General features: G+C 42.8%; 5 protein-coding genes across 10 annotated transcripts in view; 3 read left to right on the forward strand and 2 right to left on the reverse strand.

Moving 5' to 3' along the window:
* Positions 1-3,879: 3,879 nt before the first annotated feature.
* ubl3b (ubiquitin-like 3b) lies at positions 3,880-15,248 on the reverse strand. 3 transcript variants are annotated; one of them, XM_086084518.1, is made up of 6 exons: positions 12,277-12,428; positions 11,844-11,957; positions 8,425-8,533; positions 6,982-7,068; positions 6,764-6,841; positions 3,880-5,281 (listed from the first exon to the last, which is right to left on the reverse strand). In XM_086084518.1, exons 2-6 carry the CDS (start codon positions 11,868-11,870, stop codon positions 5,229-5,231), a joined length of 354 nt encoding a protein of 117 aa, XP_085940644.1. In that variant the 5' UTR covers positions 11,871-11,957; positions 12,277-12,428; the 3' UTR covers positions 3,880-5,228. The 3 variants fall into 3 exon arrangements, with proteins under 3 accessions (XP_085940644.1, XP_085940643.1, XP_085940642.1); XM_086084517.1 differs by lacking the exons at positions 11,844-11,957; positions 12,277-12,428 and adding an exon at positions 15,068-15,248; XM_086084516.1 differs by lacking the exons at positions 11,844-11,957; positions 12,277-12,428 and adding an exon at positions 8,632-9,448.
* foxo4 (forkhead box O4) lies at positions 14,734-20,063 on the forward strand. Of its 2 annotated transcripts, XM_086084515.1 has the most exons (4): positions 14,734-15,303; positions 15,389-16,532; positions 17,980-19,410; positions 20,021-20,063. In XM_086084515.1, the coding sequence occupies exons 2-3, from the start codon at positions 16,068-16,070 to the stop codon at positions 19,396-19,398; spliced, it is 1,884 nt and encodes a 627-aa protein (XP_085940641.1). In that variant the 5' UTR covers positions 14,734-15,303; positions 15,389-16,067; the 3' UTR covers positions 19,399-19,410; positions 20,021-20,063. The 2 variants fall into 2 exon arrangements, with proteins under 2 accessions (XP_085940641.1, XP_085940640.1); XM_086084514.1 differs by having other exon boundaries at positions 17,980-20,063.
* Positions 20,064-25,792: 5,729 nt separating this feature from the next.
* On the forward strand, positions 25,793-32,206 carry gpr37l1a (G protein-coupled receptor 37 like 1a). The gene is made up of 3 exons (XM_086084980.1): positions 25,793-26,477; positions 29,096-29,515; positions 30,477-32,206. The coding sequence occupies exons 1-3, from the start codon at positions 25,917-25,919 to the stop codon at positions 30,972-30,974; spliced, it is 1,479 nt and encodes a 492-aa protein (XP_085941106.1). The 5' UTR covers positions 25,793-25,916; the 3' UTR covers positions 30,975-32,206.
* An 18,924-nt stretch (positions 32,207-51,130) lies between these two features.
* LOC147168947 (uncharacterized) lies at positions 51,131-53,537 on the reverse strand. Its single transcript, XM_086085825.1, has 2 exons — positions 53,352-53,537; positions 51,131-53,289 (listed from the first exon to the last, which is right to left on the reverse strand). Exons 1-2 carry the CDS (start codon positions 53,435-53,437, stop codon positions 52,287-52,289), a joined length of 1,089 nt encoding a protein of 362 aa, XP_085941951.1. The 5' UTR covers positions 53,438-53,537; the 3' UTR covers positions 51,131-52,286.
* LOC147168948 (plasma membrane calcium-transporting ATPase 1-like) overlaps positions 51,803-70,896 on the forward strand; it is a 66,168-nt gene continuing 47,074 nt past the window's right edge. For 2 of the 3 annotated variants that reach the window (XM_086085821.1, XM_086085822.1), the window contains exon 1: positions 51,804-52,369. The gene's annotated coding sequence lies outside the window, so the exon portion shown is untranslated. Of the gene's footprint in view, positions 52,370-70,896 lie in introns of all 3 variants that reach the window. The other variant, XM_086085823.1, reaches the window with a different exon arrangement.

Raw genomic sequence — 70,896 nt, forward strand, 5'->3', positions numbered from 1 at the left:
AGTGCAGTGTGCTCTTGTGTTCATTTAGTTAACAAAAACGAAATACAATTATTTCCGTCAAGACGCATTTTTCCCCAGAAGAAACCCTTCATTAACAAACAACAATCGGGACTAAATCAGTATACATTTTCGTCGACTAATAAAGATGAGAGGAACATTTTTGCTCATTTAAGAAAGACTGGACTAAAATCTATGAAAGATTTTATTTAACGAACAACGACTAGACGAAAATGATGATTTTGTAAAATCCTGTCTCTGCTAATCTGTCATGTGACACAGTGACCCCCCCCCCCCCACCCACTTTCAAATCAACAGCTATAGGCTAACGTTCAAACAATGTTGATTTCTAACTAATGCTAGCTTGTAGCATGGAGTCATAATAGCCACTTGTTGCTATACTGTAACTGTGTGTGAAGTTGTTTTTCATAAATAAATTAAAACGAGAGAACATTTTTATGTGTAGTAGTTTTTCCATATTATCTGCTGACAAAAAAAAGTAAAAGGGTGAAATGATTGTCCTAACTAAAACTAGACTAAAATGTTGACAGTTTCTGTCACTAATAAAATTATGTTTTCTTGTTCTACAATAAAGACTAAAATGCTCGACTTATAGTCGACTAAAAGGTGACTAAATAAAAACAACAAATGTGATTGAGGTTGGACTAAAACTGAGGCTAAATTTAAAAATGGTTGATAAAATCAACACGAGTGTGTTCAAGTGGATTTTTGGAGGGGGAGGGGGGGGGGGGCGCAAAACAGCTGAAAATGGTTTGAAAGTATGAAGTACAGTGGGAACATTTGGCCAATGACGTGATGAAGATGATGTCTGAATTTACAGGAATTGTCAAATGTGCTCCTTTGACATTTACTGCCACCTTGAGGACAAGGAGGAAAACTACACCTCGACGTTTGTGTCTAAAATGTGGAATTGTGTGATAAATACAAATTGGGCAATGACGTCATGAATTCATCTCATTCATCAGAATCTCATTTAAAAAGTTAGTGCTGCACCTCTTTTGAACCTTTTATGACAGTTACAGTTGTACAGTTTTATTTATTGTACTTTATTTAATAAGGGTGAATTAATATTTATATGTAATATGCCAGATGATAGTTGCCGGCTAATTTCCATCTGTATTCCCTTCGCAGGCTGAGGCGCTATTTTCAGTACAAATACAAAAAAAAAAAAAAGGTTTTCTGTCGATATTTATTTGTATTATAGTTTAGACCAACTTTTGGACAGTCCAGCTTCTGCTATCCGGGAACTAAACTATGAAATGCCGTTTCCCGCTGAACTTACATTAAAACAAATACAAGACTCTTCAAAAAAAAATAAAAAAATTAAACAGTGGCTGAAGCCGCCGGGCCAAAACTGCTCTCATTGAACGAGAGAGATTAGTTAACACGATCAACTGTACAGGAAATGCTCTTGTGTATTATTGGAAATTGATTTGTGATTTTAATGACTCTCATTTTAGGCCGTCTCTTACATCCCCCCAAGGGACTGCCGATGAAAATGAGCTTAAATTTTAAAAACTTGGGCACGTTGTAAAATGTTGATTAATGTGCATTGTCCCTTTCACACAAATAAATTCAATAAATAAAATGAGCAAAATTCTTGAAGATTTTGAAGTTGGAAAAGTTTGAATTGGTTGAGAATTGTGGAAAGATTTCAAATGTTTGTTTGTTTGTTTTGTGTGTGGAAAATGTGGAATGTGGACAGATATTTACAATTACGGAAGTTGTTAGACAAAAAATGGGGAGAATAAAAATAAACGTTGGCGCCAAAAAACATGTGAATGTGTTTCCTACGTCGACACCGATGGCCAACAGCAGAAAGCGAACGGACGACGAACATGCAAACAACCGAGAGTTGATCCCAGAACCTCTTGAATGCGAGACGGACGCGTTAACCGTCACGATGAGTCGAGCACGATAAAGTTTGGTACAAAAAAAAAAATGAAAACTCAACTCACCCTCTGATGATGCGTCCGTTGGCGGGATGTGTCGAAAGCGAGCCCACTTGACGGCAGTCAGCTGATTTTCTTCTTTACTGTCACACAAGTTTTAGAAAATTCTCATCAGCGTACGTTGAAGTATAAGAAAAAAAAAATGGCGTACTCACCCGTAAGTGTGATGATGGATGCGCAAAGGGAGACGACTTGACGGCGTGTGCTGGAGCAGCAGGTGCTGCCGTACGGCACAAAAATAACTTCCATCTCTCACACACGCAAAAACTTCTTGGGTGAGTGTGAGAGCTGTTTAGTGAGAGTTTTGTTGTTGTTGTAAGCTTTTTGGGGTGAGCGTAAGATAATTCTGTGTGAGAAGTGTTTTGATGCATCAAAGTTCTTTTTTTAGGGGGGGGTGCATGGTAGTTTTTGTGTGTGTTACTTTTGTTTTTTGGGGGGGTTGAGATTGTTTTGGTTGTGTGAGAGAGGTGTTTTGATGATTTTCAATTTATGTGAGAGGTACTTAGGTGAATGTAAGAGGATTTGTGTGAGTTTTTCTGGTGTTTGAGAAGATTTTTGGTGAGTGTGAAAGGTCTTAAGGTGTGAGTTGTTGTATTGTGAGAGGTAAATATAACTTTAAGGCAATATTTCATAAGCCACTTGACAGCAAACATTTCAGCTGTCTTTTCGACAAGTTTTCATCATAATGTAGTTTTCTAAGCAGCATGGCCATGCTAAATCAGTCACAAATATATATATATAAAAATATATATATATATAAATATATATATATAAATATATATATATAAATATATATAAATATATATATATATAAATATATATATATATATAAATATATATATATATATATAAATATATATATATATATAAATATATATATATATATATAAATATATATATATATAAATATATATATAAATATATATATATATATATATAAATATATATATATATATATATAAATATATATATATATATATATAAATATATATATATAAATATATATATATATAAATATATATATATATATATATATATAAATAAATATATATATAAATAAATATATATATAAATAAATATATATATATAAATATATATATATAAATATATATATATATATATAAATATATATATATATATATATAAATATATATATAAATATATATATAAATATATATATATATATAAATATATATATATATATAAATATATAAATATATAAATATATATAAATATATATATATAAATATATATATATATATATAAATATATATATATATATATATATATATATATAAATATATATATATATATATATATATATATAAATATATAAATATATATATATATATATATATCTAAAAAAAATATATATATATAAAAATATATATATATATATATAAAAACAAAATATATATATATAAATATATAAATATATATATAAAAATATAAATATATATATATATAAATATATATAAATATATATAAATATAAATATATATAAATATATATATATATGCAGTAACAAGATGGCATCCATATGTCATGTGACCAGCAGTTGACCAATCACAGCGGAGAGTACTACTCCATCAACAATTCTGGCCAGCATCACCTGCATTCTTGTGGCCATTTTACATTAAGGAACTAGAATTTAGAGGAATAAAAAAATTGTATTTTTATTTAATAAAAATATTATAGTGGAATATAGATGTCTTTCTTTAAAATGAGCTGTCATTTTCGGAATTTTATGTAGTACTGGTATCTGTATTTGGTATCTGTGACCACTCAAAAGAGTTGAGTATCGGTCTGAAGAAACATGGCATCTAACAGCTCTAAAAACGTGCCAAAGTCCAATTGCAGAAGGTTCTTAAACAAAATGAAAGCATTTGCTGCACACGCGTGAGAGGAATTCATTTCAGACAGAATTAATTATTTTTATTATTATTATTATTAATATTCACACTTCTATACAATATGCCATTAAATTTGGAGGTCATTGTAATACTTAGAACACCAAGTCAACCATTTGAAAGACAGCCTATGAATGAAAGTACAAAACAGATGACGTGAGAGAGGAGACACGAGGCAGCCGTTCAGGATTTTCTCCAGAGTAAAAAGTGGGCGGGGCGTTTGCCTTATTTCAAGATTGATCACGAGATCATTAGTTTGTACATGACGAGAGTTCATAGCGGTGACAAAAAAAAGATCACAATGCAAAGGACACTCGAAAAACAGAAACAAATAAGTTTCCCCACCTGTTAGCAAAGCTTGTCGCCGCTCTCTCGGAGACACCCCCCCCCCACCCAAGCATCAATCATACGCGCGCACACACAATCGCACACAAATACCTATACACGAGATAAAAATCGATATATTTCAGTTTCAATATTAATGATATTACTGAATTCCACGATAAAAGGCAAACGAGAAGTAGAGACAGCATTCAAATCAGCGGGAGGGCAAATCCACAAAAATGTCATTCCCGCAACCCCCCACCCCCCAAAAAAGAATTATTCTTCATTTTCAACTGGACTGGCCTGCTGTGACTCCAAAGCCACAGTGTGTTCCCTTTTGCAGCCGCCGACGTTGGCCTTCTTCCTTTCTTTAAAGTTATTTTCTGAATTTGTCAGCCCCCCTCCCCCCTCCCCCCTCCCAGCGCCAAACCCATTTCCGTTGGTCCGAACAAAGAAACATTTTCATGGCACAGATGCCACCGGTGCTGAGGCAGAAACGTGGGATGAAGGAGAAGATGGCACAAGTTCCGTTTGCTCCGCTGATGAAGCGAAAATAACATCCATGGAGGAGGAGGAAGAGGAGGAAGAGGAGGAGGATGAAGAACAACACACACTTGCCATGAAACTGGTTAAGTGCATTAAGGGGTTAACAAAGTTCAGTCCGAGTTGGGTATCCACAAAAGCAACCGGGTGTGTGTGTGTGTGTGTGTGTGTGTGTGTGTGTGTGTGTGTGTGTGTGTGGGGGGGGGGTGTGTGTGTGTGTCCAGCAGTTCAAGTGAGGGCACAAATGTTGATGTTTTCAAAGTGTTTTTTGTGGGTACGTTGGCACCAAAAAAAGAAAAGAAAAAAAGCCGCCTACAGGACAAAAAACAAAACAAAAACATCAACTAGATTTCCAGTGATTTAGTCCACCGCTGATAAGACGACGGACAAGAGGAGGAGGAGGTGTGTGTGCATGTTTTTGTGTGTGTAGTTATAGATACAGTATTTATGTAAGGGTGTCGGGGGGGGGGGGGTTCTTTCCTTACAAGAGGAGACAGCAATTGCTCTCTGTGGTTTTTTCTCTGTTTCTTTGACCTAAAAAGAAAGCAGACGACAACAAGTGAGATTGACAACGGTCGTCATGGCAACGTTTGGTTTCATTTTCCTCATGGCCAATCAAAGAAATGATCTTAAATGTGCTCGGTTGGGAGATATTTCATTCGTCCCCAACGGGAAATTAAAACATCTCATCAGCAATAAGAATCACACACACGCGAACAATTCAAACAAACAGAAAAGTTAAAAAAGAAGAACAGCATTTTGGAGGAATCCCGACTTTCAACAAGACAAAATGAAAGCGCAACACAGGAATGAATTGTTTTTTTAGACAATAAATGTGACGTAATGACATTGTGAAAATTGTTAGGTTGGATACATTTGTTAAGGGGTGGATCGACAATCGGCTGGGATATTTGTCATTTTGAAAAATATCAGTATCGGTCTTTTTACGAATCTGAAGGCCGATGCAGCTGCTATCTCACCGAGCGGTGAATGCTTGCAAACGTAGCAAATTTGTGATTTTTGTCAGGATTTATAAGATGTTTAGTGGTCACAGACGGGTTTTTATTTGTCGGTAAGAAATTGTTCAGAATTTTTTTTGAATGTCTGCAAAGATCTTTTGAAACATTTTACGAACTCTGACGATTTTCCATTTGCTACGTTCGCATGCATTTGTTGCTCAGTGAGATACAGGTAACTTTTCAATGATCTATTATTTAAATTTGACTTTATACAAGATGATGCGGACATCGGGAACTCCCGACACATTTTTTTTTATTAATTTAAAAATGATTTTTTACAGAGCTATTTACTTGCTTCGTTTTTCATTGAGTTGAACACATTCCGATGGCCCTGACAGCTCCCTGCAATTTTTGTTTTAATTTCTAAACAAAAGTAGTCTTTTCTTTATGTTTAAAATGAAAACAAAAACCTCCAAAGTTTAGAAAACTTGAAATTCAAATTTGTTTTGACAAACACGCTTAAAGGCATTTCAACAAAGTAATTGTTTTACATTTTGACGCTAATATTTGGCTTTCTTACTGCAAATGAATATCAGCTTGAAATTTAGCTTATCGGCTTCCTTGACTACTAATAATCGGTATCGGCCTTGAAAAAACAATATTGGTCTATCACTAGTTTTGTTAAAAAATAAAATAGATCGCTATTATGTTTCTTCTGACCAAAGTTTATCATCTGAAGATTAGCCGAAGCGATTATTCTGTTTTTTTTTCTTCCAGGGCTTCCAATCATCAACGTTAAACATGTTCAATATTTACAATTACAAGTCCTTGCGTGTGTTTCGCTACTGTAAGAGGTTGTCTCTCCCCGAGCGCTGGCGTCTCTGGTGGGATGAGATGAGGTTGAAGTGAGGATAAGAAGGACCCGGGAGGGCGCAAATAAGGAAACGAGATCAAGTCATGAGGCAGCGGTGCGAGCTTGGCTGACGACGACGACGACGACGCGTAACCTGGGAATCAAGTCCAGCACTGAGCGCGCTGCTCTAGTTTGTGTGCTTACCGTGCGAGTTGGGCTCTGGAAGCGTTTCCCTGGCAACCAGGTGCATGACGGTGGTTCGGCCCGGGGGCAACTTCAGCGCTGCAAGAAAACGAAAAACGGGTGGTGATTTTGTCATCTTTCAGTCAGCTCAGGATCAGAAAGAGGAAAAACGCCTGAGGACAAAAAAGCAGGAAGCGTTTTGGGGGGTTTTTGTTTTGTTAACTTCAAGAAATGGTCACCTCCGAGGGTGACGTTGCCGTGAAGAAAGCGTCCCTGGAAAATGAGGCGCAGTATGCTGGGACTGCTCACCTGCTCCTCCTCCCATCCTGATCGGCAAACACAAAGATGGAACTGTTTATGCAATCCGCATAGAGACATTTGGTCACTCTTTAATAATTCACATATTCATAGAAATATCATGAACACCTTAAAATAACCCAGGCTTAAAAAAACAAAAAATGAATTTTAAAAATATACATGTATACAGTAAAATTGTTAATCAGGGATAGACCGATAATTGGCGGGCCGATTATCTGCACCAATAATTGACAGAATCGACAGTTTGATGAATATCTGCATTTTTTTTTATGGGCTTGCCAATCAATTTATATCAATTTAAAACGGTTAACTTATATCGATTTCAATTTTCAGTTAACTTTGCAAGAGATGCTGCTGACCCTGCAAACCTTTTGTTGTTTGAAATGAAAACAAAGAGAGGTCAAAGTTGAACATTTAAGTTCTTTTGAAAACCCTTATTTACTGTACTCGCTATTGTACGTGCTGCAGAGCCTTGGAGCTCCCTGAACTTTTTGTGAAATTTTCAAAACAAAGATATCCATTGTCTAAGATTTTTTTTTAAATCTAAATTTTGCAAATCTAAAAAGTCATTGACATTTCTTTCTTTTCTTTTTTTTTAAACACCAATATTTTCCCTCTTACTGAAAATTAATATTGGCTCCAGGTTATCAATCTCCTTGACTACTAATAATTGGTGTCGCTTTCCGCCCTGAAAACAAAAAAATCATAAAGATCTTTTTCTAATGTTAACAAAGAAATATTACCAGAGTCTAATTATTTGCAATGTGTAAAAACAGGCGGGCATTGCACTCAATTATCCACTGGAGGCAAATGTTATTGTTCCATTTGTGGATCAAACACGTATTGTGCCATTTGTCATTCTCCATTTCCTAATTTCAACAAGTAGTGCAAAACGTATAAACACACTCAACAGTTGGACATTGAAAAGTTTAGAATAGGTCAAATGAATTGCGCCTGTAAAGATTACAGGCAATTTCCGGGTCCTTGGCTAAACGGATGCTTCAACAGGGACCTCACAGGACATCTCACCAAGATGTCAGGGGACAAAAACACACAGCTTTCTCCCACGGCGCCACCTCATGTAAACAAACTCTTCCGGGTCATTTGACCAAGGCAGAGTGAAAGTTTGAGTTGAAAAGTCGATGCTACGATGACTTGGTTGACGTCACGTCGGCCGTATTTGCATTTCAACTGGGAAATTAATTGAAAAATAGACATAACCAAATAAGGTATTGGCTAACTGGGAGGTAGCAATTCCATAAAAAGCTCCATTAGCATCATTTGACCTAGCATCGACTTTCATGCTAGTTTGCGGCACCCTGCCGCGTATTCTTTACAAACATGACATTTGGACCGCTGCTCACCCGTGGGCCAGTTTTCAAACACGTGCTTGGCGATGTCCGTGGCCGAGTCGTTTGGCGAGAAGGTGAAGTCCTGCGTTTTCCCGCTGACCAGGATGAGGCGGAGGTGCACCTGAGACATCAAAATATCATCATCATCATCATCATCATCATCATCATCATCACGTCACGGGAATAAATCCTTGGTGGATCCGGGCCACCACCTCTAACCTCGGCCGGCACGAGGGGACACGTGGGGGGCCGCGAGGAGATAAGCATTCCGCTCAAATGAGATTTAGACCCGTGGCCGATCTCCACCCTTTCTGACGCTGCGCCCAAGTGAGCGAGCGGCGTTTGCCAGATGCCGCCAGAGAGAAGGGGCGGGGCCTCCGTGCGTCCATTCATCCGTCCGTCTGTCTGTTGGTCTAATGCGATAACCGCAGGTGTCCCAGACAGCTCTGGGCCATCTTATTAAATTTGCATGGCCAGTGCGTAGCAAAGAGGTGGGGTGGGGGTGCACGCGGGCATGGGAGGGGGTTAAGCGGGAGTTGCACCACTAAGCAACAAGCTGGAACAAAGAACTAAAAATAGAACGGGGACTCCTGCTTTAAAAGGTTTTCAAATATGCAGCCGGAATTCCAAAAGCCGTCAAGGGAATATAAATGAGAAACACGCGTTCGCAACTCAACATTTTGAGGCCGACTTCACAAGAACAATTATTTCTGAGGCATCCCGGTGCGCTAGTGGTTAGCACGTCTGTTTCACAGTTCGGAGGTTGAGGGTTCAAATCTTGGCAAGTTGTCTTTTCATTTCCTCAAAGCGATGTTAACCGATAGTTTCTCATTTCTTGACTGCGAGAGATTGACGACAGGCACTACGGAATATTTTCAAAACTTGAAATAGGGTTGTCCCCCATCATTGTAAATTTCTGAGATTTTTTCTCGCAAATCTGCCACTTTATAAAGTCGCAATTTATCTTTTCAAGTTCAGAGCAAATATTTGGAACATGAAGCTGACATAAATTTGTCCATCGCAAAATACAAATAGTCTCCACAAATACACATCCTTTTTTTTCCTCTGCATTTATTATTGCTAAATTGCGTTAGTGACTCCTTTGCACAACGTTGTCTATAAAATAAACAATCGCATTGAATTTTTTTACTGCCTCGACATTTTTTTAATGCTTCTATGCCATTTAAGACCTTCATTTTGATCAAAAGACATTCAATGAGTTTTGATGCTTTTTAATGACCTGCGGAAACCCTGCAAATTGTGTCAAATTCCCCGCGGTTTGTTGGCGTCAAGAAAGCAGCAAAGTGAGAACAAAGAGCACGAGGTGCGACGTCAAAACAGGGCAATCCCGCTCTCTGATCTGTTTACAAATACGACGCGGCCCCCAACGTGCTCGCCCCTTCCCCCCCCCCCGTGAACCGGATAACCTCAAAGTGGGGTTACATACCCATGTCATATTAACGAGCTTCCCCTCCCCGTACGTCCCTTTCATCCCCCCCCCCCTCAAATGAAAACAACCTCCAATCTGCCCCGTTTCCCGTGGCAACATCTTACATCGCCGGCGTCCTTGACGCTCTCCAATCCAAAGGCCCGCACATCAAATCCTTCAAACGCTGTACGAAATGACTTCTTTTTTTTTTTTAATCATGATAATGAGGGGCTACCGGGGCTCTCAAAGGCTTAGCCACTCTTGATAGCTTTACATTTTCCTACAAAACACCAGCAGCAACCCAGCTAATGCTCCAGGGAGCTATAAAGTCATGCTTATGGACCGGACAAGGCGACCGACGTCGTTAAGGATTAATGCACCTTTTACGACAGGTTCAACGAATTTCTGTGTGCCAAATACAGCAAATCTTCCCATTAACATATTTTAATGGGTTTATATGAATGAAATTATGGTTTGTTTGTTTTTAAAGCCCCCATGAGTCTTTTTACACAAACCTGTTTTTTTATCATTTTGAATGTGCTTGCATTCACTTGAACGACATAAAAAAACGAAGCAATTTTCACAGGCTGACATTGATGAGAATATCAAAACAAATGAACACTTCATTTTTAATGACAATTTTCTTTCTGTATTAGCCATACTTTTTAAAATTAAAGCACGCCGGTGAAAAAACACATTTCAACCTTAACAAATAATAGTCGTGATTTTTTGATTTTGTAAACGTTTCCAGCTAAAAGCTACTAAACTAAATCATCATTTGAAAAAGCAAACAAGCTGCATTTCAGTCACACATTTTGTTTGACAATGTTTACAGCGCACAATAAAGGATGGCATCTTTCTCTTATCTTAATAATATTTTTGTGTGGATGTGAAATCCTGAGCTCAAATATGACAACTGAACACTTCCCAGGAGACAAATACCTGTTCCAGTGATCAAAAGCTATCTTTTACATTGATGTGTGTGTGTGTTGCCAATTCGGGAACAGGGGGGGGGGGCACGGCGGTCAGGAATTAGCGCCAACCGGGGTACAATCAATGGGCGTCGCAACCTTAAAAGGAAAGTAGGGCAATGTTTTAACTGAGATTAGACAGATGGCGTTCACGGGGGCAGCAGTCGCCGTCTCGGCTAAGTGTTTACGGACATTGGCTAATCCCTTAGCGCGGACTACCACACGTCTGCCCAACCACACGCCTTCCTCCGACACGAGACAAAAAACGGCTTCAAATGGAGGAGATAATCACCAAATATCAACACTATGGCACCGATGGATGGATGGAAACTGACACAGGCATCTCATAGAAGTTATGATGATGTCAAGGGGTATCAGTTCTGGCAAAAAAAATTATTCTCAGCTTTTATATGGGTCATTTTCATTTACTATCTGAGAAAGAAACATAGCAGTGCGCAGTGTCCATCCGTCGGACTGTCTCCCTTGAGTTGAGACCCCCCCCCCATCATCTTATCTTTTTAGACCGTCAAAAACTCAACATTTGTCCGGACATTCAATTATTTCAACTTACATCCAGCTGCAAATTTAACATTCAGCCGGAAATTTTACATTCAGATACAAATTCGGCTGCAAAACATCCCTTGATGTGTCACTCGGAAATGCCAGTCCAAAGCAATTGAGCGCTCATCCAACCTCAGCCAATCAATGGACCATAACATGGTCGGCTGGTGTTGGATGCCGCTGCCTGGCCTGGTGACCTGGAAGTGGAAGTGACGTTTAGACGCAGATTTTGGTGCAGACTGTTGATGGCGAAAACGACGAAAGAAAACAAATCAGTGCTGGTAATTCAGATTCAGAATCTGGTTGACACGGACATGCTTCCTTCAAATGACAGAATGGTTTGTTTACCAGTGAAGGCATCTGAGAATGATTCGACTTTTTCCAGCGTGTGACGTCATGGTGATAAGGTATATGGTGTGGAACATTGAGTGCAAATCGCTAAAGTGCATTTAGTGGAGAGGCTGACTGACCATGTCGAGGTCCCGGTGGGTGCTCATGGCTCAGCGAGGAGACGAGGCAGTGTAGCCGGAGCAGAGAGCGAGCAGGACGGGCGTGCTTCAGCTGCAGCAGTCGGGGCCAGAGCCCTGACACAAACAACACGGCGGAGGAAGCGTTTACAAGCAGCGCCGCAACTGCACGGCATCAATTGTGCGGAAGGCGGCGTCGCTCATATCAACCACTTGCTCTATCCAAATATATGACATAAATACGTCAGGCTGCCTCGAAGCTCCTGACAAAATCGAGCCCATCGAAGTGAGCCGAAGGAAGGAGGGAGGGAGGGAGGAGGGGGGATTGGGCTAATGTTAGCATTAGCTTACGCCAAACCAGCCGCCGCTGGCTATTAGGAAGCTAAGTGGCTAAGTGCAAAATACACGCCGTCAATTTGCTTGACGTCGAGCTCACCTGCATTTGACGACGGCCGTCAAAATGCGCATTCAGCAGCGTGGAACAATCATCGAGCGGCGCTTTTCTTACGGCGGAAATTTTCGAGTGCAGCTGGATCAAGCCGAATGTGAAGCTCGTCGGCTAATGGACGCGAAGACGCCGGATGTCAGCTGATTGTAAACACAAAACAGCCGCAAGGCACGCTGGGAAATGACGTTCATACGCGACGACTGTTCATTCTCAATTCATCAAAATTGGCACAGAGTACAATAATTAGTAGTAGCAGAGGTGGCAAAACACACACTCAATGATACATTCTATAAAATAATAAATTAGATTAAAATCAAGTAGTCAATCTAGCTTAATGTGATGTAACAATTTTCATTTCAAGTAAAAAGTAGCCTAAGTTATGAAGAAACAAAATCAGCACATACAAAAAAACAAGTTAAAAAAACTGAAATAAATCAACACAAATATAAATAATTGGTTGTCCGCTTACGCATGATACCTGATCTACTTGAATCACAAAGTATTTGTACTTACTCGCACTGGTATTTAGGATTGTGCTGTAGCTGTCGCACATTATAAATGTGATATCAGTTAATTCATTTTTAATTACACATTTACAACTTAACTAGTGATGTATTTCAAAATATTTCTTGGTTAAAGCAAGGAATCAATTTTTAGGTCTTGTGTAGTGAAAACATACCATACACTTTTTGTTGTTGTTGTTTTTTGACTTAATAAATAAAGACCGCCATCCAAATATTGACTATTTTTTTTACATTAGACATGGTCACACTTCAACTAACCATTTTCTGTTTATATGTCTGTCCATTTTCTGCTTAGTCGTACTATTAGTATAGTATGATGCATACTAACCATCAAAAGTTAATGAAAGCACATAAGTGTAAAAAAAACTAAAACAAAAATTGTGCTCTCTTCATCTCATCCTACTGTACGAGTAACATTTGAGAAACGGATGCCCGGGTTCCCAGTTTAATAAGTCATCCAGCTACCAGCTAGCATGTTCTTTGAATTCAACCAAGAGCGAAGCATGAATAACAAAATACGCAAAGTATAATGCACTGTACTTTGTAAATCATCACACAAAGGCTCTGTCGGGAAGAAAACACACACACACACACAAAGAAAATGAATTTGAACTTTAGGTTTTGAACTTAATGAGCCATCATATGACATATGTTACTCTGGGTTACACATAGTATTTCCATGCTTCCTGTTTATCTGCTTCAATATTGATCATTAGAATAATGAAAGAGAAAGAACGGAACACATTGTTACCAGCCAGGTAAACAATAACCAACATGGAGCACAATTTGTCCCCTCCCATACAGTCGCTGTCCCAAAATATTTGTGGGGTTGGTATGGTGAGAATCAACAGTAAAACGTGATACATTGAGCAGTGGGGAAATCTTAAGTTAGCTATCTGTACTTTCCTCAAACTTATATTTACTTACTTATTTATTTATTTATTTATTTTTACTTGTCTCCTCGTCTCTAACTACATTTGAAAACAGATATAGTATATGTACTTAATAGCTGGATCAAAACAAGCTCGTTACTGGCACAGCGGACTTCATAATGTAAAAAACACAAATCTAAAAAGGTAAAGTCAACCGCAGTTGAAAATTTCACTGATTAATATCGAACAGCATTCAATTCAATGTATTTTTTTTTTACTTTTTGATTCAATAAAGGAGAAGTGGAATCAGTATTTTATTTTTAACTGAGACTTAAAAAAAAAAAAAAGTATCTGTACTTCTGTTTAAGTGTGACTATTTTCTATTTTTGCTACTTGTTGATTAATTCCCCCAAATTCGATATGTATTAAGTTAAATGACCATTTTTGATGATACAATGTGTTGTTTGTCCATCGTTATTACAAGAGTAACATACAGCATTTAATCTGTTACATGTACTTAATTTTACCTTATTTGTACTTGTCAGTGTAGCTTTATTGCAACATACATTTATACTTTTTAATTTTCGAAGAAACACTTTTAATCTATGACAGTGAGCTACAGTCTGCCATTTTTCATCACTTTATAAAATGTGTTATTATTCTTGGTAAAGTGATTACTGTTGGGCAATATATAATTTGCAAACTCTTGATTGGTGTTTTGTCCATTTGACTAAAAATAAATAAATAAAATATACACCACAAGTTACTCAAAAATTGCTAGTAGCTTTTTCACGGAATGTTCTTACCCCACTAATTTCGGACTACTTTTTCCTTGTCCTTGTTACTCTACTGCTACTCTTACTTAAGTACACCTTTGGCTACTGACCTCCGCTTAATACCTAACTGGGGCCCGTGGACAGTACGTACCTGGAATTTGGGACAGTTACGTAAGGCGCTATAAAAGGTTCAAGTTTTGTTTACGCCGCGTTCCCCGGCCGAAAGACTCCCTTTCCCAAAATGCACCTCGGCGCATGCGCAGTGCGTTTTACTTGACAGTGGTAAACAGACGTCAGAAGGGAGTCTTCGCCTCGAGTCAAAACAAAACAAACGCAAAACAAAACTATTCAAGACACCCGAGGAGAGCCTCGTCGGACCACCGGCACGACCGCAACTTCCATCCGAGTCGCCGCTGCCTCCGAACGGCCACTTCGGGCGAGTTCTCGGCGGACTTTTCGGCGCGTTGCAAACTCCGGAGTAGCAGCAGCTTAAGCGGCTAACGTGACCGGGGGGCTACCCGGACTTGTTTTTCACACACCAAAAAAAGTTGGAAGCCTCACCCCACCGGGTGGGGGGGACTCGTACGCCTCCGCCGAACAGGCTTACTTCATTCGGCCACTTGTTGGGAGTCGAGACGAAAAGACGTCGCGGGGGGAAGAATCCCGGCGCGGCGAGCTCCGGGGCCTGGGCGGCGGAGTCGGAGGCGTTTTGTAACCACCTCCCGTGGCATCGTGTGCGGCGCCACGAGTGGACAAACATGGCAGATGGCGACATGTGGCGGATTGTGCACGCCTGAAGCAACACTGCACTGTCCATTGGATTCTTGTAGTCGCGTACACTTAGTGAGTAGAATTCATCTTCCTTTTTTTGTTGTTGTTTTTTTGAAGTAATAGCCACCATTTTGTATGTTTTTTTCCCCTTCACTAGTGGTCAAATTGGTGTTGTGGTTGGTCTTCAATCTCGGCCCAGACTGGACTGTCAGCGTGTAGTGGTAGGGGTCGTTTGAAGGCTTTTTTTTTTTTTTAACTGGATTTTATTTTTATGTATTTATTTTTTTAAACAGTACGAGCTCTTTTTTTCCTATCTAATAATATATTATACTTGCCACAATCCTTCATGGGCAAATAGAAGTGGCAACGCTTGTCAACATCACTTTTGTTTACAAACTCATTCATTTACTGTCAAACTCTTGCAACTACTAAAAGTAGTGCTTGTAGATTAAAAAAAAAAAAATCGTTTTTTTTTTTACTTCAAGGTACTTTGAGTGCTTCCTTTTTTTATTTGTAGATTATTCATCCGTATAGGGGAAATTCATACGATTATTTCAAACAAAGGCGCTCCCGTTTCCTCCTCCTATATAAATCAGAAGGTTTATGATAGTTAGTATTAAGGAGATTATTTGGGTTCCCTAATCTCCAATCTGAGGATTAACTGGAGTTATTGGTGTGCCCAGATTATTACGTCCTTTTTTTTTTTTTTTAAGGACTCCAGTGTTTACTCCCAGTATATTATTGTTTTTTTTTTCCCTACCTGGAATAAAAACATTTAGAGGGTTGTAAGTAGTTCCGGTGTTTTGGAGTGTATTGGAAGTAGCCAAAAGGTGGAGATGGACGAGCGCATCGCCATGGAGGACTTGCCAGCGCCGCCCATCGACCCGGATTTTGAGCCGCAGAGCCGGCCCCGCTCTTGCACGTGGCCGCTGCCCCGGCCGGACATCTCGGCCGTGAAGCAGGAAGCCCCCGACGGCGCTGAATCCACCGCCGGGACCCCCCCCGCCGACGACGACAAGCCAGATCCGCAGCGGCAGCACGCGGCCACGTCGGAGCCGGAGAAGGCGGTGGGCGCCGCGGCGGGGGTGGCGGCCGACCCCGCCGCGGGCAGCGTGACACCTCGCAAGGGTTCGTCCAGGCGCAACGCGTGGGGCAACCAGAGCTACGCCGACCTCATCAGCCAGGCCATCGAGAACGCGCCGGACAAGAGGCTGACGTTGGCGCAGATCTACGAGTGGATGGTGAAGACGGTGCCTTACTTCCGAGACAAGGGCGACAGCAACAGCTCGGCCGGGTGGAAGGTCAGTCCACGTGCAGTAGACAACGACAGTGCTGCTCAACTGTTGGGTTGAGGCCAGCTACTGACAAAATACTTTCGTTTTGGGGGAAATGTACAGTGAGAAAAGTTTTGTTGAAGTGTATGTTCGCTTGTATTTACTAAAAAAAAATTGCCCATTCAGCATTTTTATGCTCAGGTCAAATCGATGTCATTTTCTCTCGCCATGAACGCAACTATGTTTTTAGAGCACTTCAAAGCAACGCCAGCTGCATACAAAATACAGCAACAAAGTGACAAAACGCCAAAACAATGTCGAGTAACAGGCTGAGTCAAAGGACAAACAATAAAAATGAGTTTCAAATTGGGGACTTTAGTTATGATTTAAAACTGTTAAAACAAAAATGAAGTAGCTTTATTTGTACAATTTGTCCAAATTTTTTTTAAAATTTTTACTTTTTATTTTTACTGTGTTATCAGGCAAATGGTGAAATCAGTCAAAAAATATTGACGGTATTTATAGGCAAGTAAAGAAATAGATTAACCATTCAAATAAAATAAAACACTTTTTTGACAGGCATAAAATAGAGAAATAGGTCATACTCACTTTTAGAATTTTTGTAAAATCCTTTTAACGAGATCACTTAAAAAAAAATGTTTGTATTCAAACATCTTTATTTTGTGCAACTCTTTAACTGTCTGGCAGTGGCAGACAGTATATTTATTTTATGCATTTACCTTCAACGAAATTGAGAACAGATCGCCATTTGCAAAATCCAATAAAGCAAAATGGACAATATATTTAAAAAAACATTGTTATCTATTACAAAAATGTTTTTATTTGTTGCTGATTATCACCAATTACAAGTTGGGTGTGCAACGTGTTCCCCTCAATGAACCGTTCACATTTGCCAAACAAAAACAGTCACAATTGCCGATAGAGGCCACAAGATGGCGGCAAAGCATTACATGAAGCTCCTCGCGGCACCTCCACACAGTTCCTTGGCGCTAAGATGCCATAGGATGGCAGGAAAGGAGTGATGGACAAATGAAGCTTCATGAAGCACTTGTGATATTTTTTGACTCCTCTAGATGGCATTCTCGGGTTAAAGATGCAGTGGAAATTTTAATTACTTTCCATTGCTTTAGCCTTAAACCTTTAAGGCAAGGGCGCCATCTAGAGGAGTAAAAGGAAAATATCTAAGGTGCTTCATGAGGCTTCATTTTCCCATCACTACACAAAAAGCATGAAACTCTTCAACTCACCTCAATATTGTTTATTGGTAGCGAGAGTTTTTACATGAAGCTCCTCAAATCACGTCAACATACTTCCTTGCTACCAAGATGGCACAGGGTGACGCCCCAAACAAAACAATGACAAAAAACAGAATATATGAATCCGAGAAGTTTTACGCGGGGAACATTTGAAGAGTGGCCACCGTGAAAATTGTGTTGTTTTTTTTTCCTCGTAGAATTCCATCCGCCACAATCTGTCGCTGCACAACAAGTTCCTGAGGGTCCACAACGAGTCGACGGGCAAGAGCTCCTGGTGGATGCTCAACCCCGAAGGGGGCAAAACGGGCAAAGCCCCCCGCCGCCGCGCCGCCTCCATGGACAACAGCAGCAAGCTGCTGAAGAGCCGCATGCGCGCCAAGCAGACCAAGAAGCAGGCGGGGGCCGGCGGCGCCGGCGGCGGGGGCGGGGCCCTGCAGGGCGACGGCGCGGTAGGGCCAGCGGGGGCCGGCGCCGACAGCCCCAACTCGTCCCAGCAGTTCCCCAAGTGGGGGGTGAGCAGCAGCAGCCCGTCGTCCCGCGGCAGCCTGGACGACGGCGACATGTGGACGTCCTTTCGGCCCCGCACCAGCTCCAACGCCAGCACCCTGAGCGGGCGGCTGTCGCCCATCGCGCCGGGCCAGGAGGACGACGACAACCTCGCCGAGGACGGGCTGCTGGGCCGCTACGCCGCCAGCGCCCTGACGCCCACGCTGGCCGAGACCCTCATGGAGGAGCTGGACCTGATCGACGGGCTGACCCTGATGAGCGGCCAGCAGGGCGGCGCCAGTCCCAGCACGGCCCCGCCGGCGCCGCCCACCCCGCTGCCGTCTGCCGCCACCCTGCTGCCCCGCGGCTCCTCGTCCTTCTCCTCCTTTCATCAGCTGCAGGCACCTCAAACGCCGCCCCAGCCGGCGGTGGGGCCCGCCGGGAAAGACTTTGGCAACTCCCTCTTCAACTCCTCCCACGGCACCGCCGCTGCCCACTACGGCGCCCACGTGCCGTCCAGCCTGGAGGCGCTGCTCACCTCCGACTCGCCTCCTCCCAGCGACGTCCTCATGGCGCAGGTGGACCCTATGGCGCCCGCCCCGGCGGGCCTGATGGGCCTGGGCTCCCCGGTGGTGGGCGTCAGGCCCAAACCCACCCAACTGCTGCTGGGCAAGGGCCTGGAAGCCGGCGCGGCGAGCCCTCGGAGCGTGCAGGCGCCCATGCAGCACCACCTGCACCAGCACCAGCACCAGCACCAGCACCAGCAAGCTCCTCTCGGGCTGGGCATGATCCTCTCCGGCATGTCGCAGGACCCGCTGCCGATGCCCGGCCTGAAAGCGCTGCACGCCGCCCAGCATCACGCCACCCAGCACCACGCCGTCCCCTCGGCCGCGGGCCCCTTCGGGGCGCCGCCCTGCTTCCAGGTGGCGCAGGACCGGCTGCCCACCGACCTGGACGTGGACATGTTCACCGAGAACCTGGACTGCGACGTGGACTACATCATCAACAGCGACCTCATGGACGCGGACGGCATCGACTTCAACTTCGACCCCTTCGCCGGCCCCGCCGGGCAGGGCTACGCCGGGCCCGCTGCCGCGCAGGGCGGCGCCCACAACTGGGTTCCCAGCTAAAGGCTTTGCCAGGTAGTTTTACTGCCGCCCTTCATCTCCTTTAGGTTGACGTTGCCCCCGTACGACGAGTATTTGCCCTCTTTTGTCTCCTTGTTTTTGTTACTTGTTGGTGCTCCGTTTTCTTGCTGCCCTTCGTCTCCTCTTGGATGTCATTTCAGCGTTTTGTTTTCTGTTTGTCTTTAGTCTTCAATTTGTCTTCTTCTTGAAAGGTTAACGCCATCGTTTTTAACTTTACTTGTTGTTTGCCGGCGCTCGGGTTCCTTTCTAACCTTCGTCTCCTCATCTCCTTTTTGCCCCGAAGCAGTGCTTGTCTCACTACCCTTAGTCTCCTGTTGGATAAGTTATTTATGTGATTGTTTTATATTTCTTCTGCTTTCTTGCTGCCCTTAATCTCCTCTTGGGTCAGTTTGTCTCATTACTGAGAAATACAAATCTGTATTATTTGCTTTTAGTTCTCCTGCTTAGTAACTTGCTCATGCTCCGTAAACCTTCTGCCCTTAGTCTCCTCTTGGATAAAATTCATGCTTTTGCTGAGAATGAAAAAGAAATGATGCATTTAGACATGTCAACATGGTTATCGTTCGTCCAAAAAGCTCAATTGTCTCCTGATGTTTCTTACCAGGAGAAGAGACCCCCCCCCCCCCATCCCCGACGTGGCCCCCCCAGGGAGGACAAAAAGTCCCGCCGCCTAGCCATGTGGACCGGCCTCTCGTCACGTGCCAACGCAACCGTCGACTATGCACGCGCTTTTTAGTCCCGCCCCTTCCTCCTCCTCCTCCTCCATTTTGTTGTTTTTCATCACATGGCTGCGGCCATTTTCTCCGTCAAGACTTCCTCAAGTCCGCCTGCCACTTGACGAGATGTGACGCACACACATCTTGCGGGCGGGCGGGCGGGCGGATGCCGAACCACGTCGACTTCTGGATGGACCTTGTGCGTGCGTGCGTGCGTGTTGACGAGCGGCCAGTTTCCCTGCAGGAGGACGAGCCTGCAGGTTCCGTACACAACGAGGACGCCGACCATCGTTTCTCACATGAGACGATAAATGACTTTCTTTTTTTCTTCCTGATTCAACACTAATTGTAATTTGGGCAATGTGTTTTTTTGTGTGTGTGTTTTTTTTTTTTTACTTCCCTGCGGTGTGTAACGTACTTAAGCGGGGTGCGCGCACAACGATAATCAGGACACGTTTTGGCGATTTCCCCCTTTCGCAATCAATGTCGGGAAAAAGGCCCGATTAGCAAATATCTCAAAAGATTGTTTTGTGCTGTGAGGTGTATTCATTCACACCCCTAAAACACACCCGCCTTAAACCTGTTCAATATTTCCGATGGAAAATCCGTCGTGTGTAAAGTTCAAACCGCGTTAGTTGGTCTGAGTGACGGACTCCCCAAAAAACGATTTAGCGGGGTGATAAATCATACCGTATTTTAGCAGTTTTCCTTCCGATCAAATTTGGCAAAGAGCTGATTATCGGACATCGCTAACAGATTCAACGTGCCGTGTGGGGCGCGTCCAACGTCTCAGAAAACAATCGGGGTTGGCGATCCTAAATAATAAACTGACACGGACGATAATTGGGTACACTCGTACGATCGATCGTCACTTCCCCTTAAATCGGTTGAATATTTCCGATGGCGAATTCTTGTGTGTGATCGTCTTCAAGTTACCGGAAAAGCTAACTGTTAGCCTAACTTCATCGATTTCTTCGTCGACATGTCCTGTGCTGCCACTCACAGGGCAGACTTGGTACTGCAGGAAAAACGAGGAGGCGTGCTTTTAGACGGGATTGCTATTAGGTGCATTTGTTTAGTTTTTTTTAAATGCAGTTGAACTAATAAAATGAAGTGTAATTTTATAAATAAATAAATAGGGCATTTGAGGTTAAATAGGCGACAAGTGATGGGTTGGCTTCCTATCAAATGTTGCGACCTGATTTTGGATTTTGTTGTCAATATTTTGGTGGCACTTACGTACGAGCAGGACCAGACATCCGAATTTTTTTCCTACTTTTGGTTTGAAACATTTCGACACGCGATGCACACGTTGCACATCAACAAGACGCGCTATGCAGATTTTATCAAGACAATTTTGAAGGAAATTTTTAGCAACAACAAAAACACGGAGGGTTTTACCATTTTGGCGTATACCCTCACTAACTTGAAAAAAACTTAATAAATAAAATATATTTGGTTATAGCTTTAATATACTATAGAGATGGAAAATAATAAAGTGATGCTACTTATAATTTTTTCTGTTTGTTTTTTTTACATTGGAGGATGCATTTTTCAGATTTGTAACGGCAATTTTTCTACACTTATTTTTGTAAAAATGGACGCACATGTAGAATTTTGTGAGTGTGTGTGTGTCTAACCTTACCAAAGGAACACTAACATTTACATTTGCATGGCATTTAAGGGGCGCACTCGACCCGACACCGTATCTCAGTGTACATAAAAGCTTTTTTCTTGTTTTTTGGGGTATTTTTCTAGCGTTTCCACATTCGTCATCTCAAAACGAAACCGTAAATAAAAAACAAAAAAAAAAGACTCATACAACTGTTACCTCTCAGGGTCGCTCAGAAGAAGAAAACAAGCTCAATCATGCCACAAAAGCAAAAACAAACAAACTTATTTATTTTTGTTTTTCTGCCGCGACTGGAAACTGTTTATTGCTTTTTGAGACCTTCTTAAAAAAATCTTTAAAAAAAAAAAAAACTCCTGCTATGCATTTCACTTGTAGCTTCTTTTTTTTTTTTTTTTGTGGGGGGGCTTTTTCACTTCCTGCCAAGGTTAAACACTAGCATGAGGTTGCTACAAGTGTGTATGCAAATTGTTCTCATTATTTTTTTGTGTGTATTTAATTTGCTGGTCATGTACAGTTTGTTCACCAATCATTTCACTCGTTTAAAAATGATTTTTGGTTCAACAAATGTTTTTTTAAAAAAAAAAAGTGGAAAAGCACTCGATTTGCTTTGGAGTGGTGCTACGAATCGTTCTGGATGCATAACAGGGCCTTGCTCAAAGTTATTTAGCTGCAAGAATCAAGCTTGTTTGGAATCGCTCTCCTTATATACGTATATATTAGGTCCTCAACCTGCTCACTTAACTCGTCCCAATCAGTTTTATGTATGGAATGTTAACTGTGCGCGTGTGACAAATTGCAACATTTATTCCGTACTCCTACTAGTGCACCCGCGTACGAGTATGCTCTTAAGGCAATTGAGCGCACTAGTAGCATATGGAATAAATGCTCAAACGGCTTCGTGAGCATTTGTTCCGTGTCCATTGATTCGTTGTCAGCTTTCAGTGTGACATTTTCACAAATTCCACCAGCGTGTCACTAGTAGCGTTGGTAGTGCACAGTTGTTGCATCGCGTAAAGTTTAGTTGTGCTACTAGTGTGCTGAAATGTCTTCCAGTAGCGGATTATTGAAAAGCATTTATTCACTATCCGTCATTGTGCTGAATTATCGCACTAGTGAAGACAAAGCGTGTACTAGTACAGAAGCTGAATGTGGAATGAATGCTCCGGATTTCTTTTGATGTTTTTTTTCTTCTTCTTTTTCTTTCTTTGCTCGGCCTGCATGCGTGCTCACTCCACTCGTACTTGATCTCCATTTGGTCTTTTCGCCCCCTTCAGCTACTAGTTCCCCCTTCTCTGATGTTTTGGATGACCCGGATCCCCCCCCCCACCCGTCACACAGTATTTTAGAAGCTAGTTTCACGGGACGAGAGCAGAAAGCAGTTACGATGTTGACGATGATTGTTTTTGATTGAACTCCACAAGTACTTTTTGCTCTCCTTCCTCGTCCTCAGCGAGTCGAGCGAGATGCGAAAACGGAAACTTTACATGTCAATAAACTGCTTTAACCCACTTGGCCTTCCTCAAGTTGCTTGCTTTCGTTTACGAAACCGTCAAAATTACTATTTAATTAAAGGATACTTCACTTGTTTACAGCAATAAAAAAGTTAATATTTAGTTTATAATTAATTTGATATTTTTATTATTGTTAATGTACTATGGGCCAGATGCCACGGACTTCCGGGTTTCACATCAGCGCCGTTTCCGGCCACTGCTGACCGAGTTCCAACGCTCGCACCCGTCGTCGGGAACGCGCAACCGAGGGGCACAAGGGCGGAAGCACTAGCACCTTGTGCTCGGCCCACACGTCGCAAACAGCAACGGCAAAAAGCGCTGATGTGTGAAACTCGGAAGTCCCGCCTCCTCCGTGGCATATATTAATTAATACTTTTAAAAACGCATTTGCCACGCGCCGTCAATGACGTCACATCTACTCAGTATCAAGTAACAACCAATCACAGCTCAGCTTGCGAATAGCGCATGACCAAACCCAGATTACAGGTGAGCCGTGATTGGTCATTATCCTGAGCCTTTATCCTGTGATGTCATTTTTTAGTTGACAGCAAGTGGCAAACTTTGTTTTTCAACATATTAATTGTACAGGAATATAATAAAAATATCAAATTAATTATAGACAAAATATGAACCTTTTACTGCAAAAAATAGCTTAAAAAAGTAAATTATCCAATTAAAACGCATCAATTATATACATACATACAAATATATACATTGCATACATACATACACACACATATATACATAGTATATAGCATATTTAGTTAATGGTCAAATAAAAGTAATGAGATATTTTTGCAATTAAAATACAATTAGAGTTAAAAATGTTGTTTAGTTCAATGTTGACATTATTCAGAGTAAAAATATAGAAAATAGTAATAAATAAATAGTATAGTATAAAATATTTGATCTTGCGGTTAAGAAAATGGATGGATTAGAAATTCAAACTGAGCAGTTCGAGTGGTTCAACGTGGGGTGGAGCTAATTGGTGCAGCATTACATGTCTCCAGCAGAGGGCGCACTCTACTGACGGTTGACTTGAGTACAGTAATTGGGTTTCGGTCATTTTGTCATTTTTGATGTTCAATAAAGTAGGGGTGTGCCAATAAATCAGTTATTAGACTCATCGAGATTCGACACGTGATGATTTGATTACGATTCATAACTGTTCAAAAACGAATATTTTCCATAATAATGTGAGAATTCTCACTTTAGAGTCAGATTTCTCGCGTGCCTCTCTCTGGCTTTAGTACTTCGGCGGCGTCATTGCTAAGCTAGCAATCGATTTGATTTGTTTAGACGCGTAGCAACAATTGTTCCATGTTTCCCATCAGATGGCAAATGTGTTTATGCACGCGTTTATGTGGATTCGCGTCGACACAAGTCGCGTGGGTTGCAAAAATAGTTTGATTTCGGCGCGCGCAAGATTGTGTTTTGGGTCGTTGCAGAACTGCAGGAAAAATCTACTTTTAGCGGAGGTCTTTCTTTTCGATGCCTTTTTTTCAATTTCATTGACTTCATTTGATTTGTCTTGCTCAACCATCAGCGATCGACTTCTTTAAAATGCTTAATCCGTTATCTTACTTTGCAAGACTCAAAAGTTAGGTAAAAATCAACATTTTAAATAGATTGCCGAATTAAATGTTTGCAATTAAAGGTTCTTTGAATAATTACAATATCGCTCCAATTTGAAGGTGCAACAATTTAGATGGTAAATATTTTGTTAAACGTTTAGAATCATTGTTTGTCACGAAGTTGTCCAAATAATCCTTTGATTTCAGCCTCACAATAGTAAATATTCTCTGATTCTCTTTTTGTGTTGTGGAGTCACTACTCGTACAGCACGTCAAGCAATAAATTTAAAACAGGTTAAAAGCAGATAATTGCAAACCTTTGCTTTTATTTTGGAAAACAATTACCTAGAGAAAGAATTATTAATACTCGAATCGAATATACAAATATTCAATATTACAATTACAATTGTGACTGACATTAGGCTGGGAACAAAAAGTTTTGCCTCGAAGCATCAACAAAGACATTTTATTTGACATAAAACTCCTTTTTGCTGCATTTAAAAAGCACTTTAAATTACAAACCAATCCATACGAAAACGTGATTATTTGATGAAAAAGTCGTCAGATAATCCATTTGAAAAAGATTGGATAGTGACGAATCTTGAAGAAGTGCTGTGGGAACGAAAGATGGACCTTCCCACTCGGAAACTCCGAATTACGACCCACTTCTGTTCAGGTGATTTTGTTGTTTTTCATAGTTTTTATTGTTTGTCAAACCGTTTATGAAGACATTCCACAAATGAGCCAAAATGGACAGTTACCATGCGACAGAAAATCACATAGAAACTTACTGTAAAAGAGAATCCGACTTAATAACGACGTTTATTTCCTTAAACGACTTTTTTTCCCCACCGTTTGCCCGACTTCCGGTTGTTTGTTTGTTTTTACTCTTAGTTCGAAAGGCGGAGCCGGAAGTTATGCTGCCCTTCAGGGTAACTTAATTGCCCACAACTTTTCGCGTCGGAACCCGGGCAGGTCGTCGCGTCACATTTACGAGGAAAAAGTCGATAATTATTTTCGTGACAGCGCATGTAATAAACACGGAGTTCTCATTCAATCGTCCGACATGAGCGCGCTTGTCTTCCTTTTGCTTCTTTGTGTCGGGTGTGCGGAGCTCCGGAGGCACGTCCGTCTCCCTCCGCCGCCTCTCCCCGGGGTGGCGCACCTCGGCCGGGGCGAGGATGCCCCGGTAGCGGGTCGCGACGAGTCTCCCCGGAAACGAGAGGACCCGAGCGGGTACTTCACGACCCCGCGGGTCAGCCGCAGCAGCCGCGGGGTCCACTCGTCGTCGTCGTCGTCGTCGTCGTCGTCGTCGTCGTCGTCGTCGTCGTCGACCACCGGGCCGCCCCAGCCGCGCTTCCCCGCGGGCGACGCTTCGTATTGGGCGTACGCGCTGATGCTGCTGGCCCTGGTGCTCTTCTCGGTGGGCATGGTGGGCAACCTGGCGCTCATGTGCACCGTGTGGCACAACGCGTACCTGCAGAGCGCCTGGAACTGCATCCTGGCCGGCTTGGCCCTGCTGGACTTCCTGGTGCTGTTCTTCTGCCTGCCGGTGGTCGTCTTCCACGAGCTGACCTTCAGGCGCCTGCTCGGGGCGGCGTCTTGCCGCCTGGTGCCCTACCTGGAGGTCAGCATTCTTGAAAACGTGTTCACGGCGCCGAGAAAAATGTTGGCTTTGTTCTTGTCAAATTGAGACTTTATTTTCATCAAAATTGGACTTTTTTTTTATTTTATTTTTTAACCTCCAATAAAAATGTTTCCGTATTTTAATCAGTCGATGAAAGTTACAATCTCATGACTGTCAAAGTGTCATCTGCACATTTCTGACTTTAAAGTCAGAAAATTAGGATTTCGACATAAAATGAAGACTTTCAGAAGATAAATATATCTTTTTTAGCATTATTGTTTTATTCTTTTAAAGTTAATTTTTTAAAATGTGTTTTAATTAATTCATATTACTTATTATTTATTTATTTATTTATTTATTATTACTTATTAATTATTATTACTGCCCGAAGCCAGCTGGGATAGGCTCCAGCAACCCCGCGACCCTTGTGAGGACAAGCGGTACAGAAAATGGATGGATGGATGGATAATTCATATTATTTCATATATATATATATTTAAATGTGTAGGTGTGGTAGAAACCCATTACGGGCTCATCAAGGACCTCACCTAAGAATAATAAAGTAACATTTTAATGACAAAAATCTACTACCAATGCTACATACGGCCTCAACAAACATCTTCAACATAACGGAAATATTACTTGAGCAAAATAATTCCATAGCAGCACACATATTAAAGACATTAAAGCTTCCTTAAGTTTAACAATTTCAAAAATCATGACTTTATCTCTCAGAAAATGATATTTTTCGTATTGTAAAATGTGGACTTTTTTTTTGTATTTCTCTCATACAATTTCGTCTCATCAAAAGTGTGATTTTCAGAATTGTGACTTGCAGTGTCAGAAATTTGGATTTTAGTCCTTCATTTAAGACTTTCTGTTGATAAAATTAGAGGATTTTTTTTTTCACAGTGTTGTTCTGAAGATTTTTTGAATTTTTTTTTTGCTCATCCACTGCACTGGAGCCCAATCCTCAAAGACCCAGCAAAAAAATCGGTCTTTTTTTCCCCTTTAACCCCAAAAATTCTCGACTAAGCCGCCCACAGTGTTAAAATTTCAGGGTTAAATTTTTGGGAATGGATTTTAACTCCCGAAGCGCAATTTGAACATTTTCAGAGTTAAAAGGTGTTATTTTTCAAAAGTGTTTTAAGTAGAGTGGACCAATTTAGACACATAAAGTGTTAAATGGAAATTGGCCAGAAAATATATATATTGGAGGGAAAAAAAAGAATGCGAATAGGTGAATCAAACATGTGGGCCATGTTTGTTAAAGTTTCTTTTGAGGAGGAGGAGGAGGAGGAAGAGGAGGAGGAGGAGGAAGAGGAGGAGGAGGAGGAAGAGGAGGAGGAGGAGGAGGAGGAAGAGCAGCGTCCTCCCCTCGCTGGCCGAGTCGCCTTTTTGGCTTTGGCTCCAAAACACTTTTGTGTGTTTAGTGGTTTTCCTCCTTCTCTGCTTCTGAAAGGCGCTAATCTGGCTAATGAGCGTTAGCGCCTTTGTCATGCTAACGAGACTAATCAGACGTAGCCATTAATGATCTTAACTTTGGGTCTTAACAGGGGGGGACGAGGACAAGTGGGATAATCGGCGTCTGCTTTCCGTCTTGTGCCTTTGCACGCAGACAAAAGTTTGTCTCTCACCAGCCACGGTTCGGCTTTCAAGATGAAATTTAGGTTTCAATCAAGACGCAATGAGCATTTCAAAACAGGTCTGAAGACATCAGAGGTGGCAAAACCAGGTCCAGAAAGTAAAAACCCTGCCCAGTTTGCCTTTAGCCCCTGATGTTAGCTAGCTAACAAGCTAACTAGCTCCCTAGCAGGTAAACGAGCACCGTAGGAGGTAGCTAGGGAGCTAGCTAGCTAGCTAGCACCTGGGGCTAAAGTCTAACTGTGGCAGGGTTTTTACTTTCTGGACTTGGATTTGCCACCTCTGAAAAACAGTCAAATATAACCCAATTATGGCTCCAAAAGGGATCAACCCAAAGGACCAATTTGACCCAACTTTTTGGGTTACTAATTTCCTGCAAAAGATTTGCAGATTTTGTGGGTAGCGAATACAATATTTAGTGACAACAATGAACGAATCCAACAAACTGTTGGAAGTGCTATATGAGAACTTTAATGAAACAGAGGGAGAAAGGCGAGCAGACAACCATGACTGGACGGGACACGAGTGGACTGGTCGCCATGACATGACTGCACGTGACTGGACTGGTCGCCATGACATGACTGCACGTGACTGGACTGGTCGCTATGACTGGACGGGAAGGGACTGGACAGGTCGCCATGACTGGACGGGATGTGAGTGGACTGGTCGCCATGACTGGACAGATAATGAATCCAACAAGCTGTTTGGCACAGATTCTGTCTCAGCAAAGGAACGTTCTAAAAGCGCTTGACAAACAAAAAGAAAAGAAAAACTCAAATCTGGTCAAAAAGTGACCGACCCAACATCTTGGTTGAAGTGACCCAAAAAGTTGGTTCGTTATTTGGGTTATTTTATTTATTCCAATGAATAACCCACAAAACTGCAACCTGAAAAATTGGGTTGTTAATCAACATAGTTTCGGGTTTTATGTCAGGGTATGGTTGAAAGTTTTGAAATGAATGTGTGATTGTCAGGTGATGTCTCTGGGCGTGGCCACGTTCAGCATTTGCGCTCTGAGCATCGACCGCTTCCACGCCGCCACAAGCCCCGCCTCCGGCCCCGCCCCCAGGTTGGAGCCCTGCCGCTCCATCCTGTCCAAGATGGCCGTCATCTGGCTGGGCTCGCTGGCGCTGGCCGCCCCCGAGCTGCTGCTGTGGCAGCTGCGGCGGGAACCCGTCGGGCCGCGGGAACCCGTCGGGTGGCGGGAATCCGTCGGGCCCGGGGGCTCGTCCCCGGCGCTGGACGTGTGCGTGCGCGAGCCGTCGGCGGAACTGCCCGACGCCGTCTACTCGCTGGTGCTGACCTACCAAGAGGCCCGAACCTGGTGGATGTTCGGATGCTACGTCTGCCTGCCGCTGCTTTTCACGCTGGCCTGCGACCTGGTGACAAGACGGGTATGGTTCCGACAGTCTTCTTTATTTAGTCTACTGCAATTCTCCACTGTGTTTGTGCTCTGTGTGTGTGCGTGACATTAACACAATGAAGAATTGTTGTGTTTATAGTTTAGACAACTAGGTGGCTGGTCGCCATGACTGGACGGGAGTGGACTGGTCGCCATGACCGGACGGGACACGACTGGTCGCCATGACGGGACGGGCCGCGGGTAGACTGGTCGCCATGACTGGACGCGACTCGACTGGTCGTCATGACGGGACGCGACTAGACTGGTCGCCATGACGGGACGCGACTAGACTGGTCGCCATGACTGCACAAAACGCGAGTAGACTGGTCACCATGACGGGACGCGACTAGACTGGTCGCCATGACGGGACGCGACTAGACTGGTTGCCATGACTGCACAGAACGCGAGTAGACTGGTCACCATGACGGGACACAACTCGACTGGTCGCCATGACGGGACGCGACTAGACTGGTCACCATAACTGCACAAAACGCGAGTAGACTGGTCGCCATGACTGCACAAAACGCGAGTAGACTGGTCACCATGACGGGACGCGACTAGACTGGTCGCCATGACTGCACAGAACGCGAGTAGACTGGTCACCATGACGGGACACAACTCGACTGGTCGCCATGACGGGACACGACTAGACTGGTCGCCATGACGGGACGCGACTAGACTGGTCGCCATGACTGCACAAAACGCGACTAGACTGGTCACCATGATGGGACGTGACTAGACTGGTCGCCATGACTGCACGGAACGCGAGTAGACTGGTCACCATGACGGGACACAACTCGACTGGTCGCCATGCCTAGAACGAGCGTGACGTGACAGGACCGGATTTGCCTTGACTTGACTGTGGCTACGACTTCTTGGCTGTCAACAAGAACGAGAACACCGTTAACAAACCGAAAGCCTTCCCACTAACGACAACGCCATTGATTCCACAGGTGTCAGCGCACCAACCCGTCAAAGCGGCGAGCAGGCGCTCCTCCGCCTCCTCTTGCGTAGCTTCATCCCCAACGAAGAAGAAGCATCATCATCATCATCATCATCATCATCACCACCACCACAGCCGCGAGCCCCGACTTGGCTCCACCGTCATGTGGCTGACCGCCTTGTACGTGGCCTGCAACATACCCGACAGCGCCTGTAGCATCGCGCTGACGTACGCGCAGGTGCCGGCGGCGGTGGCGGCGGCGGCGGGTCTGGCGGGACACTTCTTCCTGTTCGCTCGCTGCGCCGCCACGCCCGTGCTGCTGCTGTGCTTGTGTCGCTCGCTGGGTCAGGCCTTTCTGGACTGCTGCTGCTGTTGCTGCGACGAGTGCCTGCCCGACGCTTCCTCGTCCGCCTCCACCGCCACCTCCGCCCTCTCCTCGCCATCCCCGACATCCTTCACGCCGTCCGCGCCCGACGATGCGTCGCAAGCCATTGGGACGCCCTGCTGAGATGAGGTTTCTCACTCAGGTGACACTTTAGTCGGAACTTGTCACGTGCGCTTTTTAAGGTCGGGTTTTAAAATAGGATGATGGTTTCAAAAAGAGCGAAGGTTTGAAATGAGGGTTTTAAACTGGGATTTTCACAACGAGAGTTTCGAACCTGGGTTAACGATTCAAATGAGGGTTTCAAACAAGGGTGGGTTTGTAGACATTATTGAGGTTTCAAATTATGGTTAGGGTTTTAAACCAGAAGTAGGGTCTGAAATTTGTGTTACAAACTAGGATTAGGGTTTCACAAGAGAGTTAATGTTCCAAATTAGGGTTTGGGATTAAAATCAATCCAAGGTTTCATAACAGGACTGGGGTTTCAAAGTAGGGTTTGAAGACGCCGATAGGGTGTAAAAGTATGGTTAGGGGTTCGAGCCAACGTGAGCGTTTCACATGAGACTTTTCAAGACAAGATTAGGGTTTGAAATGAGCGTTTCAAACTAGGATCAGAAATTAGGGAGCCCAAATGAGTTTTTGTCTGTGAGCAGCAAACGGAACATTTTTGAGCGTTGTTATGAAAGTGTTACTAACTTGTAATAAGCATCGAAAACGTTTGCCAATCTTAATCGGTGACGTCGCACAATGTTTAGCATTCAAAAGACATAAAGGCCACTTGTGGGGGAAACTTTCCCGTTGGCGTTTTTCTACTCGTTTTGCTACTTTGAGTAAACTTTGGATTGGATTGATTTTGCTCGTCCGTCATTTGTTCTCGTTCCCGAGCCTCAAGCAGGAAATCGTTCACGCTGCTCTTTTGTTTTTATTCAACGATGGAAGCGTCGCAAAGAAAGAAAAACAAGCGTGGGCTTTTTGCTTTGCGCATACAAAAAGTTGCCACAGAGCGCAGACAAGAATTCAACAGACCGCAAACACAACAGCTTTCCGTTTTTATTGATTTTTTTATCAAGGTAAAAGATGGAAGATAAAGCAACATTTTCGAGGTGCTTGCATTTAATTGGTTAATGAGTAAATTAAAAGTCATTTGATGATGATCCCAAAATACTCTTTTATTAACGTGGTGGCGGATTTGCTGTGTTATTGGCTTCTTCGATGTTTTTAAGGGTCTCGCCATGATAAATAAGTTTGCCAAATTTCATGTTTGTTGCTGCGTCAAACTGGCTTGCGGAGCAGATTTTTCAAAATAAGACCAATGAAGAAACACAATTTCAACAAGCTTGCATCAAAATGACCCAAAAAAGGCCACTTCAAACCAAAATGGCTGACTTCCTGTATGTTTTCAGGAATAGGTCTTTGAGACTTTTTTGTGGGTCTACTCTTGATAAACAAGTGTGCCAAACTTCATGTTGCTGCGTCAAACTGGCTTGCGGAGCAGATTTTTCAAAATAAGACCAATGAAGAAACACAATTTCAACAAGCTTGCATCAAAATGACCCAAAAAGGCCACTTCAAACCAAAATGGCTGACTTCCTGTATGTTTTCAGGAATAGGTCTTTGAGACTTTTTTGTGGGTCTACTCTTGATGAACAAGTCTGCCAAATTTCGTGTTGCTGCGTCAAACTGGCTTCCGGAGCAGATTTTTCAAAATAAGACCAATGAAGAAACACAATTTCAACAAGCTTGCATCAAAATGACCCAAAAAGGCCACTTCAAACCAAAATGGCTGACTTCCTGTATGTTTTCAGGAATAGGTCTTTGAGACTTTTTTGTGGGTCTACTCTTGATGAACAAGTCTGGCAAATTTCACGTTGCTGCGTCAAACTAGCTTCCGGGGCAGATTTTTCAAAATAAGACCAATGAAGAAACACAATTTCAACAAGCTTGCATCAAAATGACCCAAAAAGGCCACTTCAAACCAAAATGGCTGACTTCCTGTATGTTTTCAGGAATAGGTCTTTGAGACTTTTTTGTGGGTCTACTCTTGATGAACAAGTCTGGCAAATTTCACGTTGCTGCGTCAAACTGGCTTCCGGGGCAGATTTTTCAAAATAAGACCAATGAAGAAACACAATTTCAACAAGCTTGCATCAAAATGACCCAAAAAGGCCACTTCAAACCAAAATGGCTGACTTCCTGTATGTTTTCAGGAATAGGTCTTTGAGACTTTTTTGTGGGTCTACTCTTGATAAACAAGTGTGCCAAACTTCATGTTGCTGCGTCAAACTGGCTTCCGGGGCAGATTTTTCAAAATAAGACCAATGAAGAAACACAATTTCAACAAGCTTGCATCAAAATGACCCAAAAAAGGCCACTTCAAACCAAAATGGCTGACTTCCTGTATGTTTTCAGGAATAGGTCTTTGAGACTTTTTTGTGGGTCTACTCTTGATAAACAAGTGTGCCAAACTTCATGTTGCTACGTCAAACTGGCTTCCGGGGCAGATTTTTCAAAATAAGACCAATGAAGAAACACAATTTCAACAAGCTTGCTTCAAAATGACCCAAAAAAGGCCACTTCAAACCAAAATGGCTGACTTCCTGTATGATTTCAGGAATAGGTCTTTGAGACTTTTTTGTGGGTCTACTCTTGATGAACAAGTCTGGCAAATTTCACGTTGCTGCGTCAAACTGTCTTCCGGGGCTGAATTTTCCCAAACTTCAAGTTGAGCCAATTTTTGCTTGAGAATAGTAACAAGAAATGAAGCGAACGCGAAAACCCCTGCAGGCATCCTGGAATAATAACAAAATGTCTTCATTAATTGGGGACCACCTGGAGGCCCCCCCGAGTTCCACTGCGAAGCTGCGAGTCTCCTTTGAGCTGAACTCTTTCCTCTCACATGCAAAGAGCTGAAGAAAAGAGGAGGATGGGGGCGAGGCCTCCAAAAGAAGAGCGCTTTTGTTCGGGCGTTCTCTCGGGCCGCCCGATGGCGTCGCTGGAACAAAAGCCGCATATCAATCCGGGGCGGCCATTGCCGTTGCTAAGCTACGCTACGCCCACCGACTCCCACCGCCGCCGTCTCGCTCGCCAGAGTCGCCGCACACAAGAGAGAAGAAAGAAGAAGAAAGATAAGCACAAAGCCAAACGGCTTTGTGGGTCGTCATGACGACCACCAGGACAAAGTTTGCAATATGGCCTCAAACTCACCACCGCGAACGCCCGCCCCCGCCATCAGCTCGCGAGTCATCACTTTTAGTTACGACGACATGAGGAAGTGATGGAGCGCCTTTTGTTACGTTCGCAACGGAAAGGCAGCAAGAACGATCAAGCTTGTTTTGGAGGAGTTTTAAATAAAGTTTGCATTTTTGCACACAATCCCATCTTCCGGTAATTAACTGAATAAACGTAACATATTTTTGTTTTTATTTATGTTTTTGTAAAAAACACAAACGCAATTTTGAGCTGTCGGCCAACCTGACCGACATTTTTGTCAATATCACGTTTAGCATCTTTAGCCTATTATGAGCATAAGTTTACGAATTATCACAATCGATAAATGTTGCGTACACGGTTTTCGTAACAATCAACTTTTACTTTAAAACTTGTCGATCATTAACTTTTTTGAAAAATCAAACGTTTAGGATCGTAAATGAACTTAACGTATATGTTTGTTTACGAATTAATGCAAACAATTTAGAGTCATCGACAAATAAAACGTACGTGCCTTCGTAAAAATCCAACACGATTTTGAGTTGTCGACCGACCCGACTGACAGTTTTGTCAAAACGTAAAGTTTAGCATCTTCAACAAACCGAATAATCGAGAATCATCGATGAATGTTACGTATGTGGTTTTGTCAAAAGCAAACAATTTAAATTTGTCAGCCAACATTGCGGAAGTCCTTTTTTGAAAATCAAGCGTTTTAGCATCTTTAACGAGCCTAACGTATGTTTTAGGATTTATCGCAGACAATTAGAGTCGGTTTTGTCAAATTCAAACATCATTTTGTAAAAAATCACGTGTTTTGGCGTATGTTTGTTTACATATTAGAGTTTGGTATTTGACGTTCCGAAACATTAAAGACGATCAGTCTTCCACAAATCAACTTTCATAAAAATCTATGAAAATTCAAAGTAAGCAGTCAATCGAATTCGATCTTAGAGTTTTCAATGACGCCAACAAGATTCTTTTTGTAAAAATGGACGATCGAAAAACGGTGCAAAAACGTGTCACTCTCGGTTCCTGTTGTGCATTTTTGCCATTTTTTCCGACTGGAACAACTTTGGCAACGCGTCAGCCTGACCAAGACGTTTGAAAGGAGATCCGCTTTGGAACCAAAACGTTCCGGATGCTTCCACGCAAGGCGGAACGCTGCCACTTTTTGTTCTTGTGTGTGGCGCAAGTTCGCAAGTTCCGCTTGAAAAAAAAACAAACAACAACAAAAATCCCGGCTGAGCTTTTTCGAGAGGCGCTCGGACGCCAGCGAAAAAGCCGTCCGGGAACTTGGCAAAGAGACGGCGGCCATGTTCTCTTCCAGGAAAGACGTCACGCCGGCAAGGCCAGCGTGTGAGCCTGCAAACTTCCGTCCGCCGCCGACGGCGACAAACAAAATCAGCAACGATATTTGAATTGTCATCATGCGAGCAGGGGAAGACCGCCAGGACACTTTGGGGGGCAGTTTTGACACGAAGAGACTTCCAGTCTTGATCATAATCGCAAAATTCTCATTTGGAGGGCTGGGAATTTTTTTTCTTTTCAAAGCCAGCCCCTCACATAAATAAATGGAAGACATTTTTAAATAATAAAATTATTAAAATAATGTATTATTATTATATTATTTTATGTATGTGTGTATTTATTTATTTATTATTATTAATATTATTTGTTATTATTATTACAATTATTCAAATAACATTAATTTGTTTGAAAGTATAATAAAGTCATATCGAATAAGTTCATGTCAATTCAGTATGTATGATGAAGGACAATAAAAGAAATATGAAAGCACGTGACCTGACCTGACCTTGAACGGAACAGGTGCGCTCGTTAGCATGAAAAGTTGGGATGGAAAAGTTTGGCCAAGCGCTTGTTGGATTCATGACAACACCTTTATTTGGGGAATTAGAATATGAAGGTATTTTGAATTTGCACTAAGCAAGTCAAGTCATCGAAAAGTAAGTCAAACCTTTTCGTTTTTCTATTTTTATTTTTTTGTGGGAGTTTCGTTGGCAGTTCAAGGTCACTTGTAAATCAATCAATTACATTTAAATACTAATAATATATATTTTGAAATGCTTGATGAAAATATTTACGTAAGGCTAAAAATGATTAACCAAATGAAATTGGTTAGCAAACTTTTGTTGTCTCTTTTGTTGGAGTGGCGACAGCTTGCAGATCTTTGCAAGAAAAGGCAAAAAAAACAAAAAAACAGGCAAGTGTTGTATTTCTTGGGCCACCAGAGGGCAGCATTGCACCGCGTAAGGGAGAGTCAAGAGGTCACCAGTTGAACACAACTCAACTTGTTGCACGTACAAAATAGAAGAAAGAAATGACAAACGTCTCTTTTTTTCTTCTTCTTCAACAAATGTGACATACACGTAAATACGTAAACGTTTACCTTCATTAACAAATCCATTTGTTTACATCAAAGATGATGTCAGGTGATTTTAATGTGCATTCTTTCCAAAAGTCAAAGTTGCTTTCAAATCCTCAACGACACGAACGTACGTGTTTTTTGTAAACATCAAAGGCGATTTAGTTGTCAACCAATTCAGCACACTTTTCCAAACCGTCAATAAAACGGAGACTTTGAGGCGGTTGAACGCGTTGGTCGCAAAAACTGAAGGTGATTTATTTCATGTCATCCACGACGCCGACGGTCCTGTTTGTGTAAACATCAAAGACTTCAGATCATGCCAAACAATTTCAAAGGCAATTGTGAGTTACAAAAAACAAACTTGTTTTTTTGCACTTGAAAACCGATTTAGTCTTCAAAAGGACGCGGAGTGTGCGCAGTCATCAGAAAAATCAAAGACACGTTAAATCATCCAAATAACAACTTGCATTGTTAGATATTGTCAACTTTCTTTTTTGGCATCACGCTAAAAAAGTTTTTTTTTTTAATGCAGGAAGCTACAAGAAACGCTTCTGTGTGTGTGTGTGTGTGTGTGTTTGTGTGTGCGTGCGTGTGTGTAGGCTTGTGTAGTGTACATCATGTCGGCAGATATTGACGCCATGGCAACAACAGCAAAAGCTGCAAATTTGAGGTCGCATCAACTGCTCATGTGAGAACTTCCAACACGGCCAAAATTTGCCTGAGGAGACTTGACCTTTGAACTCTTCTCAGGACGTGCTTGAAACCTCCTCAGTCCTCCCAAATATGTCAACACGTGCAGGAACACATGCTATTTGTTTTGATGAATTGTTTTTGAATGGATATCATTTCTTACTTGTTCTTTCAAGTCGAGTTTTCAAGGATTCAAGCAGTTTTACTTTCCTCAAAATGTTGTTCCTTTAACATAACAACAAGATATTGGTGCAGAATTAGTGTTTGTTTAATTTTACAAAGGGTTTAGGGTTTTTCTTTTTTTTCTTTAACTTTCAAAATTTTATTATTATTTATTTTAAAAATAAATGTTGTATAAAAAAAGAATGTGACTACTATTACTACTACTAATACTAACAATACTTACTACTTGAAAGCTTGTGAACTTTTTATATTAAAAACAGCATTTTTATGTAAAAACAAAAAAAATCATAAAAAATTGACTGTTTATTGTCATTCCAATATTACAAAGTGAATTGAAAATAATAAATTTGCCTGAAAACAACAACAAAAAAACTTTTATCCAAAATATTATTATTATTATTTAAAAACATTATTTACCCCCTGAACATTTTTATGTTTAGAATTCTGGAAAATAATTGGACTTTTTTTTTCTAAAATATAATATAATAATAATAATAATATGAAAACAATTTAATTTTTTATATTAAAAATATTTTTATTATTTATAACCATGATTTTCCCCCTGAAATTCTTTGTTTGTCTAGAAAATAAATTGACTTTTTTTCAAAATATAATAATAATAATTATAATAATAATAATAATAATAATAATAATAATAATATGTGTATTTTTTATATTAAAAATAGTTTTTACAATACAACTTTTTAAATACTGGAATTGCATTGTTGTTGTTGCTGTTGTTGTTTTTAATAAAACGTTTTCTCTACAGAAATGTTTTTTATCTGGAAAAAAAAATGCTATCATCCTGAAAGCCATTATATTTACAGAAATGTCAAAATCCAATTAAAAATATAATTTTACAAGATGGTAGAAGAATATTTGTTGTTGTTATTCATTGTGGCCACAACGAAGTGCAAACTGTCAACAAAAGCTTTCGAAAGCCGTTTTTGTGGTGGTTTCAAACTGTTTTTTTGTGCTCCGGCGACTTTGGCACGGTTGTTCATGGGGGAGTTTTGAGAGCAGCTGACAGGCGGGGGGGGGGCGGGGGGCGGTGACCTGAGGGGCTTCATTAGCACCCTCCAAGGGTCGCGCGTGTGCGCTCCTTCATAATTAACGGCGGCGCACGCTGATCAATAATGAACGAGTAGCAGACCATTTTTTTGCACGGCAAATAGACGACGCCTCCGCGAAATCCGATTAGCCCAACACGACGCAAAAGTGAGCTAGCGAGCCGCAGGGCAATGCAGCAGGTGGGCGACCAATCCGTGTGGGAAAAGGTGATTGGATGGAGACTGTCACATGATCCGCGAAGAGGACCATGTTTGTTTTTCTTGAACATTTTTGACTTCTCTTTAAAAATAAAACATTTTCAGCTGACTTCAAAAGGCAAATCAAGCATCAAAAGGAAGCCATTATGATCCATCCGATGGGGCGGCCATTTTGCCCCTTGCTGTCGACTGAAAATGACATCGCAGTGCTGGGCGGGTTCAGCTTGCAAATGTCACGTGACCTAACTCGCAAACCAAGCGAGCCACGATCGGTCGTTAGGCAACGACCCTGTGATGTCATTTTCAGTCGACAGCACGTGGCTGTAAAAGCAAAATGGCCGCCCCCTCAGATGGATCAAAATGGTTCTGATAAAACTGCTCACCCTCTCCCAGTCTTTTTTTTTCCTCTCCAGTGAAACGAAAACTAAAAATAGAAGCCATTCATTGAGACAATAACGCTAATTAAAATTGACTGACAATTTTGTCAATGACTAAAACAAAAAGGAAAACAACGCAATCCAATCAGAAGGAACGAAATGCGGGCGGGACAAAAAAAGCACTTGGAACCCGATTCAGTGTTCAAGTGCACTTGATTTCATGTTCAAACATGTTTACATTCATTGTGCAGCTGTAAGATTAATCTCAAGCAATTTTGCACTTTTTTTATTTAGGTGAAAACTAAGTTATATTATTGTCAGTTCAACATGTTTCATTGAAACAATTAATAAGTGTGATCGTTTCCTGTATAAGAGTTGAAATGTACGCTGAAGGAAAATATCGACTAAACTGTCAATTTGTCGACTAAAATGTCTCTTTTGTTCGTCGACTAAAATTGGATTAAAAGTCAAATACAATCAGGTGACAAAATTATGACTCAAACTTTAATTAATTATAGTCAAAAGACTAAATTGTGAAAATGAACACTGTTCCTCTCATTTGCTTCTTTTGGTTACAATTCAGCCATCAACAAAATCCTGGCGCAAGCGTGGAAAGCACAAATCCACAAGACGAGCACGGCGCGCGTTTCCTACTAAGCGCATGTGCGCGCATGTGCGTGCGCGCGCGCGCGCGCGCGTGTGCATTGATGAGTTGCTCCCAGTGTGCTCGTTGACCGGCGCCCGCAATGAAATGCTGACTGGCAGCCATAACTCTGCAAAGGCGTTTCATTGCTGCTGAAACCAAGCCCCCCCCCCCGGCCTCCCCCCCCCCCCCACCCGAGTCATCATCTATCCACTCCACAGCCACTCCATTCCTCCTTCCTCCTTTCTTCTCGCTTCGGCGTCCTTTCTTGGCCAACACGTGGACGCTTTCATGTGACGACGTCGGAACTCATTCAAGCTAAAAGCGGACGTAAACGAGGCCTCGCAACTCCTTTTTCACGGGCAACAATCCTCGGGATGCTCGTCAAAACTTCCACGCCACAGAAATGGCTGCTTCCAAACAAAATGGCTGACTTCCGGTTGAATTTTCCGACACGGGTCCTTGAGACTTTTTCGTGCGTCCCGTCATGGAAAGTCACGTCGACCCAATTTCGTGTCAGTTTAAGAAACTGCTGTTTTCCTCCCGAACCTTCCCGGAAGGGTCACATCCAAAATGGCCGACTTCCCGTTCAATTTCAGGACTGATGTTTTCGTGCGCTCTGTCATGATGCGCACGGTTCACGTCATTTGGTGTCACTTCGTAAAACTGCGATCTGGTGTTGATTTAGTCTTTTTTCCTTTTTTCCTTCTTGTTGGTTTTCATTTGTAAAACTTGCACGTGTCTTGTTTTGGCGCGCGAGGGTCTCGCCTCTCTCGTGATCCTCATCGATTGGCGGCCGCGACGGGGAAAGCGTTCCCAGGTGACCGCGCACGCATCGACTGGTCGCCGGCATCCACTTAAGACGCATAAAGGCCGCTCCCGCTGCAGTTGAGTACATAAAACATCCAGTGATATGACGCCTCATGGACATTTCGAGCTCTGCCAGGCGACAGGCGGGAGGAGGAGGAGGAGGAGGAGGAGGAGGAGGAGGAGGAGGAGGAGGAGGAGGAGGAGGAGGAGGAGGAGGAGGAGGAGGAGGAGGAGGAGGAGGAGGAGGAGGAGGCCATCCATCCATCCATCTTCATCTTTATGATGCAGCTTTGGAGTTGCAAAATGGAGTCAAGATACTAACTAGCAGTTTACAAGGATGCAAAGAGAAAAAGATCAGAAAGGATGGATGGATGAATGATGGCTTAATGGATGGATGAATGGATGGACGGATGAATGGATGGATTGATGATGAATGGATGACATCCTAATGAATGGATGGATGAAAATGGATGGTAAATGGGTGACAGAATTTTAATGGGTGGATGGATGGCTACATGATGGATGGATGGATGGATGAATAGATCATGGATGGATGAATGATGAATTAATGGATGGTGAATAGATGAAAGATTAATGGATGGATGATGGATGGATGAATAGACGGCAGATGGATGACATCTTAATGAATGGATGGATGAATGATTATTACTGGATGATGAATGGATGAAACATTAATGAATGAATGGATGGATGACTATATGATGGATGGATGAAATCTTAATGGATGGTGAATGGATGACAGATGAATGAATGGATGGATGGATGAATGGATGGATTGATGATGAATGGATGACATCCTAATGAATGGATGGATGAAAATGGATGGTAAATGGGTGACAGAATAATGGATGGGTGGATGGATGGCTACATGATGGATGGATGGATGGATGACATATGGATGATGGAGTAATGGATGGATGAATGATGAATTAATGGATGGTGAATAGATGAAAGATTAATGGATGGATGATGGATGGATGGATGAATAGACGGCAGATGGATGACATCTTAATGAATGGATGGATGAATGATTATTACTGGATGATGAATGGATGAAACAATGAATGAATGAATGGATGGATGGCTATATGATGGATGGATGAAATCTTAATGGATGGTGAATGGATGACAGATAAATGAATGAATGGATGGATGGATCCATGATGACCAGATGATTAGATGAATGAATGGATGAACATATGGGATGGATGCAAGCAGTTAGCATGACGTCTGTTAAACAGTTTTTATGATGTTAAAAAAAAACGATATCTCGCTTTGTGTTGAAGATGACAAAACACATCATGAGCGCAAACGTGTTTTTTGTTGACACTGGCGAGAAGATGACGGCATGAATTCATCCTGCAAGTCAAACGTTTGCAGGAGTCAATAACGTAAAAAGTGGGAGAAGGTTTTGCTCTTCTGCGCATGCATATTTCAATGGCGAGCTTCTTCCCGCACGCGGCACTTAAACGCGCACACGCAACACGCATGTTGACGCACATGCGCGCACACTTTCACGCTGCCAACATACGACCACAGTGAAGCAGGCCCCTTTCGCGCAGCCTGCCGAAGAGGGGATGAATGGGTGAATGAATGGACACATGAAGGTGCAAATGGATGGATGACGGATGGCAAATGAGGATGGACGGATGATGATGAACTTATTATTGGTTGAAAGGCTGAATGAATGGACAGTTGACAGACGCAAGATGGTCGGATGGTCGGATGATAGATGGACGCTGGTTTGAAGAACGGATGAAAGATGTCGGATGGCCAGTCGGATGGCGACAATGGATGCCACAAGCACAAACAAACGCGGACGGATGTTGAATTCGTGCTGGTCGGATGGAAAAGATGGACTTCCCGCTGTGAACGACAAACGCTGATGGGGGCTGGTGGGCGGGGCCTTTAACTCAGCTCCGCCTTTATTCTCGATCGTCCATATCACACACAAACGCTCATCAAGCAGCCGCAACATGGACGAAACACGCTGTGGGATTATTTACGCACTTGTCATCATTGCGGTGCTCATTAGCATCACAATCGTTGCTATTACTCGCATGGCGATAATACATATTTGCAATTCATGTGTTATTACATGGTTACGCCCCAAGTTACGCATTGCATGCACCGCAGTTAAATATGGGTAATCAGTCGTTTTTACAGCATTATTACACAAAGTACACAAATGTTAGCACACAATGACATGTAGTTTTTAATGCATAATTACACAACTAAGCAATCTTTATTGCTGCATTACTGTGGAAGTAAACTGAGTACAGAGAAAAGGACACCATAAAGTGTGTGTGTGCGCGTGCGTGTGTGTGTGTGTGTGTGTGTGTGTGCGTGTGTTTAGACAAGAGGAGGCCCACCATTTTGCTAACAGTGTCCAGGTCATAACATCCATATTTAGACTGTGAGCCAGTGGAACAGTTTCACTTTGTTTACCACACACACACACGCACACACACACACACACACGCACCCCCCCACACACACGCCCCCCTACACCCCCCCCCACACACACACACAGCAGTATTGTACCATCAGTATCAGGTGTGTGTAAGCACCAGCCAATTCCAGAATGTCATTTAAGTGGTTGCCATTGCGACCTCTAGTGGACAAAAAGAGCAAAACTCATTGCAAACTCACCCGACGAACCCCAGTAATAAAAAGTTCAGGGAAAGCTACAAACTAGTAAAGTCATGTGACGACTTGCTGCAAACAAGATGGATTCTCTTCCTTGTGGCTCTTTTAGGGCTTCCATGCGTGTGTGTGTGTGCGTGTAGCCATGGCGACGCTGTTGCGCTTTTGTGTTGCGCTAGTTTGCGGCCAAGAAAGAAAGAAAGAAAGAATGATGAGAAACACCGCGCCAAAGTGTCTCTGCAGAGACTCAATGCAGGCGTGTGCGTGTGTGCGCGTGTGTGCGCGTGAGTGGGTTGTTCAGTATGTGTGTGTGTGTGCGAGTGTAGGTGTGCATGCGTGTGTGTCATTTAAGCATTGGCTCCATGTCAAATGAAAACATCTCATTGACATGTACAAAATGCTACAAAATGTGAGTGTGTCGTAGTGTGCGTGTGCGTGTTTGTGTGTGTGTGCGCGTGTGTGCGCGTGCACGCGTGTGTTTGAAGTGAGTGCCAGGGTGCAGCGCTGCAGCTTGCATGCTAATGCTGCGCCAGAGATGGAGGACGTGGGAGGGGAGGGGAAAAGGCCAGAGAAGGCCCGCCTACACGCGTGCGCGCACACACACACACGCGCGCTCACACACTCGCAAAATGGCAGCTTGTGATTGGATGCTGGTGCGGAGTCAGGTGATGTGCTGATATGTTGTGTTGCAGACTTGAAGTGAAAAATGCCATCAGGTGTTTTGGCGGCGCAAGCGTGGGCGCACTTTGTGTGTGCGCGCAACTTTGTGTGTGCGCGCAACTTTGTGTGTTACTCTGTATTGCACAGACCTCGACCAAGGCAGAACTATAAAAAAATAAAAAAAATGCATGTATAAATCAGTGCCTTGATGTACGACAAAGCACGCCGCTTTAAGCCCACTTAGCTTAATGCTAACAAACAACGCGAAACACCATTGACAGGCTAACATGTATAGCGTCAATTTTGCTTTGCTATCACAACCCTTTAACAACAGATATTTGAAGAACACATGTCGACAGACGATCAAACAATACACTCAGGCGTGTATTCTTTATCCTCAGTGAAGAATAACCTTTGATCCACGATTTGTTGATATTTTCGCAATGGACGAAATCCGATATCGGATTGTATGATTGAGGAGGTTTATTAATAGTCGTGTGATGAAAGGTTAATCAAGCCGGTGCAGCGCTAATGATGGCCTGGGCCTCCAAGCAGCGGGGGGGCCCACCCACTCCGCCTCGCCCCTCCCCCCCCGGTGGGACGCGGGGGTCCGTCCATCAGCGTCAAGATGCTCCCCGGATGGGAATTGTTTCGGATTTTCCCCCTGACCTTTCAACTCGCCTGTCATAAGTCGCGCTTGCTCCTCGCAGACGACACAAAGCGCAGTTTTTATATTCATGGTTGCTTATTAAATGTCCATGAATAGATATCATATATTCCACATATGAAAACAATATAGTACATTAGCTGAGTCAAATATGGTAATGAGCTGCTTACGTGATCTGTTAGCTTAGTTTGCGATTTGTCCTGAAAAGTACAAAAAATTGTGATGCTAAATGCTATTTTGTGAGCATGGCTTATTTAGCAAATGGAATTATTAATTATGTCGTTGGTGAGTTGCATGATTTGTTCCTTAATTTATTCTGTGAAGTGGGAAAAAGTCAGCTAGCTAGCTTGCTAGCTAGTTCGGTCTTGTTTTTTTTGTTTTTTTTTGTTACTGTACTGTAGCCAGGCCATTTTGTAATCATAGTAAACCGATTTGTTGATTAGTTTTATAATTGCTTCCGCCTAGTACTAAAAAAAAAAGTGACTATTTTGTAATCATTACTTAGTTAATTTGTTTTTTAGTTGGTCAAGTTTCAGAATTTCGTCAATCAAGTATGACAAATTTTAATCATTTAATTAGCTTAGATACTTGATAGACTTTTGTCTGAAAAGTACACGAAGCCATTTTGTGAAGACAATTAATTAGCTGGTTAATTAGCTCGTTTATTTTGGGTTCCGCAATTTCTTCTTCCAAGTATGGAAAAACATGAGGCTATTTTCTGATTGTTAATTATTAAGTTAGTTATTTTGTTGGCTAGTTACATGGTTTGTCGTTTTTTTTTTTTTAATTTCTTCTGGTAAGTGCAAAAAAAAAAAAAAAAATCATTAATATTAATTTATTCCAATGTATTTTATGATCAACGATAGTTTTCTAGAAAGGTAATCGTGTATACGCTTGCGTGTCAATGAGCACGTTAAGATGCACAGTCAATAAAGATTAACCGTTGAAAATGCTTGCGGTGCTTTGCTCACTCGTCTTAGCAAATATGAACAACTTGTTTTGTTTCTGTCTCCAATCTGACATAAAGCAGAAGCCGACTTGTCAGAGTTACGTCCGAACATCACAAACGCATCCTCGTTGTGTTTGCCGCAAATCTTCGGACTGCAGGAGACGTTCGTGCGGCGCATGTTAGCGTCTCTGCTCAATCTTTGCGACTCTTTGCTGATAAAAATAATCAAGAACTGCGTGTGAAGGTCGCCATGGAGACGACATCCAGCTGCATATATGGACACATCTATGGCTCCGTGTGTGTGCGTGTAGGTGGATGCTGACCGCAGGAAGTGACTTGATTACATAAGTCTGATGGATTTGAAATCGCAGCCTACACGCTTGTACGCGATTAATACACACAAAAAAAAAAACACACACGATGATAAACAGAAAAAGACGCCTTCGGGATGTAAAACCCTTTTGCCCCTTACGCGCGTCATACTCTCAAAACCGCCTAAAACACAGACTCGGTTTTCTCGCTTCCCTGCTTGGTTTGTTTCGAAATGTTGTTGTGCAGCGAGAACTCATTTTGTGATGGCCGACTGTTTGTTAGCTAGTTCAGTGCAAAGGGAAAGTTTGTTTTGTGATTCAAATGAGGCCTACTTCACTCGTTAGGTGGATCGTCCCTTTTCGGTTAGTCGTTAGTTAGCTAGTTACAAGCTTGAAAAAAACGAGAAGCAAAAGGTCATTTTAAGATTGTTTGTTAGTTCGTTAGGTAGATAGTTTCATTTTGAGTCGCAGCTAGTTAGCTAGTTGCAAAAATGAAGTTTCATTTGGTCGCAGTTAGTTAACTACTTACAAGCATGAAAAACTTCATTTTGTGACCAATGTTGCTAAGTTCACTCATTAACTAGTTTTATTTCCTGAATGAGTTAGTTAATTTTTTCATGTTGTGTTGTTGTGGGTTAGTTTTGTGTTGATTGTTTGCTTACTCATTCGCCAGTGTTAGAGTAGACGATATTTGGTATTGTACTCTTTGCATGTTCAATTAACTGAATGGTGAGATTCTGGTGAAGAAGTCCCTTTGCAAAGGTATTATAATTATCAGAAGCTTCTGATGACAACAATTGAACTCACTCAAACAGTGGTCTGTTCAGATTGTGTCTCTTTCTCCTCCGGCACATCATTATTTATTGAAAAGTGGGTGAATACGAAAAGTCTCCTCCCATCAGCCCACAGTACATTTGTTTGCAACTCAGTGAATACAAGAAAATCCCTCTCTCCTCCCTCAGCAAGTTCCCATAGGTACAAATCAGATTAGAGAAAAACAATAATACAAAGCCTGTGCCTCCCCTCTTCCGACCGGCTGAGACCGGTACTAGACTAAAACTCCCTTCAAGATAGCAGTGGAAGAACTTGTTGCCCCTTTTCTTCTCAGGCGAAAGAGACAGATAAGAATACAATTCTATTCATTGAGCTACACAGCTATAACTAAATCCGAAACGGCTAAAATATAAATTAAAACTGAAAAACAATGTTAATAACTTAACACCAGCTAGTTTATTTTGTGGATGATGCTCGTGAGCTACTTTCATATTTGTGACAGCTAATTATTTAATTTTTTATTTCAATTTGACTTCACTTTTACTTCTACCTCAAGCACAAGTTAGTTCACTGTTTTGTGAACAGGACACGAGTTTGTTTCTTTTTTGGGTTGTAGTGTTTGATTACTGACAAGCTTGACATAACGTGCCGCCAAACGTCTTTCTGTGCCCAGTGTTAGTTACTTCACGTCCAGGGTAGCTAATTGTAGTTTGTGAATGACAGCGGGTCGTTTCATTGGTTTACGCGTTGGTTAGTTAGTTAGTTTCATTTTTTGTACGCATTCTGCCAGACACAAATGATTTTGTTCCTGAGTTATTTTGTCCAATGGGTCCAAATCGGGCAGTGCGCTCCGAAATCCAGCACTTTGCCACCACCTGCGAGAAAGTAGCGGAAAAGACGATCACATTTGGGATTGTCCCCGTTGTAGTTGTCTTGAAATGAATATGTTGAACATGCTGAGCATTTGCAGCTAATTCACGTTGATGATGTTGTTTTTGTGCAATGCAGTCGCAGCTGCTCAGTGTGCGTGCGTGTGCGTGCGCGTGTGTGTGCGTGTGCGCTCTGCAGGTGTAAAAGAGTGATGTATGAGCCTATTACAGTGTAGACAACAAGATCAGTCAGGAGCAGTACACACAAAGCCCCCCCCCCCCCCACACCTTACTTTTTACTCTTTTACTCACATTTGTCAGACTATCGATCTTAATGGTGTACATATGCGGCGGCTCGTTATTAATCGCCCCCCCCCCCCACCACAAGACTTGAAAATGACATTTATCAAGCTTTCATTGTCACTTGTAAGAAAAAACATCAAGGAGAGATCGTTTTGTGATGGCAGTTTAACTACTTTGCTCGTTAGTTATATAGTTACTTCAGTAGTTAGGTATCTGTTTAGATGATTCTAATGAGTAAGCTAGTTGGTTTGGTTAGTTTTGACATCTCTCCCGCCGTGCATGAAAAACTTCAAGCTGGAGACATTTTGCACTGCAGTTGTTACTGTTAGTTAGCTAATTAGTTATTTAGTTAGTTAGCCGTCTTTTTTCCTTCTTAGTAAGCTAGTTTTATTGTTCTTTACTGAAATAACAAGTCAGCCAGTTAGTTGGCTATAGTTTGCTTTTAGCCCGTTAGCTAGTTTGCTTGTTACTTAATTAGTCAGCAAACTACTTAGCTGGTTCAGTTTGATATATTCTAGACTTGGAGAGGTTTCTGATTGCTTCGTCCTTGTCCTCGTCAGTTAGCTATTTAGTTTAATTTATTTAGTCAGTGCTTAGTGTGAAAAATGTGAAGTGAGAAGTTAGTTAGTTAGTTAGTTAGTTAGTTAGTTAGTTAGTTAGTTAGTTATCTCTTTCTGCCAAGTATGTAAAATATAAAATGAGGTGTTAGTTTGTTAATTGATGTTTTTCAGTCAATTCAGTAAGCGGTTGAGTTAATGAATCTGTCAGTCAGTCCGTCAATTTTGTCAAAATGTCAACACTGCCCCTCACGATTTTCTGCTGGTACTGCAGCATTTTGCCCGTATGCCGTAAACTTCCAGGGAAAAAACCTTCCGCGCGAATATTGCGACTCATAAGCAAATACGCACACCTTTCCATTCTCTGCCCCGCCCCGGGCCTTCGTTGCCGCGGCAACGGAACAATGCAAATGATCCGCTGCCACTCGGTATTGACATTATTGACATTAGCCACACAGTGTGTTGTGGCAACAGCGTGCCGGACAGGTGAAGGACGGACGGACGGATGGCAGGCAGACGCACGGACGGACGGACGGCAAACCAGTCATGTGACTCGTCACGACAACAATGTATACACCTTGACAGGAAGTTAGTGTCATGTCATCATCATCATCATCTTTTACACATAAAAACTTATACTACATGAAATATGACGTAAATATGTTACACTTTGCGTGTGTAAACTTGAAATAGGGTGTCAATATGCCACATTGGAGACATATAGACGTGAAATACTGATATTCAGTAAATACGGTACATTGGAGGTGTCCATATATTAAATACGATACGATAGAAAAGTACACGAGACTTAAAATGAACAAATATTTAACGTGACTTCCATCAATACTCTGCGACAACAAATGGATTACGTGAGAACTTTACTAAAAGCGACCGCTGGCCATTTTGTCTCCGTGCTTCACCAATTGACTTTACTCAGCATTTTTATTGGATATTTTCATAATTAGAACAAAAGAACAACAAATCACTGGCCACTGCAGAGGGAAAAAAAACACAAAATTGTATCGTTGTATCAATGCGAGTATTCTGTATGGTCTTTTGAACTTTATGCTCTAAGAAGTAAATGATTGATACTTCTGATACTTCCGTCATTTGAGGTTATGTAAATCATTAACTGTTTAAATGTGAGATGCCATGTGAATGATATGCGGATGATTGGAATTGGGTTTTACTTCCGTTGCTCTGACTGTCGACATAATGGCAGCTCTCTCTCTCTCTCTCTCGCTGATGAAGTACGCAACTTTTTTTTTTCAGATTTATCAGACGCATCGGGTTTGTTTGCATTAAATTCTGGGATTGGATCAGTATCACCCATGTCAGCTTGAATTTGACCCTGGATCCGATTAGAAAGGAAATCAAGGATATCACGACTACCGTTTGCATGGAAACTAATGCATTGTGGGATTTGGGTCAACCCCCCCCCCCCCCCCCCCCCGTATTCATATTTTTGTCACGGTCTATCATGTATCCGACGGGCCTCTTACTTAGAAGCACGCTCGTCACATTTACACTGCACAAAACATGATACGTTTTAACTTGGTAAAGGCACGTCACATGTTATTGAAATAATGAAAGTGACAGAATTGGAGGGAATGGATCCTAAAAACGTTTTTTTTTTTAGCAGCGTTGTGCTGTTAAATGGTAGCTTGAAGGAGCTGTCATTAGCATAGCGTAGGAGGCCGGGGGGGGGGGGGGGGGGCTGATTGAATGGCCACTTGGCACTCGGGAGACCATTTTCTTCATCTTATTCGGTCAGGTCGTGCGTGTGAATGAAATAAATCGCCATGCAGGCGCAACAGGGTGCTGCTTGATATGACTATATTAAGGGGCTCCATAACGCCCCCCCTGGATTATTTGTTGTTGACAATTCTGACCCATAAACCAGGGCCACTGGAACCATGTGACTTTGACACAACCGCCCATCAGCAGAGGTGGCAAATCCAGGTCCAGAAAGTAAAAAAACCCTGCCACAGTTTGGCTTTAGCCCCTGATGCTAGCTAGTTAGGTAAACCAGCACCAATGGCGCTAGCTAGCTAGCTAGCACCCGGGGCTAAAGCCAAACTGTGTATTTGCCACCTCTGCCCACTGTAATGCGCAGTGGCCGGCCTTGGACGGTGCAAAGTGGGCGAGAAGTGGGCCGGGCGCCACCGCGCGTTCCAATTATCGTGCCTCCCCCGATGTCAAAAACATTCACTGCCCAGAAACGAAGAAGAACATGCCCACAAAAACAAAAGGGGCGCCACGCTGCGGATTGTTACACCACCAGATTGAATTCTATCACGAGTAGGCCCACAAAAAAAAAGTATCAAGAAACAATATCTAAAAAGACACAGGAAATCTGTCATTGTGGTTTTAAGCGGACAATTTAGGCTCAATTGGTTCAGTTGCACTTAACCACAACATGAAGTTTGGTAGTCCATCATGAGCTGACCCACAAAAAAGTCCCAAGACACCGTGCCGAAAAAGGCCCACGACGTTCGCCATTTTGGATTGAAGCGGCAATTTTTGGCTAAATTGGACCATTTCCGGGCCAGATTTAACCTAAAATTATATATTTAGGCTACATTTAGGGGATTTTCTCTTGCCATATTTTAACCCATAACCTCAAAAAGGTGACACTTGATGAAATATTTTGATATCTTTTAACTACAGTGATTTTTTTCGTTCCCTTTATTCACCTGCATACCACGCCTTCGCAATAAGCAAAACTTTGTTGGGGGGGGGGGGGTTGTTGGGGGCTTGGGGGACTGGGGGCGGCTGGGGCTGGGTTGGGGTGGATGGCGGGGGTGGATGGGGGCGGGGGGGTCGTGGGGGTAGCGGGGGCTGTGGACCGGTGGGGTGCCTGGCGGGCCTGCAGTGCCCCGTCCTGCTGCGTTGGGTCGGGGGCGCGGGCCGTGTTGGGGCGGGGGGCGCTCCTGCTCCTGGGTTTGCTCTCTGGCCGGTGGCCCTGGCGGGGCCCGGGGGTCGTCCTTTGGCGCTGCCGCGGCCTGGGGGGCCCTGAGGTGTTGCGCTTGCTCTGTTCCGGCGGGGGTCGACGGCTCCCCTCTTTGGTGGAGATTTTCATGCACGCCAGATCCACCACACCAGCAACTATCGAAACTCAGACGCAATCTGCTTCCTCCTCAGGTCATTGAATCGGTGGAGGCTGGCTGGTGTCTGTGGACCTCGCTCTGCTTCGTTTGTCCTTCCTTCCTTTCCTCAGTCTCTCCTTTGGTCTCTTGAGGTCTCCCTGATTTGTTGGAATTTAGATGTTTCTGGGGTTGGTGAAGGACTCTGGTTGGCGACCCGGTGGGTGGTGTCTGGTCGGTGCTGGATTTCACTTTCCTTTCTTTTCTTTGGTCCTTCCTCGGGTCTCCTGACTGCGGTGTTTGGTTTAGGTGAACGGTATGGGATTTTTTTAATAGGTTTTTGGTGAACTAATGAATACACACACACACATACACATACTCACCCACATACAAAAAAAAAAAAAAAAAAAAAAAAAGAGCAATGATGATGACATTACCGAATGAACAATACGGAGCTCTTTAAAAAAAAAAAAAAAAAAAAAAAAAGTCATCCAGCCTGGCCCCGCCCTCTCTCTCTCGCTCCCTCCCTCCCCTCATCCGCGTGTTCCCCGGGGCAAGGCAGCCAGTCCGGCCGGAAAAGGTGCTTCTCAGACGGGACTCTGCTTCCTCCCCTCTGCGCTTGGAACGTGTCGGTGCCCCCCAAGCCCAAGCCCAAGCCCAAGCGCCCCCCCCTCTCTCAATATCCCACCAGCAGCCCCCTCCGACTGCTTCTTGACTGGATCTTGTCTCGGCTATCACGCCTTCCCTCCCCTGCGTGTGTTCCAGCGGCGAGGAGGCGGAGGCGGAGGCGGAGTGGGGACTTGGTCTTCCCTTTTATCGGATTGATTTCTGACCCAATCGGGAAGGATCCGGGCTCCGTTCTGCGGTACTGCAGTGGTGTGTCACGGCTGTCTTGTTTTCCTGCTTTCCGGCGCGGGGGGACCATTATCGATTTGTTTCTTTTTTTTTTGGTTTTTCCTCCTTCGCCCTAACAATTCCATTCCCGGCCTGTCAGTCATTTTTTTTTTCTCCGCCGCTGCAGTCCAGCCAAGTCATTGCCGTGCTGGGACATGGACGAGCCCCAGTGAGGGAGCTCCACACGCCGACGTGATTCGGACACGGATCCCCGACCGAGGTAAGCTCCTTTCGCTCTTTTTGGAGGTGAAACTTTGGCTGGCCGTTTTCACGTCGACGCTCGGTGAGTTTTTTTGTTTTTTTTTAAAGCTCGTGTCGGGCTTCGAAGCCTCTTTGAAGCGTCTTTTAGCTCGCTCGTCGTTTCCGTCTTCTCCGGCGGCCCATTTGGGCTTTTTTTCCCCCCCGCCACAGGTGTGAGACCGCAACCGTCGTTTTAGCACTATTTGACCGGGCCACAGTTGCCGCAAAGTGAGCTCGCTGGCGTGGGGGGGGACACACGAAGGCTCCACGCGGCGCTCGGCTCGAGTGGAAGCCCGCCGACGAGGCACTCTTCGCCCGCAGCCCGCGCTGTCAAGTCTCGGTGGAGCAATGTGGACGTTTTCAACGCAACTTTCGCTGCACTTTGACGTATCGTCGTACAGTTGCATTTCGTGGCGTGTATTTTTTCCCCCGGTTGGCTCCAAGTTGTTTCCGAATTCAACTTTTGGACGCGGTTCATACCGCCGACCGGTTGCTGCCGCCCACCGCTGCTTGCGGGCGGCTCCGTCAAACGCTCGCATTTTCAGCGGAAGGCGACGCGTGGTGGCTCGGTTGAGATACGCCGAATTGTCGAGCGATTGTTCAAAGTGTCCGAGGCCGCGTGCTGGACTCGCCAAGTCCTCACGGAGCCCCCGAAACCCGGCGGCGTTTGATAAACGTCCCCGCTTGTCAATGGCGGTTTGTTGCGGGGGAGCTTCCGTGCAATGATTGCGATTTCCGGCAAGTCTGGAATCAGTTTGGCCGCACGACGCATTCATGTTTGGCGCTTTTTGATGCGAGGGCAGCTGAACACTGGTTGCTGCTGCTGCGGTGCGTTCGCCGGGCAGCTCGTTCTTCCTGTTGGAGTGGTTTCCCCACATTGTCAACACGAGCTGGGCCAGCCTGCAAAAAAAAAAAGCCGCTTTATTGTCACAAACTGTGGCCGTGGACGTGATGTCACCCACTTGGAGCATGAACAGTGTCGGCTCTCTTCTTCGACTTCTTCTTCCTCCTTTGCTGTCATTTTCTCGGTCCCCCTCCCCCTCTCCATCTGGGTGTGTCCTGACTTACGTTGGGAGGGGGGGGGGGATCCCGCATCTTCTCCAGCTTGTGACCTCCAAACGAGGGCATTGCTGCCACCGATGCTGCTTCACCTCCACTGTCGGGGTAAACACCTCACTGGGTTGTTGTTGTTTTTCTCTCCAGAGGATGGAAGAGGGGGGGCTCACTGCTCTACGCCCACCCACCCCTCTCGAGGTCTTAAAAAGCCATTTGCTGCAAATTGAATCGAGCGAGAGTATAATTGTTGGCGCACCGCTCTGATTTTTGTTCTCTTTTTTTGAGAGTAAGAGCGAAGAAGTGAGTGATCTACTTAACAGCAGCTCATGAGACATTTGCATATTCCCTCGTCGTTCTTTTTGTCTGCTACTTGGAGCTCAAAACACCACTTGACTGTCTGTCTCGCTTCCAAACAGGGGTGCGCAAGTGTGGCAGACGAGAAGGGTAATGGCAGCCCTTGATGAAATAAACAAACAGTATCCACAGGCCGTCTTTTGACATTTTCGTCCCCATGGCCGCCGTGTGTGTGATCAGGCATTCCCAAACTGGGGGGGTGCGCCAGAACATGAGAGTGACGTGTCATGTCGGGCCAAGATATAATGGGACAAATACAAATGTGGGCTTTTTTTTCCCCCAAGGGTGTCGGAGGAGGTACGCCAACTAACGATCAGTTAGCACATTCACAAACGAGATGTAGTGGCTCACTTGTTTACAAAACGGCAGGTGCACCTCTGCGGGACAAGATAGGTCTAACCAAATAAGTGCTTCCGTTGACTTAGTTTGAACCTTTCCACGGTGTTTATTTTGAATTGAAGCACCCCCCCCCCCCCCCAAAGGGTGCGCCAACTATCATTTGTGATTTGGGGGTGCGCCAGCGCGTCAGGTAGAAGTCTAATGTCAGGCCAAGATAAAATGAGGCACGTTTCCCGCCGGCTTTTTCCCCAAGGGTGTCTGGGGAGGTGCACCTAAAGATCTGTTAGCACATTCTCAACCGGGAGGTAGTAGTTCACTAGCTTACAAAACTGCGGGTGCATTGTTGCGGGAGGTTATAAGTGTAAAATACACAAATAACAGTATCCAAAGGCTGTGTTTTGACTTTTCTTCCCCACGGGTGTGTGCGACGGTGCACCGAGTACAAAGTATCAGGCAGTGCGCCAGAACGTGAGATTTAAGTGTAAAATGAACCTGGTAAGATTATCCGAGGGCATCTTTGCAACATTCCAGCGTTTGCTTTCTGAACCATCATTAACTCCAGTGCCAGCTAGTGGCCCGGCATGCAAACAGCAGCGTTATTCGTTGATTCGGAAAACCAGAAATATGACTCGACTGGTCGAAATATTGCTTCGTCAGCACCAGTCTGCAGGCGCTATCGCAACCTGTCAGCAAATTGGGAACACCGCCGCGAGTGTCGGATGGAATTAAGAGCCGGTGTCAGATGGGCCTCCGGGAAAAACAAAACAAAACCCGAAGCGACGTCACGCCGCGCACCACTTATTCAATTAGCGAGCTGGCCCATTCCGACGCGTCGCTCAGTCAAGCTGAGCGGCCGGCGCGGCGTGGCGTCACACCTTGTGTATGTGGCGAGTGTTTACCAAACAATCCGTCCCGGTCAGCCAGTCAATCAGTCAAATCTCATCTGGCGCAGGTTTGAAGCCTGGCAATGTCGAGCCCCGGCGACTTCCCGTTCCGATATTGAGCAGCTGGACGTTTACGAGCGGCTGCTTTATGTCCGCATCAGCGAGCCGTCGGGGAAAAAGACAAAGTGGGACGGTGGCGGGCGCCTCCCCCATGTCCTGCGGCAAATCCTTTTATTCGTCTTTTTGATTTTTTAAATGGATCAGTCTGCTCGCCAAAACGGCCGCGGGTTGATGGTGGGTATGTATTCGACAGGGTGCAGGCAATGTACTCACCCTGCGACGCGGGGGGTGGGGGTGGGGGTGCCCTGTATCCGCATTTTAGTCCGAATCAGATCACACATTGATTGTGTTTGGCAGCCCCCATCCCGCTCCTCGCCGCTCTGATTTATGCCTCAATTGGGTGGCGGCCCGCTGGGCGCCCTTCGCAGTAATAGCGCTTCACCTCGTCTTGCGCGGCAAACTTCCCCTGTGCGTAAAAATACAACCTCTGCCGGGACCCGTGTCGCCATTAAACAAGAGTTATGCACGTAACTGCTCCTCCATGCATATTGGATGAGTTGCTGATGGATGCCCCGGCGGACCGCGACAGCAAACAAAATGGCAAACTACGGACGCCTGCGTGAGGATTAACAATGGCATCGTTGCCGCGTTGCGCTTTTAACGCCTCGGCAACGCGCGCGCGCGCGCCATTAAGCGTCGACGTGAGACGATGTTATTATGGCCTACAAATGGATTTAAAGGAGCGAGCGAGGGACTTTTACACATTGGCGCGTTAGCGTTAGCAGTCGCTCAGTTATGAGGGAGCAGGATGTAGCGGGAATTTGCGAAAGGGAATACCCGCGCAAAATGTTAGCTCGCTGGGGGATTTCTTTGCTTGGATGTGACAAATTTGCGCAAAAAAAATTCTTGGATAAAGTCATCAGTATACGTTTGGTACGACGGCGTATAAGGGCCGCGTATATTTTTTAGAAGGGGGCGATATTCGGGAAAAAAAGTCTCAAATTTGCGAGAAAAAACCCTCAGAAACAGAAATACACGCAGCGTACTCGGATGTTTGTGCCAATACTTTTCGGTCCGATTTTCAAATAAGGAGATCGTAATTGCTTCTGCAGCGATTTAAGCATTCGCTCTTTGGAAGCGTTGCGTACGGCCAGCGACAAAGACGCCTCGCTTTGCGAAGGTCCGCATTTACCTAAAGTATGCTAGCTTCTGATTGGTTAGTGTTGGTCAGCTGATGGCGATCAGGAAGTGTTGTCGATCTAGTGTCCCATTAACCACCAACGGATCCTTACATTCGACTATAAGCTACGCTACGTGTATTTCTCGTAAATTTCTCACTTTTTTTCTCGCAAATCTGCCACTTTATAAACTCGCAAATTTGCGACTTTATAAAGAGTTTTTTTTCTCTGAATATTGCCCCCGCCCTCTAAAAAATATATATTTATATTTATATTAATACACCGTCGTAGTTAGGCCACCTTTCTCGTTCGTTTCTTCTCTTTTTTTATATTGTTGATTCTTTGATTGTGTTTATTCGTGAGCAGGTTAGGCAAAAACACGTTGCCAAATTTTGCAGGATGTTTGGAAGAAATGAGAGTAAAAAAGGAAACTGTTTACTTTCATTGATTTAACCCCAAAAGATACTTGAGCAGAAATTAATCTGAGTGCATTAGACTATTAGCCAAAATTAGCGTTGGAGCTATTGTTTTGATCGTGTTTGTCATTTTCTTGAGTCTTTGTGTTTGGCATAACAGAGATCGGAATAAGCAGAACCACCCACAAACATTTGGTTATGTCAAAATATTAGCAACAAAACTTTCTTAAAATTCCAAATCTTGTAGAATACAATTTCTCCTCTATGGCCGACTCCCAACAGTTGTATTAAATGAATGAACAAGCTTTTTAAGTGGATGGATGCGGCCTTCGATTTCATCTCATTTGGCTTGCATGGGAAAAAAAAAAAAAGGAAAAAAAAGTGTGGTTTGGTTTCTCCCACTTGTTACACTGGAACGGCGAAGGGGGAATTCGGGAAGCCCCTGCAAGCAAGAGCGCCTGCGAGGGCGCACGCACGCACGCACGCACGGTCGCCTCTTACGTAAGTCTCCATCAATTATGAATGGACGCAGTGCAGCAGCGAGAAGGGAAGCGCTTTCCTTCTCGCCTATATTTAAGATGTGAATGCAGCAGCGCAGGACGAGTTTGCGGATAATAGAGCTGTTGGCCTTCATGACTATTTGATGGCGCCAAGGAGGTCGCCCGCCGCCGTCCAAAGGGAGAACTCATAAAAAGCCGCTTGACTTATTTATCATCATTCTCAACGTTTGATCAAGCGGGGAAACTCCAGCATATTTAAAAAAAAAGAAGAAAAAATAAATAATTTTCAAGTCATCAGCTTGTTAGTTTCTTTCGAATTCTTCCAAGGTGAGCCTAATTTGGACAAAGCAAAAGAAAATTCATATATATATATATTTTAAAGACTCTTTAAAGTCAAAACAAAAATTTTCATGCAATGGTGTGCTTCATTTTAAGTCCCAAAATAAATTGAATTCATTTTGTAGAATGACTAACGTAGCATGTCGCAAATGTAGACAAATTGAAGCACATGCACGGTATTTGAAGGAGTTTTAATTAATTAAATATTTTTTTTTAAATAAAATGGTCAGATTTTCCAAAAGGTTTTATTTACATTTTAGGCAAAGTGCAACAATTAATCCAAAACTCATCCATTATCCATATTCAATTGACAACTGTTTTGCTAATTGAGTAATCGTTGAGAGACCTTGTTTTAATTGAAATTGTTCAAATCGTCGGAATTTCAGTAAATATTCTCAGCAGCAAAAAAAGGCAAATGAGATGGTGCGGTTGGCTCTGCGAATAATGGCTGTTGAACCCAAAAAAAAAAATATCAACAAATGGGTCAGATTGCAAATGTGGAATGAACTAGCGGCCTTTTGTTGGTTTGGTGGAACATTTGAATACATAAATTCGAGGCGCTAATCAACGACTAATCCGTTATCCAACTAATTCAAAAACTATTTTAATCATCATTTATTGTTTTGAGACATTGTTTAACGTGCAATGGTCTAAATCCACTGAATTTGAACAGTAAATATTCTCAGAAGATTTGTGTAGTGAAAACAGACCGATTATCTCTGTGTTGAATCATTTGCAAACATTTGCTTTTACTTTGGAAAACAAAGTGTACATTTTTTTGCCGGTTTCTGACATGTTTTAATCAGTAACTGAATCCATTTCCGCCCTGAGTTCTTGCTTTTTAACTCATTTACTGGCAGCCATTTTCACTGAAGCAACCTCCTTCGCTCCCAGCTGTTTTTACTGGATTTTGACTGATTTTGCAAGGTCTACAGAATATTCTGTTCTATTGCCATAAAAACGTGGGACGTACCAGAAGAAAGATTAGTCTCTTTTTTTTTTTTATCAGAAAAAAAGTATATTTGGATCTGTTTCCATTTTGCAGCAATTAGCATTAGAATATAGCTAAGTTTCATCATTATTCACTTCTTTTTGCAACATGGCCCTGGTTGATCTCTTATACTCTGCTGCCACCTGATGGCCGTTTTTTTATAATACTACCATTGCTTCACCCGCTTTCTGCAGTTCAGAGGTTACATCAAAGCCTTCTGTATGCTCTAGCACAGGGGTGGTCAAGATGGGTCCCCGAGAGCCCCCCCATCCAGCCTGTTTTCCATGTTTCTCTCCACTAACCCACCTGATTCATGATCAGGATCGTTCTCGGGCTTCTGCAAAGCTTGCTGATTAGCTGATCATTAGATTCAGCTGTGCTGCAGGAGGGAAACATGGAAAACAGGCTGGATAGGGGCTCTCCAGGACCGAACTTGAGCACCGCTGCTGTATCATTAAAAAAACAACAACATAAAAACGTACAAATACGTTTTTGGGATGGCAGGACAAAGTATTAAAAAAATATTTATATGTTTTTAGGTTGAATAAGTTAATAAAGGGATGGAAATTAAAAATGTTTTTTTAAGCCGAGTAACCAAAAATCAACACCGATTCTTGACACAATTTTTGGTTGCAAGTCGAATAAATGAATTGGATTAATTTTGGGTCATGACTGTAACTTGGCACACAAAAGCAGGCAAAATGAGGTTTTGTATTTTGAAATACTTGAGCCCAAAAAAAAAATCTCAATTAAATGCTTTCACTTTTTCATCATGAGGCTTTTTGTGTAGAATTTTTGGTGAGAATATATATTTGAATACGGCTGTAACCTCTCAAAGCGCGGGGGAATTTGCTTCTCGCGTATCTCATTCAATCAGAACTCGAAAAAGTGAACATCAACGATCTGCTGGATTCCAGCCTGAATATGGAGTCACAAATTGACTTGGACTTCTTTCAAAAGAGCTTGTTATTGTCAAGCGCCGTTGATGAAAATCTTATGAAACGGCAAGCTGAGCCGTTTGATTGGCTTTCCCCCTCCGTCCCGCCCTCGTTTCTGTCTGCCGGGGCAAACTCCCACAAGGCCGCCCGCCCGCCAAACACCTGTCAGGAGCTGCACCCACGCCGCCGTTATGTAAGCCGCTGTCTGGGGGGGGGGGTGGGGGGGGGGGGCGCACTCCCGCACGCTCATCAATCGCGCTGCCGCCGACGCACGCTTGCAGGGAAGCGGAGAAAAAAAGGGAAAAATGTACATTTGGACAAGTGGCGCGTCAAGCAGACGCGGGCGGCGCTGCGTGCAGGTTTCTTGTCGTTTCTTGTCGTCACCTTTTCAAAGGAGACTTTGCAGTATGGCCAGCGGTTTTTTGAGCATTTGAACGGATCTTTCAAGGCTCACAATACACAGCAGAGTCCGGCATCAAGCTCGTTGTGGGGGCCCTGCCGCCAGCGCTACTCATCCCCCCCCACCCCCCCCCCCTATAGTCAAAATAGAACTAACGCGATAAGTTGGCGCGAACCGTAAGTCGTGACTCACAAGAACACGTGATGATGTCACACACGTGACACGGCACATTTTTTCTATATTATCCCTGAGAAGGGAAGTGGAAAAAGCGAAGCTAACTAAATACGCTGAAGGGGCTAAGCTAAGACGCAATAAATATAAATATAAGGAAAAATGCTACATTTTTGATTACAAGTCTTTATGATCTGTCATTGTTTTCTGTTGGAAATTTCATGTAACACGAATATTTGTGGTACTCGTACTGGTATCGGTTTGGGGGGGGGGGGGGTTCTCAAACATCACCAGTTTTAATGTGAAGAGAGGCCCAACAGAAATGAATTATTATAAGGCTGAGAAAGGGAATTTGATGGCCGATTAGAAAATATTTTCCACATTTGCAACTCATAAACGCAACGCTGACTTGTAGCATGGCTTGAGTTGAACGTGAGTGGCTTTTTTTTATTTTATTTTATAACATGGTGTTTGCCATTCATTCAAATAAATATCATTTATTTCATGTTATATTATCAGTGCCAACGAATCCATTTAAATACGAATAATATTGTCACTGTCCAATGACAATTTTGAAATTAAAATGTTGCAGTTGCTGTATTGTTGATATTGTTGGAAAACATTTGGTGGCAAAGTCATTGTGGGAGTGCCGGAGGCAGGAGGTCGCGGGTTCAAATCCCACCTGCGACCACATTGCAAATGTATCCGCGGCAATGATGCTAAGTGGTTACATGCTAACCAACTGGCTATCATCGTTGCATCTAAATGAATGGAGGATACGTTCAGATAACACTTTTACAACAACTTTTACAACTTTTTACTACAATTCATACTTTGCCGTTTTCCCGTCATTTATCTTTCAAGTGACTTCAACACGAGCTTAGCGTTCAGCATTCCCACGCTTAGTCTCGTCGTGTGAGTTGTTTCACTCTGAGCTACTTCGCAAAATGTCCGTTTGGCAACATTAGGTATCGCATCGTCTCAATCTCAACCCTTGAATGTCCTTGAGTCAATGAGTGTGTGTGTGCGCGCGAAGCGGTGTAAAGTGCACGTGAAGGTGATAAGGAGCTACGCTAATGCGTTTAGCATTTAATGATGTCACGGTCCAGCTCGTTTTAAAGGCGTGATACTTGAGGCGTAGTTTATATATTAGTATAGCAAGTGTCAGCGCCGTGTCCCGATTATGTCGACGCCGCAGGAACTTCGCCATGGAAGATATGTAACGTTCTTTTTTTTGATGCCGCATTGCAATAAAGCTAAGAAGCAGCGTGACTTTGTAGCATGACAGAACTAAAGATGCTGAAAGTGTTTTCCATCAGTTCAGCAAACTCTTAACGTAAACAAAAGCTTTGCTTCTAAAAATGGCGCCAAAGTTGCCTTTCGAATACACCAGCTCGCTTGACTTGGTTGCCTTTTTCAATGGCCACTTAAACACTTTTACATTTGATATGATTTTGATGGTTTCCCATAGTCTGTCTTTGTATTGTGAGTGACAGAGCTGCTGACTTTTTTTTTTATTATTATTTTTTTAATCTTTATATTTATTTTTTCTTATTTTCTTTTTTTTTCTTTTTATAAAGAGCTCAGTATTGTTCATTCGGAAATGTCATCATCATTGCTCTTTATTTATTTATTTTATTATTATTATTATTATTATTTTTTTTTTTTTTTTGTGTAACAAAGTTGTGTTTCTAAGAGATCAGCCAAGAATTCCGACGAGAGCAAGGCTGTCGCAAAATATTAGTTGGGTTTCCATTCACCTATTTTTATTTGAATTTTCAGACTATTTTTTTTTCATAGTGTGATTTTCTTTCCTTTTCAGTTAAAAAGTTTTGCAGTTTTTTTTTCTTCCATTGTGTGACTTCTTAGCGCGATCGCAGCATTCTCAATTAAAAACGGGATTGCTTTTTTTTTTTAAATACACTTTCTCTTAATCCTTAATTCATAAATGCTTTTTTCCCGCCTGGTTTGGATGTTTGTCGTCCATCCAAATGAAGATGTAACGTAATGTGATGTGAGCTGACAAACGCGTGTCGCTTCGGACGCGTCGCGCCCGAGAGGTGAGCGAGCCTTTGGCGTTGGACGAGGAAGTGAGCAGATGGTGGGCGGGGACGCGGCCAACAGGAAGTGGAGGCTTGATGCGTTCTCATGTCGTGTTGGCAACGCTCGCCATTTCGCTTCCTTGTCCTGACACCAATTATTATTGTTTTGTTTTTTTTAGCTTAAAAAAAATCTAAATTTTCCAGGAAAAATAAATGTGACGAGATTAAACTTTTTTGGACTGACGGAACTCCAGCACACGCACACACATGTCATTTACAAGGTCACTTTCCTTGGACTGCAAACGCAATAACTGCTGTCAAGCGCCCCGCCGGCCGTTCGCACCACTTACTGATCATGCGCTATTAATAGCTTGTTGCGTATTGTGAGTATTAACGGCGGCGGTGGCGGCGGATGACTCCGGTTGACGGTCGTTGGTGGTCCTGGCCGGGGCTGGCTCGGCTTCTCATTCCTGTTGTTGTCAAGGTTATGTAGTTCTGCTGCATGCAGGCTGGGCCAAAAGTAGCTTTCCACTTTTTAAATCAAATTATTCAAGGAAGGGAAGGAGTGATTATTACAGTTGAGTGAGGTTTGCGTCATCACAAGACACTAATTAGCCATAAATAATCGACTAATTGATCGATTATTATTTTTTTGGGAAGAGTGGCTCCCGACGTGCATGGATGTAGATCAGCTTCATCTGATATTATATTGAAAGATGACTTGACTTGATCTTGAATAAAGTTTTGTAAATTTTGATCCGACATGGCGTTTTTCTGGCTTCAATGAAAGTCCAAAAATCAATCTTCATGAGAAAAATTCATAATATATTTCTGAGAAATATTGTGGAGCTAACGTGACGTGAGGATTGAAGCATTTTTCTTTCCACGGATGTACAGAAATATGACGGACTGACAATTGGCCTTTCACGGCTGTAGCTAGATGTCAGCCATCTTACGTTGCCATTGTTGCTGACACCATCTGTTGGATTTTGTTATCAGTGCGGGTTTAACGTTAGGATCCCTTTAAGGCAGGGGTGCTCAAGTTCGGTCCTCGAGAGCCCCCATCCAGCCTGTTTTCCATGTTTCCCTCCTGCAGCACAGCTGAATCTAATGCTCAGCTAATCGGCAAGCTTTGCAGAAGCCTGATAACGATCCTGATCGTGAATCAGGTGTGTTAGTGGAGAGAAACACGGAAAACAGGCTGGATAGGGGCTCTCGAGGACCGAACTTGAGCACCCCTGCTTTAAAGGGGTCATGAGAGCAGAAAATAATTTGAAAATGCGGTGGAGAAATCGTCATATTCAAGTGCGCTTACTGTGTGGCAATGCAAGATGGCCGCCTTTGGCTTCATTCGGAGAGTGGATGGCATTGAGTCCATCATACAGTCAATACGTCCGCACCACTTTTTGCGCAGGATGTCATGTGACCATGTTGCGTGATCAGCATCATGTGACCAGCGTCATGTGACCAGCGTCATGTGACCAGCGTCATGTGACCGTGCCTTTTGCTTCCTCTGCCATTGTCAGCTTGTCACATGAGCGCAGCAAGGCAACTGGATTTGCTCATCAAAGTTCAACGCTTAGCATACTGCACGTGTGTAGTTTTGCTTGTGACCATTTTTTTTGGACCTGCTTATTATTTAGAGGAATTGTCGTCAGTCCTTTGATTGTTAGTTGGGGGAGGGGGGGGGGGGCTTATCTTATCTCCTCTCTTCCCACCTGTTTTACATGAATGGCCGCCTGTGTTGGCCTCAATGTTCACTTCTAGTTAGGGAAAAAAAAAATCGTCAGGAATGTGTGGTGTCATGCTGGCCAACAAGCAGCAGACGGTGTGAAGTGTTTTTGTGTTTTTTTTTTTTTTTTTTCTCGCCATGTTCTCGGTCACAAGATGCTCCACCAGCAGTCATCTGAGGGTGAATAAGAATCATCATCATCATCATCATCATCACAAGAAGGAGAAAAAGAAGTGGGCCTGGCAGGCCGCACAATGGAGAAGATGTCCAAGCGTATGTTCTTGCGTTGGCCGCAATTTCACACTTGCCACAAGTTTGCTCTTAACTTGCCGGCAAGACTAACGCACGCTGCTTTCGACAACAGACGCTTTTATTTACAGAAGTCACACGACAAAAAAAAAAAAAAAATGGAGCAGGAGACCGAAGGAAAAGAACATTTAGTAGTAATAGTATAAACGTTATAGTTTCTGGGGGGAAACTTTAAATCTTTCACGAAGCATAATTTGTAGGAGATTAATGTCTTAGTTTTTTTTTTTTTTTTTACTTTAAAAGTTGAGAATAATGACTTTTTGGGGGGGTGCTGATTATCCTGAAATCACCTTTTTTCAAGAATAACTTATTCTTATAATTGAAATTGTACTTTTCCGAGAAAGAAAAGTCATATGAGAATAAAGTTAGTATTTGAAGGAAATCAGATTACAAGAATAAAATTGCACTTTTTCAAAAAAAATAGTTTGGAATATTACCAGATTCAAGTCTCAAAATGGTAAATTTGCAATTTTCCATATGAAGACCCAATCGTCATCTTACGATAATAAAGTTGCAGTTTTCACGAACAAAGGCGCGTTTTTTCATTTTAGCCGAAAAACTGCAAGATGACTTTAAGAATTTTTCTGTAAACAAAAAAATACAGCAATATTTTTTTTGAATTTAAGATCAGACTTTATTTCTTGAGGGAAATCATTTTTTATTTTTTGTTGTATTTTTCAAGAAATAATTAATGTTATGTGGTAAAAAACATAAAAACACAAACTGTAGTTCCATAGTTTTATTTATTTATTTTTGAGAAACAACTTGATATTAAAGTCCTAGTTTTTCTAGGTTTGCAATTTGTAATTTTGTCGTAGTACAAAAAAAGATCTAAAACGATACATTATTCTCTCAAGATGGATTTATTTTCATAAAAAGAAATAATTGAAGACGTTCTTGTCATGGGAGATTTCCGTTTTTCTTCTTCTTCTCTTTCCTTTATTTGTGTAATGCTCATTCTTCTTCTCTTTTTTTTTATGCTCATTCTTCTAACAGCCCCGACTGGTCACTGGGGAATTTTTCATCCTTTTCTGCTAATGTGATGATGTTTTCAATGTAAATCATACAAATGGCAGCTTTGGGACCAACGACACTTGCTGACACACACTACAGGCTTTTATAGGAATGTGTGTGCGTGTGTGCGTGTGTGCGTGTGTGCGTGTGCTGGTGGTTTGAGGGCCACGCAGTTTGAAATCCCGAATGTGATGATTCACGTTTGACCTCAAGTCCCACAGCTGCCGATCGCGAGTTTAAATCGGCGCAACCCTTCATTGATTTATCCGCTCAACTGCGACACGTTCGATTCCGTCTGATCAATACGAGCTTCGGCTTTGTCACATTTCTGTGGCCCGAATAAAATCCTTTTTTTCCATTGCGAGAATTTTTTTCCCCCAAAATGTATTTGAATTGGATGAGAATAATGATACGGTTTTTTTTACACATTTTTGTGAGCTACTTTTTTTTTTCAAATGTCTTTAAACACATTTCTTTTCTGGCAAAAAGATGCGGAATTTTTAAGAGAAATGTGATATTAGGAGCATAATGCTTTTTTTTTTTTTGTTGTTAAAAATAAATTTCTGAATTTGCGACATTTTAAGTGGTGATTATTTGGGACAACATAAAGTGTACATTTCTGAGTGGAAGTGAATGAAGCACGTCTGACTGCTAGCATGTTGGCGAGCATGTGCTATTGCTGAACGACTTCGCCGCCAGACGGCGGTGCAGCTTTTATGCTACGGAGAAGTCCTAAAAGACGTTTGTTACGCGTGGGTCAATTAGTGGGATGGATTGTCCGACATTGGGAGGACTTTCCGGAGGCCCGCCTGGATGCAGCGTTCACAAGAGCCGTCCGCATCCTTAATGACTCCTCTGGGCTAAAAGTCCAGACTTTGATTGATTGTGTTTCGTTCTTCTGGCATTTTCAATTGTGTTGTCATCATTCAATTGGTCTTTCCGGAAGATTCCCAGTGATGAGGACGAGGACGAGGATGAAAAACACAAGGTTTCGCCGTCAAAACGCGACAGTGAAGGCTGAAAATAGACCTTTGAGTGTGTCAGTTGCACAAAGCCGCATTGTCGGTTGCTGCTTTTTGTATCATGTTCACGCAAAATGAAGATCTTTTTGTGGCTATGAATAGAGACTGTCACTCGAAATGTGACAAAAGTTGTGCGGAATTTCAAGATCTTTTGATGAGGAAGTAGCTCGGGCGCAACTATTTTAAGAAAAGGGTCGTCAATCATCCTGGTTGAGTCTCATGAATCAAAACGTCAGGGAAATACTCAAAGCTTCCGGTTGGAAACGTTTGACCGACCGTCGAAAGGATTCATCCGTTTAAACTGGCTGGATGTCTTGACCGTCTGGTTAACTTAACTGGCACTAAAACACTAATTGACACCAAATAAAGTGACCCGATTGGCCGCTTTACTGACACTTGAAACAAAAGCAATTGGCTGACTGTGTCGGACTTATTGGTGAAATCGTGCTGACCAACTGACGAGCTTGTTGACGCTTCATTAGTGACGGCGACCGTCACTAAACATCAAATTACTCGACCGTCTAAATGACAACTAATTAACCTGCCCGAATGTCTTACTGGCTAAATCAGACCAATGAAAACTATCCGGATGTTTTCCTGCCATTTGCTTACTAGTTGACAATGGCTAACTGATGCTAAATGGCTAACTGACCGACTGACGTACTAACTGACTGACTTTTCATTACCGCATTGATTAAAACTGCCTGGATGTCTTACTGGCATTTACCAACTGGCTTGCTGACTAATTGACACTGATCGATGGACCGCCAATGGCCGACTGACACTTCCGGGCTGACTAACTGACGAGAAGTGACGCCGGCTGACTGGTTGGCTGAATGATATCTATTAAAAGTGCCTGCAAGTAGTTGATAATGGCTAACTGACACTAAATGATCCTGACTGACTGCCTGAATTGCACTGATTCAAATGGGTGATTTGCTGACTGGTTTGCTAGCTGGCAATGACAAACTGACAGTGGCTAACGGCCACTAAATGTGTCCAACTGACTTCATTACTCAGCGTAATGGACATCATACGGATTTTTTTTTCTGACTGGTTTGCTGACGACTTCACTCTGACCGACTGGCCGAGTGATTGACTGACTGACTTGCTTACTGAGACTTAATCCCGCCGACTGACTGGATTAAAGCTAGCAAGAAAAACTGGATGTCTTACTGATGATTGCCGACTGTTTTTGCTTATTGACACTGAATGACTGACAAACTGTCACTGGCTGACACGGACAAATGAACCGTGACATAAATGACTGAGTGACTAACCAATTGACCGACTGACTGACTGACTGACTGACTGTTTAGCTTACTGACGCTTTCTTACTACACCAACGCAAAGCTGCCTACATGTCTTACTGATGTTTACTGACTGTTTTGCCAGTGAATTGGCACCGACAAGCTAGACTGGCAGTGATTAACTGACACTGGCAATTAATTTTTTTTTTTTAAATAATGTTTTACATGAACCAAAATCCCAAATGAATGTGACGGCAAAAGAAAAACAACAATTGTTGATAAAAAGTGATGGTCACTTTTGGCAACCATTTTTGGATATACTATATTAAATGGCAAAATTGTGTTTGATAGATTTATTTTTGAATCGGGTGGCAAGGTTTATTTCATGTCTCAAATGTATGTTTCTGAAATAAAAACCAAACAATTGTAACTGTCAATAACGACTAATAAATACTTAAATTGCGATACATTTTTCAGTCATATCGCTCGTCCTTTTTTGCGGCCTACTTAAATAATTGATTCAGCATATGAAAATATAGACGTTTTTTTGGGTTTTGTTTTAACATGTTTGAAGATACTGTAAGAATTTGTGGCGTCAACTATAATATTGTTTTGAATACTGAAATGAATCGTATCAAATGGAAAATCGTATCGCTCCCGAACTTAACCGAACCGTATCGAACCAATCTGCTCTTAAAAGATATCGTTTTTCATTGGAATCGCAACCTATGCTTCGAGATGCATATGGAATCGGACTCGGGTCAGAGATTCCCACCCTACTGGATGTCCTGCTGGCTTTTACTTGCTGGTTAACGGACAACGACCAACTGACAGCCCAACTGCTCTCCGACCGACTGAAGAATTCTTCACATTGTTACTTGTTGTCATGCAAACTTTCCCGAACAATGAGTCGCTCGTGACCGGCTCGCCGTTTCTAAATGATCTGTTGTCGTCTCAGTGCGGCAGACGATGCCGACCGTATTGAAAGTCACGGCAAAGGCAACATAACGACCGCCCGCTCGTTAACTCGCGCATACGTGAAGCACATCAGGATTTTTCTCGTGCTCCTCGTGACTTTGCCGGCCGGGCCGCAATAAACGAGAATAAATCACACGGCAAGTCAGAGCGCTGCTGACAGCGTTGCCGGCGCAAACAAAAGCAAAGGACGGCGACGAGAGAGAGAGACTGTTGAGAGACGACACGCTCCGATTGCTATTTGGCTCTTTCTCAGCCCGCTAAGCGGCGCACATGAAGACGACTCCTGGAAAAACACAAAGTCCAGCTTCGACGGGCGCGTTTGGGCCGCTTGGGCGAGTGTCAACGCCGTCGTGGGAAAACGGCCGAAAACGCGTTGCATTGTGGCGCGTGACTCAATCATCGAGCCGTTAGCATTGCTGCACAACCACTCCCCACTACTACTTTCACTGTCACTGCTACCACAAATATTACTACTAGTGCTACTACTTATCATAATACTACTACTTCCACGCCCACCACAATTTCCACTACTAGTACAATACACCTACCACTACTACTTGCACTACTAGTACAATACACCTACCACTACTACTTCCACTACTAGTACAATACACCTACCACTACTACTTGCACTACTAGTACAATACACCTACCACTACTACTTCCACTACTAGTACAATACACCTACCACTACTACTTGCACTACTAGTACAATACACCTACCACTACTACTTCCACTACTAGTACAATACACCTACCACTACTACTTGCACTACTAGTACAATACACCTACCACTACTACTTGCACTACTAGTACAATACACCTACCACTACTACTTGCACTACTAGTACAATACACCTACCACTACTACTTGCACTACTAGTACAATACACCTACCACTACTACTTGCACTACTAGTACAATACACCTACCACTACTACTTGCACTACTAGTACAATACACCTACCACTACTACTTGCACTACTAGTACAATACACCTACCACTACTAGTACAATACACCTACCACTACTACTTGCACTACTCTGAATCGATCTAGTTCTACCAGTACTTGTGTTTCTGCAACTACTGCTAACACTACTAGCACTCTCCTATTACCATTAATACATCCGCTACTACCACTACTCTCACTATTTACTAGTACCTCCGCAACTACAGTTACTACTTCCACCTCTGCCATCACTACCAATTATCAGCGTCACAACCCTTTTTTTTTTTTTTTTTTTTTTTAAAACCTTTTTGTGTTCTTCAATGTTAAATAATGGGTTAACTAAAGATGTTACAAATCAGTACCGTGAACTCCATTTGAATGTTTTTTTTTTTTTCCTTTTCAAAATTGACTCCGCTCCGGACATTTTACAGGCTGTGTTGAAGCACAGAAAGTAATAAAAATCATTGTTGACCCAGCTGAGGCACGTTTTCCAACGGCAAGCTGTTTTTCCGGTGTCTCCTCGGTGATGTCATCAGGCAAGGGTGGGGCCCCGAGGCGGGTCCCGCAGTGTGTCTCTGCTGTCATGTATTTGACTTTACCTCGTGCGACGCCTTCGCACGCCCCTCGAAACACAAGCCCCCCCCCCCCCCCCCCCTTCCATATCCTCCGCCGCTGCCTGCTTATCGTGAAGCTGCAGGCGGCCGCCGTTATCTAAGACACTCTGCGTGGTGTGCGCTCACACACGCACACGCACACGAGACACCGCCGTAAATAACCTCCGCCATGTCGAAAATGTCCATTTCTCACTGATTGTCGTGCAGCAATAATCCCATGGGCCACCAAAAATAGTCTATTGCCTTGTTTTGGTTACGTGTCATCTGACCTTCTTTCCCCATTGATGTGAAAAGGAATGGAACTCCCACATCGGCAGTGTGGAAATTCCTTCCCACCAAAGACGTCATACGCAGACCGTGAAATAGTCACTCATGTTCGACAACACTTTTGGGGATTCACTTTCACAAACCATGTACTTAACACGCAACCATCTTTTACATGTTTTTAAACTTTATTTTTTGATATTATTAAAAATATATAATTTTTGCATATTGTTATTTTTTTTGTTATATTTTATTTATTTTAGCTTAAAAAATAAGTTTAAAATAGTTTTATCTTAATTTTGTTTGTTCTTAAATTGATAAAATAAATATAATAAAAACGTTTAGCTATATTTTATATTTCAGTATTTTAATATTTTCAGAAATGCTCATTATTCAAAAAAATTTTTTAATTGTTTTTTAATTATTATTATTTTATTTCATTAACTCATTGACTGGCAGCCATTTTGACTGAAGTAACCCGCTTTGCTCCCGGCTGTTTTACTGGATTTTGACTGATTTTGCTTGGTCCACAGAATATTCCGTTCTATTGCTATAAAATCATTTACAGTCTCTTCTTTCATCAGGAGAAAAAAAAGCACGTTTGTATCTGTTTCCGTTCTGCAGCAATTAGCATCAGAATATAGCTAAGTTTCATCGTTGTTCACAAACCTGTTGAAAACACTGGCAAAAAGAGCTTGTTGCAAA

This window comes from Leptonotus elevatus, chromosome 9 (assembly GCF_054856555.1).
Source record: "Leptonotus elevatus isolate MCC_2025b chromosome 9, RoL_Lele_1.0, whole genome shotgun sequence".
NCBI lineage: Eukaryota > Metazoa > Chordata > Actinopteri > Syngnathiformes > Syngnathidae > Leptonotus > Leptonotus elevatus.

What these genes read in the sequence shown, in the direction of transcription:
- gpr37l1a (XM_086084980.1), top strand. Translation starts at nt 25,917, where the DNA reads ATGAGCGCGCTTGTCTTCCTTTTGCTTCTTTGTGTCGGGTGTGCGGAG. An exon ending in GCCTGGTGCCCTACCTGGAG is followed by an intron (nt 26,478 to 29,095) that starts GTCAGCATTCTT and finishes TGTGATTGTCAG; the next exon opens with GTGATGTCTCTGGGCGTGGC. An exon ending in GCGACCTGGTGACAAGACGG is followed by an intron (nt 29,516 to 30,476) that starts GTATGGTTCCGA and finishes TTGATTCCACAG; the next exon opens with GTGTCAGCGCACCAACCCGT.
- foxo4 (XM_086084514.1), top strand. Translation starts at nt 16,068, where the DNA reads ATGGACGAGCGCATCGCCATGGAGGACTTGCCAGCGCCGCCCATCGAC. An exon ending in ACAGCTCGGCCGGGTGGAAG is followed by an intron (nt 16,533 to 17,979) that starts GTCAGTCCACGT and finishes TTTTCCTCGTAG; the next exon opens with AATTCCATCCGCCACAATCT.
- ubl3b (XM_086084516.1), bottom strand. Translation starts at nt 8,805, where the DNA reads ATGAATGGACGCACGGAGGCCCCGCCCCTTCTCTCTGGCGGCATCTGG. An exon ending in GTTTGAAAACTGGCCCACGG is followed by an intron (nt 7,069 to 8,424) that starts GTGAGCAGCGGT and finishes TTTGCCGATCAG; the next exon opens with GATGGGAGGAGGAGCAGGTG. An exon ending in CGGCAACGTCACCCTCGGAG is followed by an intron (nt 6,842 to 6,981) that starts GTGACCATTTCT and finishes GTTTTCTTGCAG; the next exon opens with CGCTGAAGTTGCCCCCGGGC.
- LOC147168947 (XM_086085825.1), bottom strand. Translation starts at nt 53,437, where the DNA reads ATGGAGAGGGGGAGGGGGACCGAGAAAATGACAGCAAAGGAGGAAGAA. An exon ending in CGACACTGTTCATGCTCCAA is followed by an intron (nt 53,290 to 53,351) that starts GTGGGTGACATC and finishes TTTTTTTTGCAG; the next exon opens with GCTGGCCCAGCTCGTGTTGA.